Source organism: Pinus tabuliformis, chromosome 1_2 (assembly GCF_031772625.1).
Source record: "Pinus tabuliformis cultivar Carrire ecotype Pingquan chromosome 1_2, CPIR1, whole genome shotgun sequence".
NCBI classification, from domain to species: domain Eukaryota; kingdom Viridiplantae; phylum Streptophyta; class Pinopsida; order Pinales; family Pinaceae; genus Pinus; species Pinus tabuliformis.
The window spans coordinates 657,037,474-657,098,608 of NC_142298.1; the positions used below are offsets into that span (position 1 = coordinate 657,037,474).

The 61,135-nt window shown below is 39.4% G+C and overlaps 1 protein-coding gene across 1 annotated transcript; it reads left to right on the forward strand.

Annotated features, from left to right (window-relative positions):
* Window positions 1-28,015: 28,015 nt before the first annotated feature.
* On the forward strand, window positions 28,016-60,203 carry LOC149207389 (metal transporter Nramp3-like). Its single transcript, XM_089398022.1, has 3 exons — window positions 28,016-28,581; window positions 59,948-60,026; window positions 60,136-60,203. The coding sequence occupies exons 1-3, from the start codon at window positions 28,417-28,419 to the stop codon at window positions 60,201-60,203; spliced, it is 312 nt and encodes a 103-aa protein (XP_089254148.1). The 5' UTR covers window positions 28,016-28,416.
* Window positions 60,204-61,135: the final 932 nt, after the last annotated feature.

The following is a 61,135-nucleotide window of genomic DNA, read 5'->3' on the forward strand; positions in this document are numbered from 1 at the left end:
TGATTACAGGCAGTTTAATAAGTTAACTATCAAGAACAAGTATCCATTGTTGTGGATTGATGACTTGTTTGATCGGTTGAAGGGAGTGGCAGTGTTTTCGAAGATTGATTTGAGATTAGGATATCATCAAGTGTGCATCAAAGAAGAAGATATTTACAAGAACCCATTTCGTACCAGGTATGGGAATTATGAGTTTGTGGTGGTTTTGTTTGGTCTTACTAATGCTCCATCCACTTTCATGTGTTTGATGAATAGTGTGTTGCGTCCTTATCTTGACAAGTTTGTGATAATGTTTATTAATGATATATTGATATACTCTAAGAATGAGGAAGAACATGTAGAGAACCTGGCAACGATGTTGAGATTGTTGAGAGAGCATCAATTGTATGCCAAGCTCAACAAGTGTAGTTTCTTTCAGTCTCAGATTCACTACTTGGGACATGTTGTTTCCAAGGAAGGGATATCAGTGGACCTATAAAATATGAAAGCTTTCATGGAGTGGCCAACTTGTAGGAATGTGGATTAGGTTAGATCATTCATGGGACTAGCATATTATTATAGTAGGTTCATCGAGAACTTCTCATGGATTGGCTATCCTATTACATCTTTGCAGAAGAAAGGGAAGAAGTTTGAATGGACTAAGGAGTGTGCAACTAGTTTTGAGCAATTGAAGCATTTGCTTACAAATGCTCCAGTCTTGAAGATTGCATATCACGATAAGGATTTCATGGTATGTATAGATGCTTGCAAGGAAGGGCTTGGTGGAGTCTTGATGCAGGAAGGATAGGTGGTTTGCTATGAGTCAAGGAAGTTGAATGAGCATGAGAAGAACTATGTGACTTGTGAACTTGTGTTGGTAGTTATCACTCATACATTGAAGATGTGGAGACATTATCTTCTTGGCAAGAGGTTCGTCTTGATGAGTGATCATAATGGACAGGGGTGCTTATTTGACCAACCCAATCTGAATGCCAAGTAAGTTAGATGGTTGGATACCCTCAGTAAGTTTGACTTTGAGATGAGGTACATCAAAAACAAGGAGAATGGGTTGGATATTCTCCCAGTAGAAGAGTGCAGGTAAATAATATTTTAGTTGTGAGCTCTTATGGGACATATATATAGGAGTGGATCTTTCATGCAGGGCAGCAGGATGACAGCTACAAATAGCTAAAATAGAGATTGCAACAACAGGTTGAAGGTGATAGTTATGAGGAGTATCACCTCATGGCAGATGGCTTGGTCAAATTCAGGAACACGATTTTTGTGCTAGATAGCAGTGAGTTCAAGAAGCTTATCTTAAGGGAGTTTCATTTCAAGTCGTATTCAGGTCACCTGAGATATTAGAAGACTTTGACAATTGTTAAGAAGTTTTATTATTGGCCGAACTTGAAGAAAGAGGTGGTTGATTTTGTTGTGAGATGTTTGGATTGTCAATAGGTGAAATCAGAATGGAAGCATCCAGTTGGTCTATTACAGCCTATTCTTATTCCAGAATGGAAATGGGAGGCCATTTTCATGGGCTGCATTACAGGATTGGCAAGGACATCGAGATAGCATGATTCCATCATGGTAGATGTGGTTGATAGGCTTAGCAAGGTATCTCAATTCATTGTAGTGAAGTCTACAAATTTAGATAGCGAGGTAGCTCAGATCTTCATCAGGGAGATAGTGAGGTTGCATGGTGTTCCCAAGAAGATCATATCAAACGGAGATCCCAAGTTCACTTCCAAGTTTTGGAAGGATTTGTTTGTAGGCTTGGGGATAGAGTTAGATTTCAGCACAACTTATCACTTGCAAACATATGGACAGATAGAAAGGGTTAACTGGATTCTTGAGGACATGTTGAGGATGTATATCATGCATCAACAAAGGAAGTGGTAGGAGTATCTTCCATTGGTGGATTTTGCATATAATAATGGGTATCAAGAGTCTTTCAAGATGAGTCCATTTGAAGCTCTTTATGGGTGGAGTTATAATACTCCTATCAGATGGAGTGATACAGTGAACAGGGTGTTGATTAGACCAGACTTGTTGGCTAAGATGGAGCAGGAGATGCAAATTATTAAAAGGAATCTAAAGGCAGCACCGAATAGGCAGAAGAGTTATGCAGATCAACATAGAGCATTCAAGGAGTTTCAGGTTGGGGAACATGTGTACTTGCGCATCAAGCCTAAGAGGAGCTCCTTGAAGAGTGGGTCATGTGTCATGATGGAACCTTGGTATTGTGGGCCTTTTGAGATCCTTGAGAGGATTGGACTAGTGGCCTACATACTTGCACTATCGCCAACAGTGAAAATCCATGATGTTTTCCATGTTTCATTTCTTAAGAGATATGTGTAAGATGTTGATCATGTGATTGATTGGTCTATATTGTAGGTGGAACTAGAGGGAGAGTTCCAACCAAAACCTCAGTTCATTTTTTAGTAGAAATAACTCATGCTCTGGAATAGAGAAATTGAGCAAGTTAAAGTGCAATGGAAGAACTTTGGGCCTAATGAAGCTACATGGGAGATGGTTTATCATATGCGAGCTTTGTATCCTTCTTTATTTGTTTGTTGATCATATGTGTTTGGTGTATGTGTTTTGGTTTATTTGTGTGTGTATGTTGTAAATACTACATCAAGTTGTGTTATAAAGCTCCAATGAGAAATATGTTGTTCATGGTTTCAGCATTTTGGTATGATGTAAATGTTGCATTGAGTTGTGTTATAAATCTCCATGGGAAACATGTTTTGCTGATTATAAGTGCCATTGAACACCAAGGATGGTGTTCCTCCAAGGGGGTGGGGTTTGTAACAGCCCCTAGATGATTTTCCATGTAAATAAAATAAGAGCAAGGTCATGGGACATGTATTCCAAGTTGAATATTGGGTAAAACATTATAGTGGCCATCACTTGTGGATTAAATAATGGCTATGGAAATTGGCAAAGGAAAAGAGGTAATAAATGACATTTAATTGTTAAAATAAAGGAAATTAGGAGAAAAGGAAGGTGAAGAGACACAAATTTGCATGCAAGAGAAATGACATGAAAAATGAAGGAAAATGAAGAAAAGGGGAGATCAATGATAAAAATGCATCAGAGAAACAGTTGCTAGCCTTTTGACAGTTTTGGGATGGAGCTCTAGTTCATGCTCTCACACTTTAATTTGCTCATACTCTTGCACACTTAGAGCATTCTTGGAGCATGCTTGGAGAATTCTAGTATTCACTCGGAATGGAGAAAGAAAGAAAAGGAGCACAAGGAGACAGTTGGATCAACAGATATAGTAGGGATAATTTGCAGGTAATAGGTTGATTTCCTTGTTGATTTTTGGATGCATGGTATATGAATGTGGTTCCTCGATTATTTGTTTTCATTCGCATGGATATTTGTCTAGATTGACAGTGGTTTCAGCCTTGCCTTTCCATTTCCTGGATAACCACAGTGTTTTGGATTTCCAACTTGTTTTTCTAATTAGTTCTCAGGTTCCCTATAGTTGCGGGTTGGAACAAATGCTTTGGAGCCCTGGAACAACTTGGGTTGAGTTACTAGTTTCTGGAGCCTGCAAGTTGGGAAAAATGATTTGGAGCCTTGTGGGTTGAGTTATTAGTCCCTGTAGCCACAGGTTGGAATATACACTTTGGAGCCCTGATTTAGTTGTAGGTTGAATTACTAGTTCTTGGAGCCCTAGATAACTTGCATAGAGACTGATCTAGTTGATGTTAGTGACTTATGGATGGTCTAGGTGAGATCACTGTGGTTGAGGGTTGAGGTGGTTTGGCCTCTAGAATCCCTGGTTGGTTTTGTCTTGGTTTATCCCATGAGATCCCAAATTCATGCTTAGAATATGGCATGGGGGTGATTGGCTAAAACAAAAATTTGGTTCAGCCCAATCTATGATCAAGTGGTACGTGGAAGTACCTGACTTGGTTGGTTTTTTCATATGTTAATAACACCACGAAGATAAACAAGGACACAAGGAAATGGTGTGAGTTCCATAAGAGCCCCACTCATAGCACAAGTGATTGTCTACCAAAGTAGTCACTAGTGGCTAAGATTGTATGCCAAAGTAACGACCCTGAGAAGTTGACGTTCCAACTAACCCCAATGAGGATGACAAGCTTTTGGCGCTTCATCTCCTAGGGTTAGGTTTTTGGATGTTTAGGGTTTCCCATTGTTTCTCAATGATAAAAAGGCCATAGAGCTTCATTGTAACACAGTTCAGAGGCATGTAGCCGCCACATATCTTCTCAGAGATAAGATACCATCGTCGTGCTGCTTTATTTCAATTCTTCTTGTAAACATCTTTCAGTTGTTTGACATTAATGAAATGAAGATTTATTTCTACTGCATCTCTGTGTTTATGTTTATATATGTATTTTTTTGCATTCCTGCATAAGTCCAGATAAGTGGTATCATAGTGGTCTTCTCTTTCTTTGTTTTTCTTTTCATGTCCCCAACGAGGTCAGGGTATAAGGAGTTAGGACTCGAACTGGTTGAACCCTTGCAAGACCAGCCTCACAAACCCTGACAACCTCTCATGGTGGAAGAAAAGAAAGACGAGAGAGCATGAGATCATTTCAAAATATTGCTCAAGGAAGCCCTCGAGTGACAGAGGAATGCGGTGATGGAAAACTTTGCCCAGATCCTTTAGCGACTACCCACAGGCGACGCATCTTCATCGAGAAGCCACTCTTGAGGCGCCACTCCTTTTAAGGTACAAGTCAACTTTCACATTCCCATATTTGAAGGCCAGATAGATGTAGATGTTGTATACAGATGGCTAAATCTGTTCGAAGGACATTTTTCGATTCATGACTTTTGCAATTGGGAAAAGATTACTTTTGCACTCCTTAAAGTCGCCCCCCATGTTAGGAGATGGTGGGAAACCTACTGTGAACAAAAGGATGAGAGGGAACCATCATTGTTTTTAGCCGCACCCACTTGGAATTATTTATGATACGCCATCAAGGAACAATATTACCCTGTCGGGAGCTATGAAGATAAATATATAAAGTGGACCACGTTGTGGGAGGGAAGGGACCAAGATGTGCCGAAGTTCACAAATACTTTTCATACCCTTCACATGAAGTTGGGTATCAAGGATTATGAGTGGCATTTGGTACTCAGGTACCTTGACTATCTACAAAAGTACATCCAGGATGACATGGAGTTCTTGGACATATCCTCGCTTGGCGCCACCTATCAATGCGCTGTCAAGATTGAGAAGAAATTTAAACAAAAGAAGCGAGACTTTGGATCTGAGAATCCAAAGTTAGGGAAAGGCACCCCAAAACCACAGAACAAAGGACAAAGCCAAGGCGGGGTGACCTAGGACAATCTGCCGAAGCCGTAAGCAGAGAACACCACCACGAAGACAAAGAAAGACACCGAGAAATGTTGTGAGTTCCATAAGATCCCCATTGACAACACAAGTGAGTGTCGAGCCAAGCAGTCACTGGTGGCCAAGTTGAAGGCTTCCGAATCAGATGCATGTTCTGAGTCAGAGTCAAAAACCGATAAGGGGAATGACAAAGGGAATCAGATTATTGATGCGGAGCCTAGTGCCACCGTTGCCACCACCAAGATTCATAATATTGAGCCTAAAGATCCAGAAGAGGGGGAACGACTCTTCCACTCACACATGTGGGTGAAGGGTTCTCCGTTACAGTTCATTATCGACAGCGGAAGCCAAAAGAACCTCATTTCAACAAATGTCATGAAGCGGTTGGTCCTACCAACCAATCCACTCCCGCATTCATACAACATCGGGTGGCTTCACCAAGGACGAGATCTTCGCGTCAGCCAACAATGTCGCCTTCCCTATAGCATCAAGCCCTTCACAAATGAGGTATTGTGTGATGTTGCTCCTCTTGAAGTTTTTGATGTATTATTATGCCAACCATACTTGTGGAGGCGTCATGTTGCGTATGAGTCTAGGCCTCGTACTATTATTATTTCTTTGGGAAATAAGCTATACATGATACTAGAGGTAGCTCCGCCTACTGCCATCTCTTTGATCTCTAAGAAGAAATGTGGTAAGATCATTTCCCAGACCGAGAAATTTGTCTTCCTTGTGATTCGCCCTCAGGGAAAGAAGAAGACTATGGCCACATCCAAAGCCTCCAAATATAGCTCCTCAGAATGGTAGTTGCAGATGGAAAAGGTCGTCAAAGAGCACAGGGACATCTTCACCTCACCCACAAGGGTACCTCTGCACTATGAGGTCATTCACTCCTTCGATATGACCCCGGGCGCGCCACTACCCAATGGACTGATCTACCGACACACTATTCTGTAGAACAATGAAATTAAGAGGAAGGTTTAGGAGATGTTATAGAAAGGGCACATTAGGTCAAGTTCATCACCTTGTGGGAGCCCTATCATGTTGGTACAAAAGAAAAACGACACCTGGAGACTATGTATTGACTATCGGGCGCTAAATAAGATCACTGTCTAGAATAGGTATCCAAACCCATAGATTGATGACTTTCTGGACCAGCTCAAGCGGGCCAAATATTCCAGCAAGATTGACTTGAAGTTCGGTTATCACCATGTACCGATTGAACCCTTTGATGTGTGGAAGACCACATTCAAATTCAAGGAGGGCCTTATCAAATGGCTTATCATTCTTTTCAGGTTGACGAATCCCCCACAACCTTCATGCGATTAATGGACGACATATTGCAACCCTTCACCAACTTGTTTGAGGTAGTATACTTGGACGACATCCTGATCTTCAACCAGAGTTGGGAAGAACACATACACCATATCCGACAGGTCCTCCAAACCCTACGACAACACAAATTGTGTGCCAATTTGGAGAAATGCACTTTTTGTATGACCCAGGTTCAATATCTCAGATACATCATTGATGTGTGGGGTGTGCATGTGGACCCAACCAAGATACATGTTATTCAGGATTGGCCAACCCAAACCACTCTAACAGAGCTTGGAAACTTTCTAGGTCTTACCAATTTCTATCGCATGTTCATGTTGGGATTCTCTCATATCACTTGGCCTTTGAGTCAAGTCACCAAGGGCAGAGAGAAAGCAAAGTTATTTTGGTCTGAATACCAAAAGAAGTCATTTGTCGGGTTGAAGCATCACCTATGCTCTGCACCAGTGCTCACATTACCATACTTGCAACAACCATTTGAAATTGAGACAAACACCTCCGACTATGCTATGGGTGCAGTTCTTACCCCAAACTGATGGCCAAATAGAGGTCGTCAACAGGATGATCGTGTACATTTTACGCATGTACAACTCGAAGCATCGACACACATGAGATGAAATCCTCCCCTATGTCCAACACAGCTACAACAAAGCTCTCCATAGCTCAATTGTCCATAGTCCCTTTCAGGTGGGGTTGGGATTCCAACGACTATGTCCCATTGATGTGGCCATACCATTTGCATCTACTCACACAGATTTGGCTCATGTCCAGTCTGAAGTTGACCAGGCTAACAACTTCATTGAGCGCATTCAACACATCCGCCAGCAGGTCCATGACATATTAGATAGAGCCAATGTTAAGTAGAAGCAGCTTCATGATCAACATTGAGTGCTGCACAAGTTCTAGGTAGGTGATAAAGTTTGATTACATTTGCATAAGGAGCGTCTCGCTGCGCTCCACTGCAAGCTTTGCCCACCCTGATATGGGTCGTAAACCATCACCAAGGTTGTAAGGGACAATGCCTTCAAGATCATAGTTCCACTTTTCCTTGGCCTACACCCAGTATTCAATGTGGACTGGCTGCGACTATACTTCCCCCCATTATTGGACATGTCCAACGTTCCTGAGCAGTTGAAAACAATAGAACTCAACCCAAGCTGCATCGAGTAGGCCACAACTGACAGGATCATGGACACATAGATTAAGAACACTCACCAATAGAGGATCCAATTGTATCGCGTTGTCAGAGCAAACCAACTCCTTCACCAGGGACCAAGTTCAACAAAATTTTCCCCATCTCATCGAGGCACTCAACGTAAAGAGGACCATTGCTTCCTAAGGTGGGGGGGGGGATTGATCCAGGTGGATATTGGTGGCCACCCGGATATTCCACTTCAACCCCCACCGTTTCATTTTAGTTTCCTTAATTGTACTTTTTAGTTTCCTTGATTGTAGTACAACTTACTATTTTTAGTAATTTTTCGGGTCCTAAAGTTCTGAAACCATTTTGAGGGCCTAAAAGACGTTTTTTGGGAAAACAACGAGACCAGAAAAAGTGTCAAATCATTTTATTTGTTTATTTTTGGTCTCATCTTGGAGATCTTCGAAACGAGGTATTATGATAGTCAAACAGAAATTGTATGCCAAAGTTACAACCCCGGGAAGTTGATGTTCCAACTAACCCCCAACGAGGCCCACAAGCTTTTGGCGCTTCATCTCATAGGGTTAAGTTTTTGATGTTTAGGGTTTCCCATTGTTTCTCAATGATAAAAAGGCCATCGATCCTCATTGTAACACAATTCAGAGGCATGTAGCTGCCACATCTCTTCTCAAAGATAAGTTACCATCTTCGTGCTTCTTTATTTCCATTATTCTTGTAAGCATCTTTCAGTTCTTTGATATTAATGAAATGAAGATTTATTTCTGTTGCATCTTTGTGTTTCTATTTACATCTGTATTTTGTTGCATTCCTGCATAAATCTGGATTAGTGGTATCAGAGTAGTCTACTCTTTCTTTATTTTTCTTTGCATGTCCCCAACAAGGTCGGTATATGGAGTTAGGGCTCAAATTGGTTGAACCTTTGCAAGACCAGCCTCGCAAACCCCGACAACCTCCCATGGTCAAAGAAAAGAAAGATGAGCGAGCGGGAGATCCTTTCAAAATATTGTTCAAGGAAGCCCTCAAGCGATAGAGGAACGCAATTATGGATACCATTACTCATATCCTTCGGTGGCTACCCACGGGTGACACATCTTCATCCAGCAACCACTCTGGACGTGCCACTCCTTTTAAGGTACAAGTCAACTTTGACATTGCCTTTTTTTTTTTTTCTTTTCAGTTCATGACTTTTCCAATCGGGAAAAGATTACTTTTTCACTCCTCAAAGTCGCTGCTCATGTCAAGGACTGGTGGGAAACCTACTGTGAAAAAAAAGACGAGAGGAAACCCTCCTTGTTTCAACCGCACCCACTTGGAATTATTTTTGAGACACCATCAAGGAACAATATTAACCTATCACGAGATATGAAGATAAATATATAAAGTGGACCACGCTGTGACAGGCAAGGGACCAAGATGTGCCAAAGTTCACAAATATTTTTCATACCCTTCGCACGAAGTTGGATATCAAGGATTCTAAGCGGCATTTGGTACCTAAGCACCGCGGCTATCTACACAAGTACATCCAGGATGCGATGGAGTTCCTGAACATCTCCTCACTTGGCGCAACCTATCGATACACTGTTAAGATCGAGCATAAATTTAAATAGAAGAGATGATAATTTTGATCTGTGAATCTGAAGCAAGGAAAGGTGCCCCCAAACTGGAGAACAAAGGACAAAGCCAAGGCGACCCAACTCAGGACAACCTGCCAAAGTCGCAAGCAAAGAACAACACCACGAAGATAAAAAAGGACACAAGGAAATGGTGTGAGCTCCATAAGAGCCTCTCTCACAACACAAGTAAGTGTCGAGTCAAGTAGTCACTTGTGGACAAGATTAAGGCTTCTGAATTAGATGCATGTGTCCGACTCTGAGTCGGAAACTGACAAGGGGAATGAAAAAAGAAAGTAGATTATTGATGAAGATCTCAATTCCACCGTTGCCATCGCCAAGATCTAAAACATTGAACTCGAAGATCGAGAGGAGGGGGGACGACTCTTCCACTCACAGATGTGGGTGAAGGGTTCTCCGTTGTAGTATGTTGTCGACAGTAATATCCAAAAGAACCTCATTTCAACAAAGGTCGTGAAGCGGTTGGGCCTACCAACCACACCACACCTGTAGTTGTACACCGTATGGTAGCTTCACCAAGGATGATATCTCCTTTGTCAGCCAACAGTGCCACCTTCCCTACAACATCAAGCCCTTCACAGATGAGGTACTATGTGATGTTGCTCCTCCTGACATTTGTGATGTATTATTAGGCTAACCATACCTGTAGAGGATTCATGTTGTGTATGAGTCTAAGTCTCACATTGTTATTATTTCTTTGGGTAATAAGTTATACAGGATACCGAAGGTAACACCACCTACCGCCATCTCTTTGATCACTATGAAGCAATGCAGTAAGATCATTTCCCATACCAGGAAATTTGTCTTCCTTATGATACACCCTCAAAGGAAGAAGAAGATTGTGCCCACATCCACAACCTCCAGATAGGGTTCCTCCGTACAACAACCAGATGGAAAAGGTTGTGGAAGAGTACGGGGACATCTTCACCTCAACCATAGTGGTACCCCTGCATTGTCAGATTACGCACTCCATCCATTTAACCCCAAGCGCGCTGCTACCCAATGGACCGATCTATCGAGGCTTTATTCTGGGAGCCCAATCATGTTGGTACAGAAGAAAGATAGCACCTGGAGACTCTATATTGACTATCGGGTGCTGAATAAGATCATTGTCTGGAATAGGTATCCAATCCCACGAATTGATGACCTTCTGGACTAGCTCAAGGGGGCCAAATATTTCAACAAGATTGACTTGAAGTCTGGTTATCACCAGGTACCAATTGAACCCTCTGATGTGTGGAAGACCGCCTTCAAATCCAAGGAGGGCCTTTTCGAATGGTTGGTCATGCCTTTCAGGTTGACGAATTCCCCCAAAACCTTCATGCGGTTAATGGACGACATCTTGCGGCCCTTCACTAACTCGTTCGTGGTAGTATACCTAGACGACATCCTAATCTTCAGCCGGAGTTGGGAAGAGAACATACACCATATCCGACAGGTCCTCCAAACCCTGCGACAACACAAATTGTGTGCCAATTTGGAGAAATGCATTTTTGGTATGACACAGGTTCAACATATGGGGTACGTAATTGATGAGCAGGGTGCGCATGTGGACCCAATCAAGATACAAGTTATTCAGGATTGGGCAGCCCTAACCACTCTAACAAAGCTCCACAACTTTCTGTGTCTTACCAATTTCTATCGCAAGTTCATGTTGGGATTCTCTCATATCACTTGGCCTTTGAGTCAAGTCACCAAGGGCATGGATGAAGCAAAGTTCTTTTAGTCTGAATCCTAACAGAAGGCATTTGTCAAGTTTAAGGATCGCCTCTTCTCTGCACCAGTGCTCACATTACCAAACCTGCAACAACCATTTGAAATTGAGACAGGCGCCTCTGGCTATGCTATTGGTGCAGTTCTTACCCAGCAAGGGCATAGGGTGACATATCACAGTGATACACTTTTAGATACAATATGAAAGTATCCCACTTATGACAAAGAGATTTATTCTATTGTGCGGGTTTGCCGACAATGTAAGCATTAAATTTTGGGGAAAGAAACGGTCATCCACACAGACCACTGACCCCTGCAGTTCATATAGGCACAAGGGAAGTTGCAGAATGTTTGCCATCATAAATGGTCCACATATCTGCAAAATTTTCATTTGAACATGAAGTACAAGAAGGGAAATACCAATAATGTTGAAGATTGTCTCAGTCGACCATCGATTATGGCACTGACCACTGTGCTCGACTCTTGTGGACACGAGACTTCAGGGTGACTACATCTTTACAATAGTGATCCAGAATTCGACAACACATACCAGATGCTCCTGGAAGGCAAGCAAGTTCTAGATTTTCACCTCCAGGGTGCATTGTTGTGCCACATCAGACACCTCTCTATTCCTGCAAGTGAGCATGCCAAGATGATTTGGGAGGCGCACTACAGTCAGGTTGCTACACATTTCAGAGTAGAGAAAACAGTAACAATGCTGCAGAAATATTTTTATTGGACGAAACTTCAACGGGATGTTAGGAAGTACATCAGATCATGCACTGTCGGTGCCATTTTCAAACTGAAAATCAAGAAGCAAGGCCTATATACTCCTCTCCCTACTCCTAGTCGACCTCGGGAATCCATCTCCATGGATTATATGTCGAGCCTTCCTTCTACTAGGCATGGAAACGACTGTGTGTTCGTGGTCGTTGACAGATTCTCTAGGATGGCCATTCTGGCGGCCTGCAAGAAGAATATCACAGTAGAAGCCACTACTAAGATCTTCTCTGAACGAGTGCGGGTACATTTTGGAATTCCATAGTCCACTATCTCAGATCGGGATAATAGGTTCCTGAGTACATTTTGGTCAAGCCTATAGTTTATGTGGGATACCAAGCTCACCAAGTCCATGAATTTCCACCCCCAAATTGATGGCCAAACAGAGGTCATCTACAGGATGATCGTGCACATTTTGAGCATGTACAACTCGAAGCATCCACGCACATGGGATTGTAGGTTTTAACCCCGTATAGAAATTACCTACATACGAATGCTAAAAAACAAAAAATAAACAATGGCGAGAGCATAACACATAAAACAAATATACATAGAGATTTTCCCCTGGATCTCAAAACCGGGACTACCAGATTGATTTTTCATTATATTCCTTTCAATGTTACAATACATATATATACATGTTAAAGCATCCATAAACCCTGGATTAGAACATAACCGTAGTTCCCTTGAACGGATCTGCAAAATACCATGGACCAAAAACCATCGTGCCCAAAACCATGTGCGAAATCCATACACAAAACCATACGTAGGGCCGCCCCCCTATGACCCCCCCGCCACGCATCAACACAACAAAGGGGGTGCTTCGCCCCCCGATAATCATGGAAAGAATATAACACAACCCAACATACCAAGCTCACTAAGTCCATGACTTTCCACCCCGAAAATGATGGCCAAATAGAGGTTGTCAACAGGATGATCATGCACATTTTGAGCATGTACAACTCGAAGCATCCATGCACATGGGATGAAAACCTCCCCTATGTCTAGCACGACTACAACAGAGCTCTCCATAGCTCAACTGACCAAAGTCCCTTTCAGATGGGGTTGGGATTCCAACCACTATGTCCCATTGATGTGGCCATACCATTTGAAACTACTCACGTAGATTCGACTCATGTCCAGTCCGAAGTTGACCAGGCTAACAACTTCATTGAGCGCATTCAGCACATTTGTCAGCATGTCCATGACATATTGTACAAAGCCAATGTTAAGTGCAAGCAATGTCATGATCATCATCAAGTTCCACACAAGTTCCAGGTGAGCGATAAAGTTTGGTTACATTTGCAGAAGGAGCGCCTCGCTGGGTCCCACCATAAGCTTCACCTGCTTTGATATGGGTCATACACCATCACCAAGGTGGTAGGGGACAATTCCTTCAAGCTCAACATTCCACCGTTCCTTGGCCTCCACCCAATATTCAATGTGGATTGATTGCGGCCATACTTTCCCCCTTTATTGGACAGATCCAACGTTACTCAGAAGCTAACACTAGCAGAGCTCAACACAAGCTTCATTGTGCAGGCCACAACTGATAGGATGATGGACACATAGATCAAGAACACTTGCCAACAGAGGATCTAGCTATATCATGTTTTCAAAGTAGGCCAACTCCTTTACCAAGGCAAGTGGCTCAATAAGGACCAAGTTTAGCAAAAGTTTCCCCACCTCATGGAGGCACTCAATGCAATCGGGACCATTACTTCCTAAGAGGGGAGGATTGATCTAGGTGGATATTGGTGGCCACTCGCCTATTCCATTTGTACCCTCACCGTTTCTTTTCAGTTTCCTTGATTGTAATTTTCATTTTACTTGATTGTAGTACAAGTTACTATTTTTAGCATTTTTTTCGGGTCCTAAACTTCAAGAGTCATTTTGAGTGCCTAAAAGTTTTTTGTTTTTGTCCTTTTTTTTTTTTTTTTTTTTTGAAAACCGAGAGACCAGAAGAGTGCGAAACAGATTGAATTGTTTCTTTTAGGTCTCCTCTTTGAGATCTTCGAAATAAGGTATTATGATAGTCAAATGAAGATCATATGCCAAAGTTACAACCCTGGGAAGTTTGACGTTCCAACTAACCCCAACGGGGCCCACAAGTTTTTGGTTCTTCATCTCCTAGGGTTAGGTTTTTGGATGTTTATGGTTTACCATTGTTTCTCAATGATAAAAAGGGCATCGAGCCTCATTGTATCATAGTTTAGAAGCATTTGGCCCCCACATCTCTTCTTAGAGATAAGCTACCATCATCGTGTTGCTTTATTCCCATTCTTCTTGTAAGCATATTTCAGTTCTTTGATATTAATGAAATGAAGATTTAGTTCTGCTGCATCTCTGTGTTTATGTTTATTTCTTTATTTTGTTGCATTCCTACATAAGTCTAGATGAAGAGGTAGGATAATTGCTCTAGATAAAGCCTCGCCTCCCCCGGTAGAGGCCGTTGAAATATGTAAATAGGTTCAATCTTCATAATGACATATGTAATCATGATTTTATTTTTTGATGTAATGAGAAAAATAAATTTATTATTAATGTTCTTGAGGCATGGGTTCATGCTCAAGAAAATTTATTTTTAGATCAAGCTCCCATTGTGAGCTCCTAGGGCTTGTCATTCAGTCTACAAGTCAAGGAAGTCATTGTAATGTATGAAATATCCTTCATGGGCATGTTACATATTGTAAATAATGTTAGGCCCCTATACTACTAGTGTAACCCCTTATCTTTTCTATCTTTTTGTGAGCTGGTTTCATAACATTTGGTATTAGAGCTTTGGATTCTAGGGTTTCGCTGCTCCAAACAGGACATTGTGGAATTTTCGCTATAATTTTTTTTTTGCGATGTTTCAGAAGCTAAAAAAACCCATTTGAGACGAAATCGCATTGAACCTCGGGTCTGAATTTTAGAGCTTTTTGCGCTATATTTGCGGAGATATGATCTGAGGAAGTTGGTTTTTTTACAGACTCCTGAATTACATTCCAAACAGGTGACCTAGGGAAAATCATCATAACTTTCTCTCTGAGCATCGGATTGAAATTTTGTTAGAAGGTACAGAAAGAGGACGAACTATAGTTTCTTGTATATATTTTTCAAAGCCAAAGGTCAAAACAGTGACACGTGGCACTTGATACAAGTTCGCTCTTCTAGAAAGGTCTATAATCAGGCCATCTTGGGAGATTTGGCATAACTCTTCCTTGGAGAATCCAATTTGGATCAGACTGGTGGCATTGGAAAGAGGATGCAGAGGGCTACTGCAGGTCGAAATTTCAGAACTTAAAGATCTGAAAGTACAGAGTTACAGTTGTTTCAAGATCGAGCTCCTAAAATCAAGAAAAAGCAAGATGAGGAAGTTTGATGGCAAGGATCCAGTAAATTGGATACTTCAGATGGAGCAATATTTTGATCTACATGGTGTACCACTATTACAAAAGGTATGTATTGCATCTTCATATTTAGAACCAGATCAATTTTTATGGTATAAAGGGCTTTGCTCTCGTAAACAACTTGTTACGCGGTCAATTTTCACGGAGGAAATGATAGCACATTATGAGGACACAAAGAGCAACACCTCAACAATTTGAAAGAGTAAAAGGGCTTTGTGACATAGTGGAAAGTAAAATTATGGCAACAAGGAAGTCTACCCCTCACAACTATAAATATGGAAGTGTTGTTTCTCCTAGCCTTCCACAACCTACAAGGGTTACACCACAACAATTGGAAGAAAAAGGAGAAAAAGGGCTTTGTTACAATTGTGATAGCAAATGCGCTAAAGATAATAAGTGTGCTAAGAAGAACTTATTTTACATAGAGTATGAAGAGGAGGAAGAAAATGATCAAGAAACATCAAAAGAAGGGGATATACACCAGGACCCAACCCCAGAGAAAGAAGAAATGAATCAGACCATATCTTGTAAAGCATTGGCAAGAACTACCACTCCTCAAACTCTCAAGATATAAGGACATATCAAGAAGAAAAAGGTGCAAGAAGTGAAAGATCACATGGAGAAAGAAGAAATGAATCCAACCATATCTTGTAATTCATTGGTCGAAATTACCACTCCTCAAACTATCAAGATAGAAGGACATATCAAGAAGAAAAATGTTCAAGAAGTGAAAGATCACATCGAGCATCAAGAAATGAATCTGACCATATCTTGTAAAGGATTGGAAGAAATTACCACTCCTCAAACTCTAAATATAGAAGGACATATCAAGAAGAAAAAGGTTAAAGCAGTGAAAGATCACATCGAGCATCAACAACAAGTTCTCCAACTTTTAAAGGATAACGCTACCATGGTGCAAAATTGAATGAAAAAACAGGTAGATCAACATCATAGTGAAGGAAATGAGAAGGAAATGTTGGCAATACTACATGCACTTAAAAAATGGCGACCTTACCGAATGGGAAGACATTTCAAGGTAAAAATGGATCATGATAGTCTTAAATACTTTTTAGAAAAACTATTATCTTTAGAAGAATAGAAAAAATGTGTCACAAATATGTTGGGTTATGACTTTGACATCATCTATAGAAAATGGAAACAAAATTTTGTTGTAGATGCACTCTCAAGAAAGGATGAGGATGTGGAAGCATTGTTTTGTGCTATTTCTATTATCCAACCAGATTGGATAAACAAAGCAAGGGATGAATGGAAGAAGGACGAAGAAGTATGGCCACTTATTCAAAAGTTGCAAAAGATCCCAATTCAAACAATATTGCCAGAAATTGAAGAGGAAGGAAAAATCATATTCAAACCTAGAGCGGTCACAGAAACAAGAACTCGACAGCTACGAAATCGATCAATTTCAAAGTATCTCATCAAGTGGAAGAACTTACCTGCTGAAGATTCCACATGGGAGGACAAGAATTTTATACAGAAGCATCAAGAACTACTCAAGCGCTGAGGACAACACTTTTTGAAGGAGAGGAGCATGTTAGGCCCCTATACTACTAGTGTAACCCCTTATTGTTATTAATACAACCCCCTTATTATATTGATGTATATATGTAGTGCCCATATTGTTACTATTGTGCCCCATAGAAGCCCACTATTGTTATTATTGTGCCCTTACATTATAATTGTTATGTCGGCTTTGATTATATTATGACCCCTTAGACTCCTATATATAGAAAGGAGGTCTTTTCGTTTGTATCATCCAAGAATTGTTCATTTATGTAATGTAAAGGAGGTTGCCCCCTCGAAGAGGCTGAATTCTAAGGCATTGATCTATCTTTTCTATCTTTTTGTGAGCTGGTTTCATAACAAAGAAATTTTATGTGAGTCAAAGTATAGTCAAAATACCCTTCAAGACCTCTTCAAGTAAGTTAGCCTACAAAGAAGCAAGTCAACCTATTAAGAGGACATGTCGGCCTAGGAATGATGTCAAGTCGACCTACTAGCATGGGAGAAGAGCCTATATATTGGAGGACTCGACCTCATTCAAGATATCATCCATCAAGCATCTACGACAAAGAGAGAAGTGCGAATAGGAAAGGAAGAAAGCCTCTTGAGCAGGGAAGAGGAGGAGAAGAAGATCAAAGTCTTCTAACATTATTTTTGGGTCATTCATCTCACACATGTGACTGCAACTAGGGTTTCTGTAATAAGGTATCACAAACTTTGAAGGAGTCGAGACATAGCCCAAGGAAGAAGTATTTTTTCTAGCTGAATTCACAATAAGAAGTGTCCAAGATAAGCAAAGAATAGAAACCACTCAAATTTGCCTTCATCACCTCACATGTGTGGCTAGGGTTTCTGAAATAAGGGTCGAAAATCGCAGAAGTTGCAGGCAGATCGAAATTGCAGAAGGAAAGGCCAAAGTTCCATTCAAGGTCGTGTAAGGGAAAAGTTTAAGACTAGAAAGAATCAATTACTTGACTTGGAAAAATAGGCAAAGTTGACTTGGTCTTTGAGGGGTTTTTGGTCAAGGGTCTAGGTCTTGGAATTCATCAATTGAAGGTTTTATAAGAAGAAGAATTCTTGTGGGTTTTCCTCACAGAGTTGGAGAAGATACTAATAATAATCAAGTGAAAGAAGAGGCTAATTAAGAAAAGTAAAAACACGCCACAAACAATTATCATTACAAGAGAACTCATCATATGTTGTCGCCCTAGATTTCTCAACAGAGACTGAAGAGACACCCTATAGTAGAATAGGAAACTCTCTAGATAGAAAACCTGTGTTGGACACAATTCCCACCAATCATGAATACAAAACAGGAAGTAGACTAAAATATGAGAGACAAACTAAGGAGGAAAGAGTCATAACACACTTAGCACCCATAATTCCCCTCTGCAAGTGAAAAAACCACCATTATGGAGGTCACTACTTCCAACCCTGACTCGTAGGGGAAAAAACTCTAAAGCAAGAACCCTCGAAAACACCAAGTGCTAAAAAAATCACAGCACAACAAGAGGACCACGCCTCTAAACCCATGATAGATCTGAAAGAAAGGAAAATAAGGGAGACCCCAAACCAGACAGGGAGAACACGCTTCGAGGGCAAGACCTCAAGCCCCGTTAGACGAGATATAAGTCACACTACCAGACGACTCCTTGAAACCCTTGCCACCACACCAAATACAAAGAGAAAGGCAGAACAAGAGGATATATAAAAGACTCCACCCATAATACTACTCTGTTGGAAACCTTTGAGCACTACTGAGAGGGGGGTGAATCAATATTGTGACTTCTTAACAATTTTTACCAAATAAAATTTCTCTATTGAATCATGCATATATTAACCAACAACACATTATATTGTCTCATACACAAACCATATAAGCAACTAAAACAAGATAACCATGAGAGCAACATAAACAACACATCAAAACACATCCACAAAAGAGACACAAGATATCTAGTGGAAAACCCTTCTTCGTGCAAAAAAACCACCCTTGTTGCTGTTGCGATGCTCTAAATCTCTATTACGTAAAGCAAACTTCTCTTACATAGATTTGTTGACTCCCATCAACTAGGAGATTCAACCTCATGCACAAACAACTGACTACCATCAGCCATAAGACTCGATTCTACTGATTAGCTCAAACGACTATGTTCTCACATAGATCTATAGACTACCATCCTTTGAAAGCCACCATGATCAACGATCCTTTCTCAATTCTGATTGGACCATCCAACTCCGATTGAATGGAAAAATCGTTCCTTTCACTGAAAATTTTGAATCATTTCTCCACACTGATGAAGTCACTGCTCCTCTACTCTATGCAGAACTCATTTCATATATTTTCACACTGGATCCCAAGATACTCTGCTCAACCCTCATTTAGCTTTTCAATCATACTCTCAACAATAAGACACCACCAACAAAACAAATAAATTCACCTTAATAATATGCTCTCCACTCAAGCAATATAGTGGCCACAATGCATGCATCAAATCCGAATAACAAAGTCATCCAAAAACATAAACATATCTCACATTAGCCATAAAATCAAATCCTCACTCCAAAATATAATTACTGCATAATACAATAAGAAACATAAAACATAGTGGCTATCTGCCAAATGCACTAGCAACATATGCGAAACAAATGTGAGAGTCACAAACTTGAAGCTATACCAAGCTCTCCATCTCTACCAACAAACTCTGCTTCAACTCTCTGCATCTCTGATATGCAATATGAAGTTATGAATCAATACACTACTTCAACAAATAGATCACCTCATTTTGCTACCATTAACACTCATGCACAAGCTATCATTTCTATTTGAAGCATTCCTCTACTTCTTTGCAACATTCTTACTCACATACTCACTTCATAACCCTCACCTAGCTCCAAAATGAAGTATATAAAACATGTTCAGCGAAATTCACCTTTGACCTAGGATCAAGAATTCACAAAATTGACGAAATAAATCTTCAACCATCACTACTTGTGCACTAAATACATTCACACCCATTGGAAGACTTTTCAAACCAATTATGACCATTTTCAATTAATCTATAAGCCTCCCGACATTTCCAAGTTGAATTAATCCAGATGTGCACGAGGAATGCGAATAAATTATAGTTAAAGACACAATTGCATGCACAAAACTATCTGATCTTGGATGAAACCACATGGATAAGGATGTTTCCATGCGTTGGAGCCCTCAGCTGCTTGCACAAGCTTAATTCCATGTGGTTGGGGCAGAGGATGGGAGAAATCCAATCAAACCACCTCAGATCTTGCCCAAACTTCTTCCACAGCTAGACAAGCCTCTATAGGACCTCTGGAATCCACTGTCACTTTTAAAAATAACCTAAGCATGTCTCCCAAGTGTCACAGTCAATTTGACCTAAGGGCCAACAAACAAGGTTTGGCATGACTGCCAACAAGTCCTCCAATCTCCACAAACACCCACACAAGCTACAACACAAGTGTACACCACTATAACACCTCAACACCATCATCATCATGAGGCCAAACCATCACTATAACAAGTCATCTCCATGAGCATACGCACGAAGACCTAGATGAAGACCTAATATTCATCAAGTGTGCCAACTCAACAACATAGATCACCTAAGCAACCATATCCAACACCTGTAGCAACAACATCTATGCCTCCAATCAATGCATAAAAATACATCACAAAGTTGACATCAAAGCCAACACAAGGTTGACATCAATGCACTATGAAGCCAACACAAGGTTGACATCAATGCCAACATAACCATCTTAATGTCAACACTACCAACTGCAACAATACTACAAGGTGGGCATCAATACATTAGCTACTGTACATAGGGTTGACATCAATGCCAGCATGAGCTAGTTGCCATCATGAACCAATGTCAACATCAGCTAGCTGGAACCATGCATACCATAATTCTAATAAGCCCAACCTAATAAGATTACCTGGAGTATTAGGCAGACACCATAAAGATTGCTGAAAAGATGAGTCCAAATGCCAACGCCTCGTTGTTACTACCAACGCTTCACTCTCATACAAACACACTTGGTAGGTCAAGCATCAGTGCTCGTAGCATCGTGAGAGACCCACCCCGTTCCACCATGCACGACTAGCACAATAGCTTACCATATCAGATCCTCACCAACTAAATACAAAGCCCGCAAGTTGCCTACCCCAAAGTAAATACTTACCATAAAAAACTTGCCATTGCGTGCGAGTCTTCCCTCTTAACAAGCCAACCCATGGGGAGGTTTGAAAGGATATGACCCCTCCTCCTTTGGCCTCGGGATCACCACCCCCATTGGGGAATCCATTTTTTTTTGTATCCCAAAGGAACTCAGCAGCCCGCCTGACATGTAACTAATAGTAAACCTCTGGGGGTCTATGACTAGTCCTTTTCTCCGTAAACCAGGTCACATCCGAGGGGATTTGAACCTTAGATCTCTCAGTTTTCACAGATTTCACATTACTTCAATCTCCAATTGAGCTACCCCCCGGGGACTAAAGTTAATATATCAAAGTCATTTTTTTATATGTACCAAAATCTTTCACAAAATATATAGTTAGAGAGGGTTACAATTTTTACCCAAAATTCGTAAATTTTATCTTTAAAGAAGTGTCTCTTTTACTTAAAATCTAACCACAAATATTAACTTTATTAATTTAGAAATAATTTTATATAATATAAGTTCTCTAATTTTTATTAAAAAAACATAATGAACTCTATAATATTATATTTAGAGTTTTGTTTTTCATATCTAAAGGAAAACATATTATATTCACTAGTTTAAGTGTGAAAAAAAAACCTTTAAAAATTTAATCTAAAATCTCATCATATGTAACTTAAACAAAAGTGCTTTTGAGAACCAACAAAAACCAAACCAAGAATTTTTATCGATCTAACATTTACCCCTAAAAAAAATTAAAAACTAGCTTAAGCCAGATAATGATATATATATCTATATATATATAAGAGAAAGAGAGCCTTTCAAGGAATCATTCACGGGTTTGTCCGGGTCAACCTCCTGAGCAACATCAATGCACAAAGCTCGGGCTCCCACGATATATCCAGCAAATCCGCCACCTGCTTTGGGCAATCGACTAGGTTATTATTGGAAAATTCTTCTCATGAACTAGTGCTAATGATACTCGCCCCTGTACAAAATCTCATTGGATATGGGAAACTACTTTATCCTCTAAAATGCATGCCTCTATCCAGATCTGACAAAGATTCAAAGGTCTTTCTCTCACTGCAAGAAGATATGCCCATGCACATGCCAGATCTAGAGTTACGCTTACTTTCTGGCTCATACTCTGGACCGGGTCCCATAGTTTTAACGGATTCACCCTCAGTGCAAGAGGATCTGTCCATGCACATGTCGAATCTGGCGTTACGCTTACTTTCTAGCATCTACTCTGGATCAGATCCCATAAGCGCCGCCCTCATTGGATTTACAATCTGGCACAGATCTGGTGCAGAAGGAAAGGGATCCGTTGAAGCACAACTTGCATCGACCTTCTTAGTTTTCAATGGGCTCCCTGCGAGCACTGTGAATCTGATCCGAACTCCAAAAGATTGTGAGATTGGTATTGATGAGCGCCACTTAGGATCTGGTTCATAAAATGATGTGAATGTTTTAGATGATGGCCTTTCTGCTTTGGGTGATAAGGAACCCCCACTGACTACCCTACAGGCAGAAGACAAGAAGGGGACAATGTATCCTCGCAAACCCAAGAAGCATGGATATGTCGTCCCAGCATAAACGCTTCAAGTAAAGGATTGGGAATCGCATCGCCCAGATCTATCATCTTCATTACCCCTTATAGCAAATTGAACCTTGTCAAGGACAGATCCACCCACCACAGATCCAGATCTGATACAAATTTTCATCAAAACTATGCAAGGAAGGACTGTCTGCAAGCGGATCTGGAAGGGGAGGCAGATACAAGAATTAAAGCATGAAATCCAAACGCATATAGGCATATTAGTAAGTATGCAAAGCTTGATATATGCAGGATAATTACACATTACAGGACTATGGAATTGTCTCAGATTTAACCATCATCCTCAATTTAAGACTGCGAGTTGGATGCTCCGAAACTAGCTCAAAGGGAACAGGCTCCTTCAAAGATGTGGTCAAAGGGAAGGGTGAAGCCAACACCAAACCAACACCACCACTAGAACTATTGGGACCCTACATCATGGAGAAAAAATCCCAGATACCAGCCTTGACAGTCTCTCTGCCTGAGGTAAATGAGCTTTATGCAGAATTCTATACTAAAGCTGTTATATGTAGATTCAATGGTTTTTGGCCTAAATTAGATGCTTTACACCAATGGATTTTCTCCACATGGACAACAAATTGTGGTATTCATCTATGTTCCAAGGGGTTTTTTATTGTCAAATTTGACACAGTCAAGGATAACGAATATGCCCTTAATGAGGGACCATGGTTCTGGGGTAATGCAGGACTTTTCATGACCCCTTGGTTCCCAGGTTTTGATGCCACCACTATGGTGGTTTCTAAAATGCCTATTTGGGTCAGGATACACAATCTCCCACTACATTTCTGACATCACAAAGTATTAGAAGGAATGGGGAATATGCTAGGCAAATTTCTCAAGATTGATGCAGATAGAGTCTCAAGAGGCATATTTACCTTCACCAAAATATGTGTTGAAGTAGATCTTAGTCAAGGATTACCTGATAGCATTATTCTGATCCATAACAATATACAATGGACTCAACCACTAGATTATGAAAATATGACATTCCGCTGTCGTGGCTGTCAACAAACATGTCACCTTAAAAGTGCATGCCCACAAGCTAAAAAAGACCCCAAAAGCCATAAGAAACAATCTCAAAAACCAAAAGGTTGGCAATGCACCGAACCATGAGCAGAAACAACAGAAGAAGATGAGACAACAGAAAACACTGCAGACAATAATGTGCAGACTGTACAGATCAGTCCACAAAAGGACAACATAGTGCACAACTTTGCATTAACACAACGACCCAACAACCCTTCGCAGCAGTACGAGCAACACACAATAGGGAAAGAAGTTAGTGGCAACAAACAAATCCATGGAGTAGAGGGATCTGATTCTGACAAAGAATATCTAACTAATATCAATGAGAATCAAATGTCTATTGTAACTTCCACTCCCAACACTAGTGGTTGGCGAAAAGTGGAAAAGAAGAAGGGTAGGTAAGAATATATTAATCTCTTATGGATTTTGAGAAATCAGGACCTACTATTACTACATATGCCCATTAGCATCTACAACATGTAATTTTTCTCTTTTTTAATAAAATTACGGTTTTTCCGGGGGAAAAAAGGAGAGATAACCTCTCATTAATCAAAGAAAAAATTACATGTAGCTTGACTTTTCAAAGTCTAGAAATTGTTATTTATCATAAAATCATTACAAATCTTGTCCTTTCAACCGAAAACAATAGTATATCTATTAATCAACAACAAACTATCAAAGATTGACAATGCAAATAATTACAACAAGAACATACTTATTCTCTGAAGATTCAAGATTAAAACATCATGGTTTTTTGGGTTGAGAAGGAGGAAATGCCTTTGACATTGACATGACTTTGCTTGAGTTGACTAAATTTTATCCATATTCTTGGATCAAGGCTTTAATGCTCTTACACCCCTTTTTCTCTCCTCCTTGACCATCTTTGGAAGATATTTGAAATATTGCATATGAAGTCCTAAATGGGTTTTGAAGAACTTGAACTAGACTAAGCATTGTCCATTTAACTCTTCAATTTGTATATTCCTTGTGAATAGTTTCGACATAATGGTTTGACATGGATTATGGATATATAACAAGGTAGACCTATGCCAGAGTAATCAACATGTGTGGATCATCTAGATCCATGTATTATGGGAGGTCTTGAGTCTCATCCTCTTTCTTTATTGAGCTACTTGGCTCTTTTGGTAGAGAGTTTGGTTGATTACCTTATGGATTCTTTTTCACGGGCTCTGTTGGAAGTGGTAAAGGTTTGGAAATACTTCTAGTAGCTGGTCAAGGGTCTGATTGATTATCCTCTTGCACTGAGGTCTCGTTTGGAGAGGAGAGAGACATTAACCTGTTTTCAGATCTGGGGTTTGGACCAGAATTTGTGGCTTCCTAAGGTCTCAAATTCCTTTTCCTTTAGGGAAAAATTTCAAAGCCATCTTTCTCTTTATGAGTCAATTGATCTGTTTGTAAATTCTTTGCAATCAGAGGACAATCTTAATAAGATGTCCATATCCATGAAAATACTTGCATCAAAATGGGATATTTTCATAATCCAATGTTTGTTTCCAAAGATTATCCCGATAATAAATGTCTATTGAAGTTGGAAGAGGTTGTGAAACATTCATATAGATACAAATCCTTCTATAGGATGTGTATCTCCTTATCTTAGTTACCTCAAAAACCTTGAGAAATCTACCAATGACATTGCTAAGACTTCAAGGATCTCTTCCTCCCAACATTTATTTGGAAGAGGAAAGAGTCGAACCCATATCGGGACAACAATGGAGTCTTCCTTCCAAGGATTGTACCACTCTTTTCAGAATCACATGAAAAGCCCAACATTATTAAAAAAGTAAGGCCCTCATTTAAAAGCCCTCATTCTATCTTCAAAGCTGAAAAATTACTGTGAAGAACCCTTTTGCTCCTAGCTCCAGATCTACTTGTCCCTTGAGGTTCCATTTATTTTGAACCCAACCAATTAGGGACTTTCTAGAGGGCCATAATCTAATGACCTTGTTGTTAAGAGCACAATCATGCGTATTTTGGATGTATTGTGTAATATTGTTGGACCTAATTCATACTTTGGATCTTGCATTGCTTCTGGTAAGCAACACCCTTGAATTTTATTTTGTGAAAATGCTCCGAGTAGTGGTTTCTTTGAGTGACTAGAATCTCCATTTCTTCCATCTAAGTTTTGAAAAGGATGCGAATGATGAAGAGTTTGGGAGAATTGTTGGTTGATCCAACATTTCTACAAACTCCCGACACAATCTAATTAAAGGAGGGGGATAAGTCCCCTCCCTTGAAACTGGCCATGAATGACTATGCAAAGGAACCATAGGAAAGACACACACACACACATGGCATTGTTGAGAAAAATGGTTGTTATCTTCCCGATGTAGGGTCATATGCTTGTTAGTGACACGATGAGCTATAATGCCTTGACAAGTATGTTGTAATGGCTTCGTGTTAGTCTTGTAGCATCAAACAGGTGTTTTAGTCTCAACTTTGGTTAGAGAGGCTAAGAAACACTAGATCTTCAAAACCCATAAAAAAGTTTTAGGAGAAAACACCTAGAGATGACTCAATAAGTTAATTGGTCAATAATTAAATATTTCCTAAGTCTAACTTAGGGAAAGTGATTAATTAACAATAATTAAAGGAAAAAAGTGAGAATTCTCTAGAAACTCACACAGATTGAGTTGGAGATAATCTTAGCTGTTGATGGAGATCTAATCATGGTCGTTGGTTCACCAATGAGATATTATAAGAGTAACTCGATGGGTAGATGGAGAATACACTTGAGGGGCCAAGTTCTTTGGCAGATCAAGCTACCCAGCTACGGAGGTCGAGCAAGTGAGAGAAGTTCGAGCTAGAAGGGATGCAAAGACAATGATTCCAAAGGAGTTTCTAGTTCCAGAGAGGCAACAACAAAGAGGCCAAGTTATTCCACAAGAGGTTGTGCAGACAGCTTTAGTAAGGCGGTTTGATTTGGCTGAGCAAGAGGGTGATTTAGTTACTGGAGGTCGGGAAAATTTTCCAAAGGATCGAAGGATCACATCTAGTAGCAGCAACATGTATAACGACTTGATCAGAGACAAATTCAGGCTGTGTGTGTGAGGGTCTGCACAAGCACTGCGTAGACGCTTGTGCAAGGGTTCTTGAGAGCTAGTTTTTCTAAGACATGTTGTGCTGGAATTACCTATAGAGAGAGAAAAATCTCTCTAATAATTTTGGCTAGATTATTTGCTGAGGATAACCAATTTGGCATCTAGATTGTACTAAAAAATTTCATTGCTGCATAATAATAATAAAACCCTCATTTGTTGCACTGATTTTCCCACATTGAGTTTTTCCGAGGACATTTATCAAAAATAACTGTGTCAATTTTATTGTGTATGTGCTATCATTTTCTTAGTTTTCAGTTTATTTTCTATAGCATATTTTATTTGTGAAAAAATTCAATGTGATTTATTTATTGTTTTATTCTATAGCATATTTTATTTGTGAAAAAATTCAGTGTGATTTATTTATTGTTTGCCGTAGCAAATAAACTACAAAATTAGTCGGTTAGAAGAATACATTTCCAGTTGCTACAATTTAGAGGAAATTTCACACTTTGTGCCTATGAATATTGTTATATTGGCTTTGAGCCTTGTGAACTCTAAAGTGAGTATACATGTGGGCTGACTTGGTATCAACAACCTCACTCTAGCCCTTGAGTTGAGAGGGAGGTTGATTTATTTCCTCAATATATATATATATATATATATATATAGTGCAAGGGAGGTTGATTTCTTTCCTATATATATATATATCTCTAGTGAATCGATAACTTTGGAGGACTGCTTTTGACCAGATTCACAACATCTATCACTATTCACCTCAATATTAAGATATTCAAATTTTCCTATTCCTTCGTGCTTCTAAGAATTACTTATTTCAACATGTTCAAATTTTTGCCACACAAGCTAACATGTTTTTGGAGAATAAAACATAGATAGAAATGAATTTAAACCCCTAACTACCTCTTAAACTATTATCATTTAACAAAAATAAAATATATTAATAAATAATAAATTATTTCATTAAAATTAAAATAAACCAATTTATTAAGACAAATATTGATTACACTTAAACCAATTTAACGTATATATAAAACACGTATTTAAATTCTTTATTAAACCAATTTATTAAGACAAATATTGATTAAACTTAAACCAATTTAACGTATATATGAAACACGTATTTAAATTCGTTCATAAATGAAGGGCTTTAAAATATATACCAAAACCAGCAAATACTCTTTAATATAAGAAAACCAGCATACACTTTCGGACAAATAAAAGCGCTGCACACCAAAATTGAAATACGTTTTGACAACCCCATCACAACACTAAACCAGCCGAACCCACTTCCCTTTGTCGCTTCCATTTGAGGTAAGTTGAATTGATCCAACCATCGGGTTAGTACTTCCATTGGCTGCAGTTTGATTTCATACATATGTTGCAAGTCTCTTTCAGCTACGTGGGAATTTCGAGCTACATGTCTTCGCCCCAATTGCCGCTCTCGTAGAAAGGGGAGTTTCTGTCTTAAAAAAAGAAAAGGAGTAACCAGACCGAGAAAGAAAGAGCGACCATACTTTTTAAGACGGGCTTCGAAGACAAAGGAGAGATCGCGACTGTATGCATAGGCCACAGAACAAGCCACCTCTCATGTTATTCCCCACCATTTTTATACGCACAGAGGAGGAGGGCATCGTATTACAGTCATAGATAACTATGATGCACCCTGAAGAAGCCCAAGAAGCTCAGAAGAGGACGTCGAATGATAACAAGTACACTCCGATTCCTCTGGAAGGAGGAGGAGATGGAGTTCCTGATCCCTTCGATGCGAATCTCGCAGTTCAGCGAGACCTGAAGATCACACAAATCAACGTTCCCGAGGTAAGTTTTTAAAATTTACATTAACAGTCATGTAGAAAAACATCATTATTTCCCGAATTTCGTCTGAAGCCACGAAGACCTCCAATTGACGAACCGAAATAGAGATCTTTCATCAGTAATAAAGCACACAATCAGTGATTTAACATGATCATACTTCACACCTCAGTAGGATTGGATATACCCAACACCCATATATCTCGTCGATTTGGATCAATATACCCAACACCCAAATATCTAATTTGGTCCTTTGTGAACATTAATCTAGTTTTCTTTCCAAGTAGCTTTGGTATCAACAATTTCATGTATAATTGATGCCTCAGAACTTCAGTTCATCTGATTCGCAGGTCATGACATCAATAATTGTCTCGAATTATATTTGCCCGGATCATAATTCTTGATAGGGTCCATCACATTGAAATAGCAGTACCTGTCCTCCAAATGAAACCCGTTGAGAAAGTATTCGAAGTTTTTCAGACCTAATGTTGTATACAGTTGGATCAATGATTGGAAAAATGTCCTGGCAGGAAATATACATTAGAGATGATAGCCCGCTCCTGCAGACCCGAGTTGAACGGGTGTAACTTCAGGGTATATCACTTGCAGAGTTACTGCATTGAATGAGATTTTCATGGTGCAATTTTCCATAAAAATTTAGTCAGCTTAGAGTGCAAATCTAGATGGATGCACAGATCCCAGAAACGACAATTCAGATTGTGCGAGCCCTAGTCATTCACGCCATATCCGTTTATTCGTAGATAAACCGTCTAGCATTGATGGATCACATTGACAACACCCAGAGAACAACAGGACTAAAGATTCATACATGACATTCATGGCGTGCACTTCAAAATGGACTGACACGATATATATATATATATATATATAAACCGTCTAGCATTGATGGATCACATTGACAACACCCAGAGAACAACAGGACTAAAGATTCATACATGACATTCATGGGGTGCACTCGTGTGTCTCAGAAGGTAGGAACGGGACTGTTTAGGATAACGAAATAACTAGAATGTAGTATATCTACAGAAGGCAAGACAATGTTCAGAACCTTATGTGTCCCCTTGAAACAGAAATGGAAATAAAAGAAAACAGGCTTCTGGCAGAGGGATTTTGCGAACGGGGCAAACTTGGGGTAGACATTAGTAGGGAATGACAAACCAGTTGAATCAGGGGACGGGGAAATTAAGTATGGCATAGTTGAGTGTGTAATGGATCCAGTTTCAACAAAACCTCAATCTCTGCAGAGTATGCACAGCTGTTAACAACACAAGGGTTAGAACAGTGAAGTGCTGCTTTAATTGAAATCTTCACAATAGTATGTTACATGTAGGGTATGTAAATTTTCAAGCCCTAGTGACTGCTGTTCTATGTTTTTAACTTTTTCTTAATTAATTAAATTAGATTTGGACTTATTAATTGCAGAAATAAATATTTCTAGCCATGCAACAATCAGACATATAGCTAGAAAATGAATAGTGAAAGCATAAACACAATACCCAGATAGTTACCCTTTCAGTTCAGCTTTTCATTTAAGTATTCCAAGTTTACAAGGAAACCTTCACAAGTTTTCAAACTAACGGCTGACGGTATACACAAAAAATCAGAGATCGACACTTACTGAGAGAAACCTGCCTGTAGGACAACGGAGAATCTGTCTACCTGAACTGTTGTACGGCATTGTTTGACTCTATCCATAGATTGCACATATTTGCCCTTTGGCCTGCTTCTCGACCTTGGCTCCCCTCTTATGCTCTGAACCTGCTCAATTGATCTCTTTTTGATCTCCTGAGTCTTCTTGATGTACAAAATGGGCGTATACAATTTCTCCTATCTTGTCCTATTTAAGGTTCGAGAGAGATAATTAATCTCCTCAATCCTAGCAACTAATTTTCCAAATCTTACTAACTAATCTCCTTAATCTTGGCAACTGATTTCCCAAATCTTTAGTAACTACTTTATCTCAACAACGAGGTGTAGAGCTAAGATTAGATAAAATCTAACTCACTAATATTTTAGAATTTCTAGAATATTTCATTTAGATTTCTAAGACTAGGAGAACATAGGAAATTTGACTTTCACTTTTATTTATTTAAGTGAAATTACAAGATGATATTATTTCCCACTTTTACTAAGTGGTCACTAGAAGTTGTCTTGAACTACTTCTTGCACATTCACACCTAACCTATGCAAGAAGCTTCTGCTCGAGCTATATTTCTCAATCCTCCCTCTTAGTGAGGAAGGAATTCTACACAAATCCAAATCTGTCTTTGAATGCTTGAAGTTTCCCTTTTGCCAAGAGCTTCATCAGAATATCAATTACTTGCTAATCTGTGGATATATATTGAAGCTTCATTGCTCCTTTTTGAATCCTGTTTTGTATGAAGTGATATCTGATCTTTATGTGCTTGGACCGATTGTGAAACGCTGGATTCTTAGAGAGTTTGATCCAACTTTGATTATCATAGTAAATCATCGTGAGATCCAATTCTTGATCAAATAAATCTGCAAGCAACTTGGGAAGCCAAATGGCTTCACAACTTGCTGTACTACCTACCATATATTCTACCTTTGTTGAGCTAAGTGCCACAAAGGTCTACTTCTTGCTAAACCAGGATGTCATGGCTGATCCCAAACTAAAGCAACACCTTAGGTACTCTTCTTGTCTACTACATTACTTGTCCAATCTGAATATGTATACCCCTACAGCTTCACCTCAGCATCTCCAAGGTATTTTAGATCATACTCCATTGTGCCCCTCAAATTCTTGATCACATGTTTTGTTGCTATGCCATGCTTCTACCTCGGCTTCACCAGGAATTGACTCAAGGTGTTCATTGTGTTGACCCTGCCGCCTACACCTACCTACAAGTTAGTGAGAAAAGCCTTCAACCCCACAAGGTGTGGTTAGTGGCAGGGAACTCAGAGAAGGGGTTGTCACACTAATCCAGACTCTCTCCGTTTGAGCTATCTCCTAGGTTAGCTAAGGGGGGTGTCCCTAATGAAAAGTTAAGTTAAAAGATGTGAGTTTCTAGGAGAATGTTATAGTGAAAATGGATTACTTTTAAGGATTTATGAGCAAATATGAAGTGAGCAACTTGAAATAACAATGCCAATCAATAATATGATCAAAAACCATAAAACCAGTGCCTTATAAGGAATTTGCTCAACAATTTAAAGATATATTTGCTCAAATTAAAATGCAATGCTCTCAAAAGAGAAAACAAAGTCACCCTGAAATGTAAATAAGAATTGTTAGCACAAGATATGTAAGATACAAAATGCTTTTGAGATAATCAACTTTATAAATCAAAACATGTGAAAAATATCTTGCCAAAACCCAAAAAATAGTAATTAACTTGGAAATATAAAAGAAAGAAAGTGCTAAACCAAGACATCAACATGCAATTAGACTTGAAACATGAAAATAAAACACTTGTTTGAAATGATTACAATACTTGCTTTTGGAATAAACTTTGCATATGAAAACTCAAACCATCAAGAGACAAGTAAAGTAAATGTAATGGAAAGTGCTTTTGGTTAATTTTATTAATTAGCTCTACAACAAGATTACAATTTAACTCTTCAATCCTCAGACCTCACCCTCGCCCAATGATATGGATCTCACAGTGAGGAGTCAATAGAGGAGTAGAGGATCCCTAAAATGTCTACTTCAACCAACTTATGTTGGAGGTAATATTGTAATGAGACTTGGGGTCTTCCTACACTAAAACGCCTAGATGAAATGCAAATTGTGTTAATTCCTCAAATTAAAGCATGTATGTAATTGAATGAAGTATGAAAGCTTAAACCATGCAAATGTCAATCCACCCAAGAGAATCCTCCCTCTAAATGGGGAGATAGGGTACCATGGTAGAAATCCCAAGCTCCCACAAGCAAGTTAGATTTTTTATTAATATCACAATGAGAAGAGGGCCCTTCAAAGTTCTCAACTATACTTCAAGGAGAGTCCTCACAATAATTGCTTGAAACTTGGACACTAAACCTCTTTTATTGAGAAAGTAGTGACAAGATCTCACAAAACTTATGCAAGGGAAACAAGGTGTGAGTTTCCTCCAAATGCCCACGGCTTAGAGAGGAAAATGGGCAGCCCTCTAGTGAACTCGACTTGGCCAAAATAAGCCTCAAAAGGGCTCACGACATCCTTGGAAATCGAACCCCCAACACTTGCCAAAGGTCCTACAAACACTTGTTAGATGTTGCGGGAAGTTGCTCTTCAAAATCTGCCACACAAGAGTTAGCAAACAATCCAAACAATGGTTGCAAAATAAGTTAAGTATTAATGGAAAAATCAACAAGATAAAATGTATATGTACAATTATAATTTACAAAAGGCTAAGCTAAAGAGTGAGAGTAAACTCTCGTTTTTGCTTAGCCATCTTCAAGCTCTTAGATAGCAAATGAAAGAAATGAAGTACAATGTTTTTTTTAAAAGAGATTTAAATTTAGAAGTTCTCGGCTTGTGTACAAGCTATGTGCCGAAATCCCTGCAAAACCACTTTGTAAGATAAGACTATGAAGGTTCAAAGAACAAATGAGAGCTCCTTTAAGAATGTATCAAGAGTGGGTTGGTCTCTCCAAAGACTTCCCCTCACGCTTGATTCTGTAATCCCAACAAGATATTCCCTCTACAAAACTTCAATCAAGAATTATTTTGATATAGATTTAGCAATAAATAATGATAAAAAACTCTAGAGATTTATTTAAAACCAACTAGAGCATTCTATACCTAATGCATACTTCTAAATCAAATGTCAATGCAAGATAGCTCTACATTAACAAATCTACAAGAGCATATGGAAGCAAATTAGATCAAAGCATGAGTAAAATGAATTATACCAATGCTCAACAATTCATCACACTTGAAAAGGAGGAACACCTCATGAATGAAACCCCAAAGTCTTTATTGATATTTCTGAAAGTGTACAAGGCAGCAGCGCTTCCGCAAGCACAATAGCTAGTAACAATATTATGCAATGTGAGAGCCCATGGCTCTATTATATAGAGAGTTGGGAGCAAATCCCAATGAAGAATGACAATGACAAATGGCATTGCAGCCAATACCAATGTCGAAGTGATTAAACAAGTGGCATGAGGTGACAATCCCAAAGAGAAATTCGAATTTGTTGAATGGAGCTCCAATGCCAAGTGTAAAAATCGAATTCTGGCAAGTGGACATCATTTTCTTCTTCCCTTATGTGCCAAATTCGAATTTTATGGTGGAATGACAAGTGTATATGGGTGGTAACCCATGTGGGGACAATTTCCCACAAAAATCTCCACCAAATATTCTCCCAAATCCTCCCAAATGTGCATTAACTTTACAAATTCGAATTTCCAAACAACTTTTACATTTAATGCCAGGAATTCGATTTTATTTGAGCAGATGTCCTTTCCTTGATTTTAGGAGTCCACATCACCTTGGGACTTCACTTTAATTCCCACATAATTTTCCACCTCATTTCCATAACATTTAGCATGTGTGGATATTTAATTAATCTGGTTTAATTAATTGCTAGATTTCCCACTAAACTTAGAAAAAATGGGTTTTGATGGTCCAAAACACATTATTAGCCCCTCAAAGTGTGTCATAGTAGAAAGTTTAGGGTGAGAGGTATAATTTTGATTACTCATACTCCATACAACTTCTCTAGACTACACTTATTACAATTTAAATACAATTTTATTTGCAATTTTTGATCTGCGGGAAATCTAAAAAATTAAAAAATGACTACCTAGACCTAACCAAATTCCACGATTTTTTTGTGTGTGATCTAGTATGGTAATATACATCGACTTTAGACACTAAGATGTGTCAGGGGCTCAACCTTCAAACCGTCACTCCGACTTTGGGGTAAAACGTGAGTGAAAAAATCTAGAAAATTATCCGCCTCTGAAAAAGAACGGATAATTAACCAAATAAAAAAACACTCCAAGGTGTACTCATTTGCTGATCGAGTCCCAACATTCTAGGCCTGTTACAGACTCAAAATTCATCATTACCAGTATCACTAATTACAATTCCCGTAGGGTGTGGAATTTGGGTACAAGAAAAATGATGAAAAGATAGAAGTAGAGTTTAAAAAACTCTATTGACTGACGATATCTGATGGTACAAGTGTCCTCTGGATTATCCTTGGGCATGGAGTCTTCATATAATCATCAGGTGCCACTCCAGTGGTTAACACACTGCAAAATATATATCTTGTTTGTTGTTGGCCAAATACATCAAGGTGTTGAGAAATCTAGGGCATAGAGTTTAAGTGATTTCTCTTCTATTAGTAACTGCTTGTGAGCGCTTTTTAAATCTGTAGATTAGGATCTTCTTTTACTTAGGTTATTAGTGTTCTTCTTCATCAAACAACTACCAATGCATAAACCATAAAGAGACAAGAGACACAGAATATAGGCTATCAGCTAGGGCCAAAACCTTTCACTCTTTGAGAGGAAAACCCGAACAAATTCTTCTTCTTATAGAGATTCCAATTGATGAATACCAAGACCAAGACCCTTGACCTATTTGCCACTCCAAGACCAAGACACAAATCCTCCTTGATGAGATTCTTCCTGCAATGATCAAATCTCTACTTCTTCTTCCTTCATGGCTACTCTTCAGAATTTCGGTCCCTTGGTTCAGTACTGCACTCCTTGGTTCTAGTTCAGAAATCCTTAACGCATGAGCTTGACCAACTTTGACCTTATATCCTCTTCGGTCTAGACGGAGACTTCTTCTTGACACTTTGGCTTTGTCTTTCACCCAAAATCCTCTCTCACTGTGATTGTAATAACTTGGCCTTCTTTCTGCAATACACAAGTTTGCAATCTCGCACGTGTGGAGATAAGTTGGCCCAAAAATAGTCCCAAAACAACACTAGAAATTTCGTTGCTCCTTTCCTTCTTCCTCGCTGGTTATTAGGCTCCTTCATGCTTCTTTCTCTGCCTTAGACCTTAATCGAATTGCAAACCACCGAAATTCTTCACTGAAATCCTGTCCTAATGAAATCCTGTTAATTTTAGGTAACAATGGCATGTTCTATGCTTAAGAGCAATTTACTTCAATTTCTTTATCAGCCCAATATCAATATCTAGTTTAGCAATCACATCAGCATGATAGTAAAATGCAGATAGAACATAAACATAAACAATAGAAGACAAGCTAAGACAAGAGGACACAAGATGTGGCACCAACCAGGGACAAACCCCAATGTGGGGAAACCCTTGATCAATTCTTCTTATATTCTTCAATAGTTCAACAGAGAGAGAGATAGTACAAATTTACAAATCCGATAATTTATGACAAGAACAGAAAAATCTCGACCATAAAAGACAACGTTGGCCAACTGGGGCAGAATTCTTCCTTTAAGCAACTCGGTCAAACCCAGTCAACTTTGGCCTCCAACAGCAAGCCCAATTAGCCCAAAACATTGCTCATAATTCCGTTTGCATTTCGCTGTTGGTTGCTGTTCTGGTTAGGGCACTTGCTGCAGCCCTAGATTCCCTTGACAGTCTCCAAACAGTCCCTTAGAGGGCTAAGACACACCCTTGAGGTGCTCCTCCCTTGCTACGATGCTCCCTGAGGGCATATGCTAGCCCTTGACTACTCTACGCATCCCTTGCTGTGGTGCTATGGCCTGCAGCCTAGCACACAACAACCCTTGTAGCAAATGGTCCCCAAAACAGTGCCCAAACACCATCAAATCAACAACATTTTAGCCTTCAAGAACTCGGCCTAGCTGTCTGCACCTTCAAGCACCCAACCACATACACATCAAGCCCTACACTGATATGTCTTTAGCCTAAAACAGATCTGAGAGTTACGCTGTACCTACAACACACTCTACGCTGTTTAGGGTAGACCTCTTCAACACATAACTTCTCCTTATAGCTGCAGCTTCCCGACCTTGCAAACACACCTAAAACAACCCTTCACTCATGCCCTAATACAAGCTCATTCACCACGCTGTCACCTACAGCAAACAGAAACTCCCACGCTGTTCTTCTAGGCTCCTTCACGCTGTCTTTAGGCTCCTTCTTTGCTGCGGCTAGGGCTTGAGATCCTCCTTTCCACCAAGTCCTTCTCTAGAGGAGACAATGCCCTTGTGGATTTGCATGCCCAATCACAAGAGGAGAGAGAGAGATGATCATGAAATCACTTGAGGTCTCCTCCTTTTATATGCAGCATTGAGGATGAGTTGGGGGGGTTTGAATGCTTGTTTTGATTGCTGGCCGACCTTGACAATTTGTCCATAATACAAATAAATTCATATCCTTATTTTTACATGTCGGAATTGGATGATCTTTAGATCAATCCTACACCTCTCGAAGAGAGGAATCCAAGAAAAATACCAGCTGTCATAAATAAGATGACCCATGTGGAGTTTGGTCCTAGTTGCCAATTTTAACACTCCCTCTCAACTAGGGAGAACTCATTTGCTAATCCATTTGCCAGTCAGTACTATCTCTGCCATCAATGCACTGCTCTACACTGCTCTGGTCTGGTCTGCTGAACTAGGAAGAAAAAGTGATCGAGAATGTATCATACCATTCTCTACTGACTCGAAGTCAGTCCCAAATAAAAGAGAGTGTCTCATACCACTCTTACTGACCCGAAGTCAGTTCCAAATGAGAGTGTGTCATACCACTCTTACTGACCTGAAGTCAGTTCCAGTTGATCCTAGATCAATATCGGTCATCCTAGCATAGGGAGTACGGTATTACACAATGCGTCCATCGGTAGTACTATGGTCCCTATCCTCATTTCCCTACTCATTGGCCAGATGAGAGGTACTTCCCATGAGTCTCAAACTGCATGGGTAGGATGTCTTAGTAGGAGAGGGATGAACCACTCATCCTGCCTACATGTCGCCATGGGGTATCACAGGGGAAGGCTGAACCACTCACCCTGTACACAACAAACCACTAGGTGAACGCTGAACCACTCACCCTATGGTTTCTCATCACTCCAAGAAGTACCCTAAGCCCCCCGGAGCTCCCAGAGCTCAATGTTCATATCATACAGGACCCTCAGAAGAGGGTCTCTCCACGACTCCAAGTAGTTCTTGGAAGGCTAAGAACTTGACCTTCCCCAAGGGCTTTGTCAGAATATCGGCGACCTGCTCATCAGTCCCAATGTGATGGAGCCTTATTTCTCCTCGTTGCACCATATCCCGAATAAAGTGGTACCTGATATCTATGTGCTTGGAGCGATAATGAAACACAAGATTCTCTAATAATTGGATCCCACTTTGGTTGTCGTAGAGGATCGCGGTGGTATCCAACACATGTCCAAACAGCTCACTGAAGAGCTTCCTCAACCAGACAGCTTCACAGGAGGCCATACTAGCAGTTATGTATTTGGCCTCAGCAGTGCTCAAGGCAACCGATTTTTGCTTCTTGCTCATCCAGGATATCGAAGTAGAACCCAAAGAAAAACAACACCTAGAAGTGCTCTTGCGATCCACAACACTACCAACCCAATCAGCATCGGAATAACCATGCAGCCTCACATTTCCGGCAGTGTATCTTAGTGCATGAGTGATTGTGCCCCGAAGATATCTCAGAAGATTCTTGGCACCAATCCAGTGTATATGATGAGGCTCAACCATATATTGGTTCAACGTGTTAACTGCAAAACATATGTCCGGATGGGAGTTCACCAAGAACATCAACGCTCCTATGAGTTGACAATACTTAGAAGCATTTCCCAATTCAGGTCCAGTAACACTACCGCATAACTTCTTGAAGTTAAGTTCCATCAGGGTAGTCATTGGCTTGTAGTCCACCATCCCATATCTTTCCAATATCTTCACAACATGTTTTCCTTGAGATTTGCCAGGCCTCCAACCTTAGGAGGTAGTGCATTAGTGCTAGGTCCTTCATCTCAAATTGAGAAGCCAACTACCTCTTACACTTGTGAATGAGAGGGTTTGCACCCGTCAGAAAGAGGTTGTCCACATAAACTACCAGTATGAGAGGTTTATCATCGTCAACCTTAAAGTAAATGTTCAGATCGACTTCACTTCTAGTGAATCTCAGTTTCATCAGATAGCTATCAACCCTCTCATACCAAGCCCGGGGTGCTTGCTTCAAGCCATAGAGTGCTTTCTTCAACCTGCATACATGAGATTCCCGGTCATGAACCTCAAACCCCTCAGGTTGTTCCACATAGACTTCCTCTTTGATCGAGCCATGCAAGAAAGCGGTCTTGACATCCATTTGATGTAGGTTCCATCCTTGCGAGGCAGCAAGGGCTATGATTGAGCGGATGGTGGTGTATCGGGCAACATGTGCAAATACCTCATTGTAATCTACACCTTCTTTTTGAGAGAAGCCTCAAGCAACAAAGCGAGCCTTGAAATTTTCTGCACTTCTTTTCTTCTTGGATTGGTTTTTGATCATGGCTTTGAAGTGACAGAACCGGGTGAACACTTCATCCTTCTTTAAGAAGTAGATCCAATTCTTGCGAGAATAATCATCCTTAAAGGTGAGATAATATAAGTATACTCCCAAAGAGTTTACAGTACTAGATATGTCGGAGTGGATCAACTGCAATATATCTGTGGTCTTGCTATTACTTGAGGGGAATGGTCCCCTTGTAAGTTTTCCTTTGGCACATCCCGGACATACACCTTCATGCTCTACTTTGAACTCGGGCGTACCTGTCACCATCTGACTCACATTGGGTAGAGCCTTATAATGAAGATGGGCAAACCTCCGGTGCCATAGTTCAGATTGTAGAGATGTGTCGCAAGACATATTTCCCAATGGAATTCCTCAAACTTGATACAAAGTGTCAACCCTGAACCCAAGAGTAAAAGCATCTTTGAAATTCCTTTTCCAAACATGTACCCTTCCATCGATGACTTCCACCTTGTATCCTTTGTCTTCCATTGCTGAAATGGACACCGATTTCTTCTTGACATTAGGTACATATAGAACTTCTCGTAAATGAATTGTGTTACCTTGATTCAATTGAAGGATAATATTCCCTACTCCCTTCACGGGATAGGTGGCATCGTCTCCAAGGATAATCTCCAAGTTTGTCTCCTTTTCTATCAGATTGGAGAGAGCTTCCTTGTATCCAGTGAAGTGCCTTGAGGCACCACTCTCGATTAGCCAATTCCCCAAAGTGTCCGGTGGAGAGGTAGTGGAGAGGCCCGATATAAGATAGTATTCCTTTTGCTTATTGTTAATAACATTTGATTCTTCATACCCGGAGTTCCTTGCTTTCTTGGAGGGTTGACCATTTCCTTGATGTCCCACATTCCTTTTTCCTTTGCCATTGTACTTGCCATTCTTTTGATTTTGTTGAAGCTGCCCCTGGAATGATTGTGATCATCATCATGTGATGTGTCCCTTCTATTTAGACACTCCCTTGCATAGTGGCCAAACTTATTGCAAACAAAGCACCTGCCCTTCCTCCACCCTTAGATCCAGGCTTTCCATTGAAATGACCTTTAGACCTTGCATTATTTCTCCTTTTGGCATGAGCGAGAAAGCAGTGGGTTTGCTTCTATTAGAAGGTATTTCTTGCTCCACCATTCTTGTTTCTTCTTGAATGCATCTTGACATCAATTCTTCAAACCCTTGAACATGCTAACCAACCTGTCGTAGATCTCCTTGGAGGTGTTCAAATTGAAGATGTAGGCCACCATACACTTGTCACTGGAATCTCTGATAATCTTCTTTGCTTTGACTTCAACCCTATTGTACTTGGTCTTCGCAGCAGCCGATGCATTTGAAGGAGGCTCAGGGATTTTACCCTTCACATAATCCAACACTTCTTGTTCTTCCAAGGTCAGATCAAGAGACATCTTCCATCCATGATAGTCAAACTTTTCATGGAGCTTGTCATCAGCCGAGAAGTGGGATGAAGAACCTATAGAGCCTTTTTGTCCTTGTCCAACTCTCTTCGGTGATTGCTCTTTCACTCTTGCTTGGGCTTTGTCTTCACCTCAACTCTGATACCATGTTACTTTTAGGTTCAATGGTATGTTCTATGCTTAAGAGCAATTTACTTCAATTTCTTTATTAGCCCAATATCAATATCCAGTTTAGCAATCACATCAGCATGATAGTAAAATGCAGATAGAACATAAACATAAACAGTAGAAGACAAGCCAAGACAAGATGACACAAGATGTGGCACCAGCCAGGGACAAACCCCAATGTGGGGAAACCCTTGATCAATTCTTCTTATATTCTTCAATAGTTCAACAGAGAGAGAGAGATAATACAAATTTACAAATATGATAATTTATGACAACAACAAAAAAAAAATCCTGACCAGAAAAAACAACGCTGGTCAAACAGGGTAGAATTCTTCCTTTAAGTAGCTCGGTTAAACCCAGTTAACTTTGGCCTCCAACAGCAAGCCAAATCAGCACAAAATACTGATCATAATTCTATTTGCATTTCGCTATTGGTTGCTGTTCTGGTTAGGGCACTTGCTGCAACCCTAGACTCCCTTGACAATCTCCAAACAATCCCTTAGAGGGTTGCGACACACCCTTGAGGAGCTCCTCCCTTGCTACGATGCTGCCTGAGGGCATATGCCAACCCTTGATTGCCCTAGGCATCCCTTGTTGTGGTGTTATGGCCTGCGGCCTAGCACACAACCACCCCTGTAGCAAACGGTCCCCAAAATAGTGTCCAAACACCATCAAATCGGCAACATTTTAGCCTTCAAGAACTCGGCCTGGCTGTCTGCACCTTCAAGCACCCAATCGCATACACATCAAGCCCTATGCTAATTTGTCCTTAGCCTAAAACAGATCTGAGAGTTACGTTGTACCTACAACCCACTCCGTGCTGTTTAGGGCAAACCTCTTCAACACATAACTTCTCCTTATAGTTGCGATTTCCCTGCCTTGCAAACACACCTAAAACAACCCTTAACTCATGCCCTAAAACAACCTCATTCACCACGCCGTCACCTACAACAAACAGAAACTCCCACGCTGTTCTTCCAGGCTCCTTCACGCTGTCTTTAGGCTCCTTCTTTGCTGCGGCTAGGGCTTGAGATCCTCCTTTCCACCAAGTCCTTCTCTAAAGGAGAGAATGCCCTCATGGATTTGCATACCCAATCACAAGAGGAGGGAGAGAGATGATGAGATGAGATGATCATGAAATCACTTGAGGTCTCCTCCTTTTATATGCAACGTTGAGGGGTTTGAATGCCTGTTTTGCTTGCTGGCCGACCTTGACAATTTGTCCATAATACAAATAAATCCATATCTTTATTTTTACATGTCGGAATCAGATGATCTTTAGATCAATCCTACACCTTTCGGAGAGAGGAATCCAAGAAAAATATTAGCTGTCATAAATAAGATGACCCATGTGGAGTTTGGCCCTAGTTGCCAATTTTAACAAATTCACACTGTCCTTCATACATGACATAGAATCAAATTGACTTTTATGACTAGATGACAAATCCTAAAGGCTCACAATGGGAGCCATCACTAAAATAAAATTCCTTGCTCATGAAACCCATGAGACAAACATTACAATAATAATTTTATTTTTCTTCTTTTCATCAATTACAGAAAATCACAATTACACGTCATTATGAAGACCAAACCTAGTTACACTTTTCAACACTCCCTCTTAACTAGGGAGGTATTCATAATGATACTTGGTCATTCTCAATCTGAAGAATTTCTCATAAGAAGGGTCGGATTGGTAACCCATCTGTGTAGCATCATATCAACCAGCATTGTAACATAGCAAGGCCTTGACTAACAGCTCTATCTCTCCACGAGATCAGAGCACAATGCTGGCGAGACCAATGATGTATAGACACCCTCATCATTGTCTCTCTCGGAACATACCCCACCCGGGTTCTCAGGGTGTGTTCCACTAGGACTATTCTTATCTTGGATTCCTAGTCCTCAAAGAATATCGGTCCTCTACGACTACTCTTATCTTGGATGCCCTAACTCATCCTCAAAGAGTATCAGATGCCAGATGTTTACCCAATCCTCCATTATGTCTTCCCAAGTGAAGACAAGAATGATGTGTCTATCTCTCCCTCTTAATTAGGGAGGACATATCTATTCCAATAAAGGAATGTACTCATTCCTACGGAAGGAATGTACCTAAGCTCCCTCTTGGCTTAGGAATTTCCAAGTTTCTTTCAAGTAAGAAACTTGTTTCTAGGATCCCTCTTAATTAGGGACTTACAACAGCTCCTCAGGTGGAGATGATGGGACAACCAACTGCTTGAAGAACTCCTCTTCATGATGTCATGAATTTCCTTTCGTTATATAGGAGTCTTCATGTTTGGGACTTCTACATAGGGCACCGACCATCCATCACTTTCATCCATGAGTCAGCCATGTCATCATCAGAAAGTGATCCATCAGTCCATATTTGGCCTTCCTTCATGCCATGTTTACTTAAGGATTTTTCATCCTACTACATGTACATCGGTTGTGGAAGACATCCATAGATCTTCCCTTGGCAGCCCTGCATAAACCCATCGAGATATCTGTTCAGAAATAAAGGAACGAATATTAAAATCAACATTTCCTTTTTCGTCTTTCATCATGACGTCTTCTAGTTTGCATCAACATCCTGCATACATATCGACACATCTCCCAAAGATATATATTGTCAAGGGTCTCTTTCTTTTTCAGACTCCATCAGAATCTTCATATCTTCCATGGAGATATCCTAGTCAAATCTTCTTGGTCTTTGGATGTTGATTGCCTTCTTCCATGGTTGCATATCCCATGATCTCTTCCTTCCTTTCTTCACACATTTCATTCCCAGGAGCTCCCAATCAGAATTCCTCAACTGTAGTCAACCACCTCATACTTCATATGAGGACATATTATGTTGATTTCATCTAGTGAATGTGTGACCCATGCATTTCTGCATTCCTTCGAAGGAGGAGATCCTTCCTTTGATTATGCTCTCAAGATAGAGCATTGATCCATGTTACCTGCAACCATATGACATGACTTCTACAATATCAAATGTAAGCACACATACCTCATTTTTCCTTTGGGTCATCCAGACTTCCTACAACAGCTTCCTTGATTGAAAGAGCTTCAATGTCATCATACCATCATCCCATGAATTCCACAAGTTTGGAATTTTTGATGAAACACATGGGGAATATGTCAAAACTCTTCCTTTTCTTAATTGTCAAACTAACTATTCTAAGTGAGGCACCTTGCTGGAGAGAGCAATGTACTAAATTTCATTGACAGCGTCAAGCAATCTCAAGTAGATTTGGGATTTTGTTTCCATGTAGCACACACCATGGATGAGGAATGAGATGCACTGACAGATAGAAGTCAAACTTTAAATAAAGCGCTAATACTATACTAGTGAAAACTTTTCATTAATAACTAATCACTAGCCAAACAAATAAAGTAAAATCTAGAATTGGAGAATGTATAAATAAACAATAAAATAATAGAAACCCCTAAAGACTAAGAAATAGAAGGAACAATGGCTAATCACTAGTTTATTGAAATGCTAAAAATAGATGCTCTTGACAATTAGGAGATCCCTAAAACTTAGGAGACGATGTGAATGATTGAGAATAGGCTTTTCATTAGGGATATTGGTCATATTTGGAATTTAGGTATATTAGGACTTACACTAGATGTAATAATAAAGTCTCACTAATAAAGTGATGTAATAAGTACACATTTCATATAGTAATTAATGTTGCGGTTATTAGTTAGGTATTAGGGATTTACATAACATACTCCTACTATGTAATAAGAGATTGCTTCATCTAGTGCATGAATTAATCAACTCTTTCTCATTCTAAGTGTATTCTTGTCTATGCTTGTGTGTTTTGGACCATGTGATATTTGCCTCGAAGGTTGGATATTTTGTTGAAATTTGGTAGCATTGTGAGGTAATCTCATGTGCCCTTGGTGTTGAGTATGTGAGAGGAAAACACCGATAGAAGTGATTTTATGAGTGTATTGGCTAAGACCCATGGTATTTTGATGACACATGGTATCGACCCATGGTATTCTGATAACCCATGGTATTTTGATGACCCATGATATTGACCCATAGTATTTTTATAACCCATGGTATAAACTCGTGGTATTGTACTCTTTGAAAAGGTATAAATTAGAAACCAATGGAAAGTATTGAGATTAATCATGGAGAGGAGAATAATGGATGTTTTTTCTTGATTGGGGTTTTGATTTGCTGAGGAAATCACAAACATGTGCAGGAGTAGCAGGGTACTCTTGAAGGATGTGAGTAATTGGTTCATGGGGCAAATTTGTTAGGAAAAATCTTGAAGGAGGCCGTTAGTTTTTTCTAAAGGCAAGGAAGGAAAGGTTGCAAGTAGGAAAGGAGCAACTAAGGGCATTAAAGACAGTGCATACCCTAGGAAGGGTTGAACCTGTGGGAATCTACCATCCGAAGGCTGAAGGACAAGCCATTGAAGATAGAGGAAGTTAGCCACTGGTTTGAGGGACAAAATCACAGTCAAGGGAGGAAGAAACTATGCCCTAGGGAGGGTCAGTTGACTAATAAGGTAACCCTGTAGGAGCTGAGCCTGTGGAGGGGCTGTTTTGTGTTTTTGGGTAGTCCACAAGTCAAGAGGAAGGAATTCTTGCCCTAGTTTAGGGCCTCAACTGTGGCAGGAACAAGCCGCAACAAAAAGGAAGGGTCGAGGGTTGTTTGAGAGGGCTAGGAAAGTGCTAGGTTGAATGCATTGAGGTACCGCTGGCCTTTGGTGGCCATTCAAGGAAGGACAATAGCTAAAATGGAAGCATTTTGTAGGGTAGTTAAGGGTTGAAAGAACTCAGCCTTAGCCCAGGAAAACACATGTGTGTTTGTTCTTATATTTTTGGTATTGTACAGGGATAGTGAACGACCACTTTCCTTGGTACAGGAGCCCTTGTATTTCTTCTTAAAGGAATTATAAGAAATCAATTTTGGGCATTAAATTCTATATACCGCGCATGATCTAATTGCTGGTGTGTTTTTTGCTATTTAAAAGTTTTAAAGTTAGGCATTTCATTATGCTTATTTTTGTTTTGTTTTTTGAAACTGCCGAAACATAGCCCAAACCTAGGTTTCATGGAATTCTAACATGGTATCAGAGCCACTTTGAAGAGCAGTTGGATTAGAGATTGCACAAGAGACAACTTTAAGAGGGGGATGAAGTGATTGTTTATAGGTGGCGATAGTCTTGAAGTGTTGCCGCAGATTTGACAACTAAGTAAGGTTCCAGAGACTTAGAGAGAGTCAAGTTTCAGAGGGAGTTCACAGATTTAGAGGGAGAGTTAGCAACCCCAGAAGAGTGTGCCTTCAAGTTCAAAAAGGAGAGAGGAGTCTTCCAAAGTTGTCAAGAAGATGTCGTGGTATGAGATAGCCATGCAGGATGCTCATGAGTAGGAAGCTTCAAGAAGCAAGATGTCTTTGAAGAAAGGTCCAAGTCTTGAACATGATTTTCTTTAGTGATGAAAGAAGATGCTTATGATGAATGTGTTCTAGTATAGAAAATAGAGAGACTTCTAGGGAATGGAAGTTCCTCCCTTGCTAAGAGGGAGTGTTGAAATTTGGTAGCATTAAGAGGCGCTCTCACCTGTCCTTGGTGCTGGGTATGTGAGAGAAAAACACTCATAGAAGTGATGTAATGAGTGTATGGGCTAAGACCCATGGTATCTACCCATGGTCTTTTGATAACCCATGGTATTGCACCCTTTGAAAAGGTATAAATTAGAAGCCAATGGAGAGGCTTGAGATCCGTCATGGAGAGGAGAATAATGGATGTTTCTTCTTGATTAGGGTTCTGCGATTTCTTTTGAGGAAACCATAGATGTGCGAAGGAGCAGTAGGGTACTCTTGAAGGATGTGAGTAAATTGGTTCATGGGGCAAATCTGTTAGGACAAATATTGAAGGAGGCCATTAGGCTATTCTAAAGGCAAGGAAGGAAAGGCCGCAAGGAGGAAAGGAGCAATTGAGGGCATTAAAGGCAGTCCGTGCCCTAGGAAGGGTCAAACCTGTGGGAATCTACCATCCAAAGGCTAAAGGACAAGCCATTGAAGGTAGAGGAAGCTAGCCGCTGGTTTGAGGGACAAAACCACAATTAAGGGAAGAAGGACTTGTGCCCTAAGGAGGTTTGGTTGATTGATAAGGTAGTCATGTAGGAGTCAAGCCTATGGAGGGGTCGACTGGTGCTTTTGGCTAGTTTGCAAGTCAAGGGGAATGAATTCATGCCCTAGTTTAGGGCCGGACTTGTGTTAGGAACAAACTACGGCAAGAAGGAGGGGCCAATGTTGTTGTTTGAGAGGGCTAGGAAAGCCCTAGGTTGATCCAAACAAGGTACAAGAGGTATCAATGGCCTATGGTGGCCATTCAAGGAAGGGAAACAACTAAAATGGAAGCATTTTGTAGGGCAGTTAAGGGCTAAAAGAACTCAGCCTTAGCCCAGGAAAACATAGGTGTGTTTGTTCTTATGTTTTTGGTATTGTACAAGGATTGTAAAGGGCCACTTTCTTTGGTACGGGAGCCCTTGGATTTCTTGTTAAAGGAATAATAAGAAATCAATTTTGGGCATTAAATTCTGTATACTGTGTTGATTTTTCAAGTGCAATAGATACAAGCACTAATTTCTGAAACATTGATAATTACTTCTAATGATGTAGATATTCCTTTAGCACTTCCAGTTTATCATTAAGTAATTACACATTAGAAATTCAACCATAAGTGCATAAGGACACTAGATATCCCAATGCACAAAGACAACACAACATTAACCTTGTGAAAACCCACTTGGGGGAAAAACCCAACAACTTTTTCCTTGGGGAAATTCTTTAGTTCGACAAGAAATACACCTAATACTACTAGTCAACTATGATGGTCAAACTGATCAATGGACGCTACCTTAAATTTCAAGGATCAACAGACGTTGCTTATTGAAGTGCTAGCTTGAGAAAGCCTAGACCTGATCGATGGAATTCATTATATGGAACTATGTTGTTACAATCATGTCAAAAGAAATTTCTTGATCTAAAGAACATTGCTGTCAGTTTTAAAATTTATTAAGATTACAAAACCCCTAGGGTTTGGAAGTTTGAAATTGAGTTGAACAAGAATAACCTGGAATGTATGGACATATCCCTAGTATGATAGCAAGTATGATGAAGATTGAAAAATAATGTAAGAATGAAAGATGAAGGTCAGGCTTGTAAGATCATTAGGATTGAAGTTAAAACCCTATCAAGTCATAAGGGTTGAAAACAAAAACCAGGGCTTGTGGATGGTCTTCTTCTGCTTCATAAAAGAAAACCCTAGCCCCAAGAAGATTTGACATCTTGATGATGAGGGCGATCTGTAGGATTGGATTCAAGAAGATTGAAGATCAAGAGGGAGTTGTCATGAGCTGAAAAGATAAGTATCTTGTATTTCTTTTATTGTTTTAATCGTTACTGACATGGGATTGTTTATGGTTTGTAAACCCTAGGTAGGGTTGGAGATGAAAATGGGCCAAATCCTACAACTGATTATGTTCATTTGAAAGAGGAAACCCTAACTTCTTGATAATGTTATAGACTCTTTGATGATGATTATGTAGACAAGATTAACTCTTTGATGAATTGGACGAGGTTAACTAGACTTGAGAAGGCTAAAGAATAAGAGGGAGTTGACAAGTTCTCAAAAATATAAGTATCTTGTACTTTGTTTTTATATTAAATCATTACTAATGATGTGGATTCCTTGATGATGATGCAAACCCCCTGATAAATGATGTAGACAAGGTCAGTTCCTTGATGATGATGATGATGTGCATTCCTTGATAATGATGTGGACTTGTCGATGATGCTGATGATAATGATGTGGACTTGTTAATGATGTTGATGATAATGATGTGGACTTGTTAATGATGTTGATGATGACAATGTGAACTCGTTGATGATGATGATGTGGACTCGTTGATGATGTTAATGATGATGGTGTGGACTCATTGATGATAATGATGATGATGTGGACTCATTTATGTTGTAGACTCCTTAATGATGATGATGTAGACTCTTTGATAATGTGGATTCCTTGATGATAATGATATCGACGAGAATAACTCCTTAATGAGTTGAACAAGGTTGATTGAACCCAAGAAGACTAAGATCAAGAGGGAGTTGACACATTCTCAAGAGATAAGTACTTTCTTGATTGTTTCATTATGAGTCTCGTCTTTGAATATCTTGCTTGGCTGTATCTATTCTTCCAGAACCTCCTAGCGAGGATTGCAGGGACATAATGATAATTGCAAAGGTGAGACAATCGTTGGAAATGGATGGAAGAACAATGTGCCAAGAAGACTTGTGATTGGATTAACTTTGGATGCAAAGGGAGTAGACAACATCAACTTGATTGAAGCACGCTTCTGATTTATGTGACCTCTAAGATGAAGATGGTTAGAAATGTTGAAGAACGATGATGATTTAATATGATGAAGTTGAGCCCGTGATTTTTTCGCTAAGTATTGATATGACAAGGACTGAGGTCCTCTTCATCTAGTGTAAGAAGGAGCTGATTGAAGAATTGTAAGATTGCAAGTATAACAAATTCCTGCTGAGGTTGTGGCATGATGGACTATGAGTCCATGGACACTTGCTAAATGATAAAGAAACTACGAGACTTTGCTGATGAATTCCTTTGTTTGTCTTGTTGAACCACCTGATGCATAAAATCATTAACTCTATCTGGACTGGATGTGTTATGAAGAATTGTATTGGTCTAAATGACATGGATGACCTTGCTACATATAGCACGATTGAAGCTAGAAATGTGGCTGATTTGTGAAGAACGATGATGATTTAATATGATGAAGTTGAGCCCATGATTTTTTTGCTATGTATTGATATGACAAGGACTGAGGTCCTCTTCGTCTAGTGTAAGAAGGAGCTGATTGAAGAACTGTAAGATTGCAAGTATAACGAATTCCTACTGAGCTTGTGGCATGATGGACTATGAGTCCATGGACACTTGCTCAATGATAGAGAAACTATGAGACTTTGCTGATGAATTCCTTTGTTTGTCTTGTTGAACCACATGATGCATAGAACCATTAACTCTATCTGGACTTTATGTGTTCTGAACAATTCTATTGGTCTAAATGACATGGATGACCCTGCTACATATAGCACGATTGAAGCTAGAAATGTGGCTGATTTGTGAAGTTGGTTGCTGATCTATTTGATCTTCTGCTTTTGTTGATGAACATGTTGTTGATATTTGCCTCTGTGAGAAGCCCCTTATTGTGTGCTGGATTCGACTATGGTTACTGATATTTGCTTCTGTGAGAAGCTCCAAATAAAGACTGAATACTGTTGTTTGCTGAAATGTTTGATAAAGTACTGAGATCCACCATGGCTACATTTTTGCTGTTGATCTGGTTGCTGATGTTTATATGAAGAAACTGGAATGGCTGAGAATCCCTTGAGAAAAAGCGTACATAGCATCATGATTCCTCCTTTAGGCTGTGTGTTGTGAGACCTTGTGGTTGATGAGATGCATTGACTTGATTCCTCTTGTAGGCTATGTGTTGTGAGAACTTGTGGTCTGGGAAATGCATTGACTTGTGATTCCTCTCATAGGCTGTGTGTTGTGAGACCTTGTGGTTTGGGAGATGCATTGACTTGATAATTCCTCCTGTAGGCTGTGTGCTGCAAGACCTTGTGGTCCGGGAGATGCATTGACTTGACGACTCCTCCCTTAGGCTGTGTGCTATGAGACCGTATGGTCGGGGAGATGCATTGATTTGGTGATTCATCCCTTAGGTTGTGCACTGCGAAACCTTGTGGTCGGGGAGATGTATTGAGATGAGTTGGATGCTGTGTGTCTTCCCTTATGATGAGACCGATGATCTCTCCCTTAGATTGTGGGCTGTGAGACCTATAATTGGTCAGGGATATTGATCTTGACAAAGAACGATTTGTATTTGTGATCTCTTCCTTAGGTTGTGGCTATGAGACCTATGATTAGTCCGGAAGATTGATCTTGAGAAAGAGAATGAAAAGTACCTCCTTGACTAAGAGGGAAGTGTTGGAAAATATGGTAGTCATGAACGGTATTTTCATCTTGAAAAAGAAATTAAAATTAAAATTTTTATTATTGCCTCTAAAATTTTCAAGTCGGCCTCATTTTGTGTAGGTCGGCTGGGCCCGTAAGAGGTACCCATTCAACCCCCACTTGAAGGCTTTATAAAGGAGATCGTCTCTCCTCATTTGCACATTGAACTTGTCTTATCTATCTCTGATCTAGCGAAGTTGGAGAAGGGGGCCGAAATTTTGAAAGGGAGCTTGGACATTGGCTTGGCACTTATCTTGTTTCTGATTACTGGTTTGGCTATTGTCTTGCTATGGTTATTTATGATGTATTGATAAATCTAAAACTCTCTCTCTCATAGGGAAAGACTTTTCTTGGGTTTCTCCTTATGGTTTTGCCCTGATTGTGAGCCTAATTTTTGTGTCTCTTGTCTCATTGTCTCATGATTATTTTACTGCTCTTTCATGTTTTAATGGTTGATTTTTCTTTTGTATAACAACTTAATGATGTTGGATAAATAATATGTGAAATTAATATTCACTGAATCATTGGAAGTAGTTATTTGTGGAGGGAAATCATATCTAGTTTGTGCCCTAGATATCTCAACACCAAGAAACCATAACAAATCTCAAGCAGAAACAACTACCAATAGTACTTCTTTCATCATCAACATTGCCAACCTCAAGTCTCATGTAGCTGTGTATCAATCCAAGATTTTTCATGTCAAGTTCAACTCCCAGCTCCCTTTGAAGGCAACATCTTTTCTTCTAACTCAAGAGTCCTATCGTCAGGGAAAAAAATTCATTAAGATCATTCTTAATTAATCAATCTCAAGATATGAGGTCTTCTTCAATCATGAGGTGCTCTCAAAATCCATGGGAAACTCTTCCAACTGAGACAAACTTCTTATCATGATCCTCTCTCTCTTACTGGGAGAACCTTCGGCTTTTATGTTGCCATTTACTAGATTTGCTCTTCCAATATTTAGGTCTCTTATAAATCTGGAAAATCCTCTATCTATGCTTCGTTCTTCCGTATCATTCTTCTGCTGCCAAAACCTAGGCAACCCTTGTCATTTACCTGTAGTCCTCATTTGGAGGATAAGGAAGAAAGATTACAGTTAAACAAAGAGTACATAACCAAGAGACTAACCAAAAATTAAAGATAATAACAATAGTCTTAATCAAAGAGGAGAGCTACAAAATACTTTGAGAGAAAGGTTTAGACTTGTTGTACTCAACTTGCATCTTCGCCATCTTCATCCACATCGTTATCATGATGGCATTTCTTTCTTGCTAGGGTTAGGGTTTTCTTCTTTCGACGGGAACAACTAATCTTAGGGTTTTTTTCCATAAACGCTAGGGCATTCTTGTTCAAAACCTTTTGCATCCTAGAGATTCAAATGTCTAGCTAGGGTTTTTAACTTCAAAACCCTAGATTTTCATAACCCATTACAAACCCTAGATATGTCACACTCATCCTAGAAGGCTTATATACTCTTCAACAATCCTTGTAGCAATACTAGTGGAGGATTATCCATAGGACCTCCACACCTCTTGATATCAACTCTTGATTAACAACAAAGGTTTCAAAAAACGTCTTTTGAGCATTTGACATGTTCTTAGACAAGAACATAATGACGCTCAATGCAACTTGAAGTCCAGAAATCTTGACTTCCTTGCATGGAGTTGGCATCAAAAACATGAACTGTAGAAACCTATTTTTGTTCTTGCTAAACTTCATTGCAACACTTCTCCTGATTTGATATACTGACAATGTCTCCAAAACATCAGGAAATCATTCTTGAGTATGATCTTGGTCCTTCAAAGTGACTTGAGTCCTTTTAAGGAACTTGATCATTTAAGACACAGTATACTGAGAAAAACATCAACAATTCTTATTCTAAATGCTTGACCTCTCATTTGAAATGTTTGATGACAGAGGATGCTAAAATCCCCGACCTTTTTGCTTACCATTAATCCTGAGATCTTGCAACAATCTTGACCTACTAAAGTAATCATCCTGCTGAGTTTCTCGAACTCTGTAACGCCTTTTGATCTGAGGTTTCTAAATTTCAGGTTCATATAATCTCGACTTACTAACCTACAAAGACTTCGATTTCCTTTTAAGAATATTTCTACCTTAGACTTATGAGGGAAAGCCTTTTGAAGTTCTTTGGTTCTTCGAAACACGATGAGGACTTCGTTCTACTTACTAGAGTAAGCAAGAAAGACTTCTTTCAGCCTTCTTGAATCCTCACTCTGTTGCATTAAACAAATCACAATGAATTGCACTAGAGAAGTCAGTTGATCTTTCATGACACTGAGGTATCCTTGACTGAAGAAGTAAGGCTGGATTTGTCACATATGTATGCACAGGAGGTAGGAGGCTTGGATCAAGGAGTTTGATCATCATTGAGTAGTTGAGCAAAGCCACCACAGTGATGTAATTCAGAATGTTCCATAAAAACAGAGATAATTTGGATCATAAGGATGGGTTGATATCATAGACATAGTCAACTTGATGTAATTCAGACTGCTGGTCATACTTTAGAGAATAAGGTTCGTAGCTCAGATTAGCATACAAACTTCAGATCCCTTCCATAGATCTCTACATACCTCGGTCTTAGCTCAGGATCATGTTCAGTACTTGGATGTCAGAGTGCAATTCAGATTTATCACAATTTCACAGAAATGTATCTTTAGAAATTTTGGTCCAGCACCACAGAGGCAATTCGAAACACAAAGAGGACCACCTTATCATAGAGCTAATTTGAACTGCTTTCCAAAACTAGCTCTAATACCATGTTGAAATTCGTTTGCAAATTGGAATTTCTAATCAAGATAATTACTTGTGACTGATATATATGTTTTCATTTAGCATTTATTTCATCTAGTTATGTCATCAAACAATTATACATTCAAAATATAAAGAAAGTAGAGACACCAAAGATTAGGCCATTGGCTAGGGCAAAACCCACAAGGGGAAAAGCCTAACAATCCTTTCCTTATAGAATCTTATTAAACAAGAGAAATGCAAGTCATCGATAAACTGACTAGTAGACCAATTACCCAAGTGCCAAGTCAGCCCTCCTCCAAGCAACAACTGCCCACAACACTGTTCATGAGATGCCACTTGTCTGTTCTCAAAACAACCTCAGTCCATAGGAGTAAAGTGTCTTATATAGCTCATATTACATAGAGATGTAGTGCTATAAGTAAAAAGTATATCACAGAGAGATAGGCACCACAAGAAGCTTGCATATGAAGAGAGAAGTGCCACAGGAAGCTTGCATCATCACAAAGAGAAGGTGCCATAGAAAAATCGTTTTATTCCAGAAGAATGTGCCTCAGATTCGCATGCCACAGACCTGAATTGCTTTCCACAAAAGAGAGACCCAAATTGGTTGCCAAATGGTGGAGGAATGATGCCAATATATAGTTGTTTCCTCATGCGAAAAGGTGCCTTTAAAGGTTGAGATGACTTGGCTTCTGGAGGGCTGACTTGGTCAACTTGGGGACAAAAAAATAAACTTTAAAAATTCAATTTTCTTTTGCCTTTTAAATGTCCAAATGGGACATGATAAAATATTTTTCCTTTTGACTCAAATAATTTTTTTTGACCCTTTACAAAATCGTAATGACAAATATACATTATGAAGACCGAACCTAGTTATAATTTCAACAACTTCTAGCTGTGATGTCATCCTTCTCATATTTTGTTTTCCCTTCATCATCTGAATCATCATCTGAAGGATTAATAACCTTACCTTTCACAATATCCGAGACATCATTCTTTGGAAGGATGAGGTCAATCCTTGCTTTCCAAGCCTTGAAATTTGTAGCTCCTTCAAGCTTGTTTTCTGACTTCATAGAGGAACCCACGGTTATAGACAAACAATCAAATTGTAGATGTAGGTCTCTTCACAAGCTCTTTCCTTTACCAAAGCTCTTTAAGAGTGATCTCAATGTCCTTTCCTTCACCAAACCTCTGAAACCATGTTGATTTTTGAAATGCAATACATACTAGCACTAATTTATGAAATACTGATAATTACTTCTAATGATGTAGATATTGTTTTAGCACTTCCAGTTTATCATTAAGCAATTACACTTCAGAAATCCAACCCTAAATGCATACAGACAATAGATATCACAATGTGCAAAGACAACAAAAGATTTACCCTGGGAAAACCCACTTGGGCGAAAAACTCAACTACCATTTCCTTAGAGAAATTCTTCAGTTCAACAAGAGATACACCTAATACTGCTAGTCAACTATGATGGTCAAACTGAACAACATTACTATGGTCAAACCTGGTCAAACAACCCTCTTCTCAAGTCAATATTTTTGCCCAACAAACTCGGACCTATTTGATCTGTCTAGGATGAAATTCAGCCTTTTAAAATCTGCCCAGAAACTCGGCCCTACTGCCTAGAATATTCTGTCCAGAGTTTCGGCCGTGCTGCCCAGAATATGCCCATAAATTCACACGTGTGAAGTCAAGAGAGAGAGAGAAATACTAGAGATGAATTCATCCTTCTCCGCTTGGATGCCCAGAATATATCTTGTCTTTTTGTGAGATCGAAATGTCTTATGGAGGAGGTCGAATGCCTTTATAGTGTTATGCCTGGCTTGAATGGGTGTCTCTTCACTAGGGTCAACTTGACAAGTTTGGAGCCAAAAATTCAAAATTCAAAATCTGAAATTTTTTCTTTTGAAACTGACATGAAGAACATGTCTTATATTAATATTTTCAATGGCTAATCAATAAAATGACATGAAGAACATGCCTTGCATTTTCATTGTATATTTCAAGGGCTAAAATGTTAATTATGAAGACTGCCCATAGCTACAAAATTCAACATACTGTGCATGATCTAATTGCTGTTGTGTTTTCCGATGTGTCAACGTTTTAAAGTTAGGTATTTCAGTGTGTTTATGTTCATTGTTTTCTGTTTTGTGAAACTGCCAAAATATAGACTAGAGTTGGGGTGCATGGAATTCTAACATATTTTACTTGAGGATGCTTGGGGTGAGGAGTATAGTTCATAGAGGTTGGTGATGGACCTAGACACATGTTAAGGAGCATTGGAGCTCATTGGCCACATTGACACACATGAGAGGGCATGTGGCACACTATTAGAGGAGTGCCTTGCATGAGGACACTTGTATAGTGGACCACCATGGAAGAGGGAGTGTTGGACATATTGTTGGAGTGTGCACCATCTTGGATGAGGGGCATTGAGCCCAAGATCATGACTTGGAGGGTGCTTCATTTTTGGGGTTGGATAAACCCTAGTTTGACACATGTACATCCTTGTATTGTAGAACGGTCCATGTAGAGTTGCTCTGTCCGTTACTTGTATGGACACATGTCCTTATTTTATGGTAGCTTCCCTCTCTTGATTCCTACTTGTATATATAAGGAGAGAGCTCATGTATTCATCCATCATTTTGTACTCTTTGTATTTGTCTTGGAGATGCTATGGTTCATGAAGAAACCCTAGGAGCTAGATGTTAGGGTTCATGAGGAAACCCTAGGAGAAGAAAAGGGGAAAGAGGGACATCTTGGATGTTCTTGGAGGTATTATTCTTTTGTGATGATAAGGTTTACCGTTGTGAGGACTAGGGTTTGTTCTATATACATTTCCTAGATAAGAACATGACATTGAAGATAATGATGGTTCTTGTGATTCTTGTTGTTCCACTAGGGTTTTTGTCCCAGTAGAAGACATGTAGATTGGAGCCAATGCCTTACATGATTTTGGAGCTTTATTCTTTTGGGATGTGAGGCTAGGGGAAAGATTGTAGAGTTCTTGTATTCTTGATGATCGATTGAGTTCTTGGTGTTTGTGATGATGCAAGAGTGGAAGACCTAGGGTTTGAGGATTCAAACCCTAGGATGGACATGTAGATTTAGAGGCTAGCACTAGAATTGTCTTGTTATGTACTTGTGTGATGCAACATGGCTATGGTTTGAAAACCTTAAGGAAGACAATTATACTAGTGAGGAGAGATTGTGTGCAAAAGCTTGTTGTTGCTAAGGAAGACTTCTTGGTGTCAATGCTTGCTTTTTGGAGATCTTTGGTGGTGGCTATGATTTTCATGACTTCTCTAGCTATTGCTTTTGAGAGCTTGAAAGATTTTTTTAGCTATGTGGTAGCTCTGGTATGTACATGTAGTTCATTCTTTTGCATATAAATGAAGTTTTCAGCTGTCCAATACTTGTGTAATTGCAGAGTTGATTTTCATCTTTCATTGTCATTAATAGAAACTTTCTATTGCGAAATTTTTCTCCAAATAGGTTTATCAGTTGCTGCCATAATTTATTTGTGCTTTTTGTCAAATCTAAATTGTTGAGTTGAGTATCGAACATAGCTAAATCAATGCCGGATTTGGCTGTATCATCTCTAATTGTGCACTCTAATTTTTCATGTTGTGTGGGTTTTCTTTCTATTTCGCTAACAACGCTCTATATGTTTATGTGAATTACATGCAATTGCATTATCACCTTCCATGTGCAAATTTTTCTAACATCATGTCTTTCCATGTCAAAAACAAAATATCCTACTCAACTAAAAAATTTAGAAACATTCCTTCAATGTTAATAACAAACAATGTATATTTCTGCAAACCTGTTGAAGGATTAAAAAATGCCCTTGTTTGCTTTAAACATGTCTTCTTTCTCTGTAAATTAGGGCATCAGCTTGTGTTTTTTCTAATGTAATACATGATGGATACATGCCGATATGACAACTATACACTACTTCCGTTTGGTATAGCTTCTTATTGTTAAATTTGGCAACTAGGGCCAAACTCCACCTTAGACAACTCATATGATGCAACTGATATTTTTATTGGATTCCTCTCTTTGAGAGGTGTAGGATTGATCTAAAGATCATCTCATTCTGACATGTACAAATGGAATTATGAATTTATTTTGTTTATGGACAAATTGTCAAGGTCGGCCAACAAACTAATGTAGGCTCAGAAGCCCAATAATCACGTCTATTCATCCTCAACATTTGCATATAAATAGAAGGTGCCTTTGCCTCATTTGGACATCACTCACCTTCTCACACATCTCTCTCTCCTCATATGATTGGGTATGGATTTTAGGACAGCCTCTCTCCACACGTGCGAAGAAGAAGAAGAAGAAGACTGTTTTTCTGCATTGACTGAATTTCAGGAAAGCTTGACTAAGCATTGACCAACAACGTTGACTTGTTTGACTGTTTTTTTTTGTGGGAGACTTTCTGTTTGGGCAGGACGCATTTCTGGGCACAGAAATTGAGGCAGTCCGTACTGTTTGACCAGTGTTGACTGCAGCGTTGACCAAGTTTGACTGAGTATTTTCGGACTGTTTTTGGGCTGATTTGATTTTCTGTTGGAGGCCGAGTTGACCGAGATGTTTTGGAGGTCAAAATCTGCACTATTTGACCAGCATTGACTTTTGGGTTAGGGCTTTGTGTGGCTGCTGTTTGACTGTACATAATTCACTTTGATTGGGCAAGTGAATATTGCATATTGTACTCTCTCTCTCTGCTGAACTTTTTGAAGAATAATAAGAAGAATTGATCAAAGGGTTTCTCCACATTGTGGTTTGTCCCTGGCTGGCGCCATATCTTGTGTCCTCTTGTTTTGGCTTGTCTTCTATTGTTTTATTTATGTTCTATCTGCATTTACTGTCATGTTAATGTGATTGCTAATCTGGAAATTGGTATTAGGATAATAAGAAAATTGAAGTAAATTGCTCTTAGGCATAGAACATACCATTGTTATCTAAAATTAACATTTATCTTCTTTGATCTTCATCATATTACGGACTTTGTTTTGTGTGTCTAGATTTATTCTTACATTGCAAATTTTCTTTAAATTGCATCGAGCATGTTTTTATTTCTCTGCAAGTTAGGGCATGAGCCTGTTTTCCTTTTTCTGTCATAATTGTGATATTGTCTAATGCATGGTGAATACCCAATATAACAACTACGGAATACTTCCATCTGGTATAGCTTCTCCTTTCTATCAATCTTCATTGTATTAGGGGTTTTGTTTTGCGTGTCTAGACTTATTCTCACATTGCAAATTTCTGATGTGTCTATCCTCCATACAGTTTTGTTGCTTGTATGGTATGCTTATTTTTTCTATAATACGTGGGCTCTGCAAAGTATTCTCCTACATCAAGGCCCTTTTGGGCTAGGGTTTGTGTTATGTTATGTGTACACTGTATGGCAACCTCGATCGTTATTATTTTTTCAATTATTCACCTTCTCATAAACATGTGGGTGGGATTTCTGATATTACATGTCTGTGTCTGATTGTCTGTATGCAGGTAAGGTAGGTGATTTGTGTGCAAGTATGCGTCATTACTTTTGTTTTGTGCATTTTTCTGTGTACATCATTGAAAGAATGATCCTTTTTTCAATGAATTTTTGAAACAATCAAAACCCTTTTTCTAAGGTTTCCATACTTCAAACTCAAGGAAACTGGAAATATTTATACTATTTTATGTAAGGTGTAACTTGAACCTTGCCTTCCTCTTCTTTCAAAACTCAATCTGTGATCTCTCGATCCTCTATTTCTCCTTTTTTGATCTTTAACTCCATATTTAGGTCAATAATCACTTTCATACCATGTGAAAAAAAATGTAGACAATATAGACAAGTATAGAATATGAAATACATTTGTAAATGGAGTCAATTTGATATAATGAGGACTCTTTTTCATTTTGTTTATTATGTAGCTCTGTGCCTAAACTTCTACTCAACTCATTACAACTGGTAACTAAGTATTCTTTTATTATAGTCACTTGACTGTAATATGACATTATTATATCGAGCTATAGTATAGGAGTGTTAAAACTTAATACTCCAACATAAGTTTTGTGGAATGATATCTCACACTATTTGATGTCCCTGTTGAAAGGTGAACTAAGGGAAAAATATAAATAACAAGGGGATTGGGAAGGAAACAAAACCATGGGCTTGATTTTATAAGTGTATGCATGGCCCAACAAAAGACTTAATGAAGCTTTCATCCGATTTCTTGACCCAGATAGAATCTAGGTAGTGTTTATGGATTTTAATCACTGCATGAATGGTATTTTAATTTTTTGTTTCTAAGAATGTAAAATGATCCACTATCTCTGAAGATAGGTGGAAAAGATCTGCGTGGAGACTACAGATATATACTTTTTTTAATCTATATCTTGCGATTACTGAGAACTTGCATTTTTTGTTTATCCATGTTATTTGATCCATACATATATTTTATTGCACGTCCTTTCAGAAACATGGCTGGAGGAAGCTGTTGGCTTATGTTGGGCCCGGATTTTTGGTCGCAATTGCCTATATGGACCCAGGAAATTGTGAGCACTGATTATATATTCCCCACATGTTTAGTACTTTCAAACCTGACAGTTTACAAAGCTCACTTATAGATAATTGAAATATCTTTTCTCTTGATTTTTCATGCAGTTGAAAGTGATCTTCAAGCAGGTGCACTATATAAATATGAGGTACTCTTTCCCTTTCTCTATAATTGAAATGTATCATTTAATTGACATATTGAGTAAACTGCATTCTGGAATAACTAATGAAATATCAGAATCTTGAAGGAAGAGAATGAGTGATGGCTCACATATGCTGGGCCTAATGATTATGAATTAGTGGCATAAGATGACATTAAACAAATCCTTGTTATTATCATTTTTCTGATTATCTTTGAAAATCATAATTGTTAAACACATACATGGCAGACACATAATATGAATGATAAACCAATGAATTGCATATCCTATTCACAATGATACATATTTATAATACATAGGATTGACCCTTGGTTTCATATTCCATGTGGTCCCTTGGATTCCCTTTGGCTGTTCAGCGTCCACACCAACCCTTAGAGGATTAGGTGTCCAACATTCCCCCCTTAATCCGGAGGGGTATGTATGAGTCCAAGAAGAGAGTTGTAGCACAAAATGTGCAAAAATGCATGGAAGCACTAGGCTGAATGTGCTCTATGAACTACACTGGAACGCTTAGTGCAGTTCCCGGAACTCATCCAAATCTGGCATGAAGCTGAAGTCTTCTGCTAGAGGAAGTGCTCCTCATGTTTTGAAGAGGGAAACCTTCAACCTTGAAAGGGAGGTCTCACTCCGCATAAAAAGGGAGAACCTCAACCTGAAAAAGGAGGTCTCAACCTGTGATGGTTTAAGGATGACCACCAACTCTGGAATGCTTAATGCAATTCCTGGAACTCTTTCAAAACTGGCAAGAAGCTGAAGTCTTCTGCTAGAGGAAGTGTCCCCAATTCTTTGAAGAGGCATCACCAACTGAAGGGCATCTTTGTCTTTGGCTACAACTGTGAATTTGGTATGGCAAGTTGTGGCTCAAGCTCGCTTGATGTGGCTTTGAAGCTTGTTAGATGACCATCACTTCCCCCCTGTCAGATACAAGGTGAGACGATGGAGAAAAC

Excerpts from the sequence above, each read along its gene's own strand:
- LOC149207389 (XM_089398022.1), top strand. The coding sequence starts at position 28,417 with ATGATGCACCCTGAAGAAGCCCAAGAAGCTCAGAAGAGGACGTCGAAT. Across the intron at positions 28,582-59,947 it reads CACAAATCAACGTTCCCGAG|AAACATGGCTGGAGGAAGCT; the intron begins GTAAGTTTTTAA and ends ACGTCCTTTCAG. Across the intron at positions 60,027-60,135 it reads CTATATGGACCCAGGAAATT|TTGAAAGTGATCTTCAAGCA; the intron begins GTGAGCACTGAT and ends TTTTTCATGCAG.